Source organism: Microcebus murinus, chromosome 3, assembly GCF_040939455.1.
Source record: "Microcebus murinus isolate Inina chromosome 3, M.murinus_Inina_mat1.0, whole genome shotgun sequence".
Classification (NCBI taxonomy): domain Eukaryota; kingdom Metazoa; phylum Chordata; class Mammalia; order Primates; family Cheirogaleidae; genus Microcebus; species Microcebus murinus.
The window spans coordinates 104,918,759-104,990,847 of record NC_134106.1 but is presented as its reverse complement, the minus strand read 5'-3'; the positions used below and the strand labels follow the sequence as shown (position 1 = coordinate 104,990,847).

At 34.0% G+C, this 72,089-nt stretch overlaps 1 non-coding gene across 1 annotated transcript; it reads right to left on the bottom strand.

Annotated features, from left to right (window-relative positions):
* Positions 1–25,317: 25,317 nt before the first annotated feature.
* LOC142870306 (U6 spliceosomal RNA) lies at positions 25,318–25,424 on the bottom strand. The gene has a single exon (XR_012918734.1). It is a non-coding gene; the product is annotated as a U6 spliceosomal RNA (small nuclear RNA).
* Between the last annotated feature and the right edge of the window lie 46,665 nt (positions 25,425–72,089).

Sequence of the window (72,089 nt, the reverse complement as noted above, 5' to 3'; positions counted from 1 at the left end):
CTTGTTGACTATTTGAACATGTCTCTTTTACCTGTTGACATTTCTCCACTTTTTACTAATTTTCTGTCTTTTTCTACAGATATCTACAGAAATGTGGAATTCTTTTTATGTTCTAGCTACAGCTTTGTCATTGATAATTGGTATTACAAATGTTTTGCATTGACCTATGGAGTCCATTTTCACACTTAGTGATATCTTTTAGCATAAACAAATCTTTTTAAAGAAATCTAATTATGCCAAATCAGGAAGATACTCTCCTGTTTCATTGTTTTATCATTTTATATATATATATATATATATATATATATATATATATATATATACACACACACATATAAAATCTCATAAGGAGCTCATGGTGAGGGTTAAGAAAGATTTCTCACACAAAGGTTAGGATATACAGAAGTAAAAAATTTATTGCTTTCCTGAGAAAGAACAGGGACAGGGAGAGAGAGAGAGAGAAACATAAAAGATGGGATATTGCACAACACTGAGAAAGTGCAGTTAGTGCTGGCAGCTGAGGAAAAGTGGTTAGGAGTTTTTAAAGGGTAAAAATGTTTATTTTTCCTCTTCTTCAGACTGATAACAGGAGTGGCTGAAGTGGCTGTGTCTGGTTTATCCCTTTTCTCCTCTGGGGGGCTGGCTTATTAAAGTCCTTGGATGTGGCTCTGGAAAGAGCTGGGAGGTAGCCCACATCCCTGCTGTCTGCTTAGCAACTCTTAAAGAGTGTGAAACAAACTCTTAGAGATAAGGAGTTAGGCTTAAAGACCAGGAGTTAAGCCCCAGGTGTTTAATCAAACAAAACAAAGGGCAGTTGAGTTGTGAGTTTTTTCTTCAAAGAGGCAATTGAGTTTATTGAGTTTATTTCTCTTACTTTCTGTTTGATAGTTTATTTTCCTCTGTGAGATAGGTTCATAGGGAGGCCACCTTTCATTTATGTGTGTGTATGTGTATATATATATATATATATATATATATACATATATATATGTATATATATATATATATCACTGATCTTCTTTCTTGTATGTTTTACTGTGAAATTTTGTTATTAAATTTTTGCTAGCCTCATGAGTTGTGGATTTTTTTCCAGTTATTTTTCTAATAATTAGAAATATTGGCCGGGCGCAGTGGCTTATGCCTGTAATCCTAGCACTCTGGGAGGCTGAGACGGGCTGATTGCTCAAGGTCAGGAGTTCGAAACCAGCCTGAGCAAGAGCAAGACCCCATCTCTACTAGAAATAGAAAGAAATTAATTGGCCAACTCATATATATAGAAAAAATTAGCTGGGCATGGTGGCGCATGCCTGTAGTCCCAGCTACTGGGGAGGCTGAGGCAGAAGAATTGCTTGAGCCCAGGAGATTGAGGTTGCTGTGAGCTAGGCTGACGCCACGGCACTCACTCTAGCCTCAGCAACAAAAATGACACTCTGTCTCAAAAAAAAAAAGAGAAATATTTAATGTTTCTGACAATTTTTTACTATGTTTGAAGTAATTCTCAGGGGAAGTTATCTGGGCCAGCATTTTTCTTTCTAGCTAGATTTTTAGTTAAAGATTTAGTTTCCTCTATAATAGATGGAGAATTTAGATTAGATGGAGAACAAACTGCATAATTTTAATCATTTGACATCTATTTGGGCTTTTTTTTAACAAATCAATAAACGTTTAATTTGCAAAATGATCCATGTGCGCTTATAAAGAATGTGGGTAAAGTATGTATTTTATAAGTCTCAATTCAGCCAATTTTGTTAATCACGCTGTTCAAAGTTTCTAGTTCTTTACTCCTCATGGTTTTGTCTTCTTGCTGTAATACATAATTTGCTGAGGAAATTTTGCTAAAGTTTCTGTTTGGACTATAGTTTTGTCTACTTATTCTTTATAATATGCCAGTCTTTAAATGTTTTGAAGCTTCTACACTGTACTGGCTCATGCCTGTAATCCCAGCAACTTGGGAGGTCAAGTAGGATCACTTGAGGTCAGGAGTTTGAGACTAGCCTGGGCAACAAAGCAAGACCTTGTCTCTACCAAAACAATAAAAAAAAAATAGCTGGGCATGGTGGAGCATGCCTATAGTCCCAGCTACTTGGGAGGAGGAAGAGGGAGGATCACTTAAGCTTGGGAGTTTGAAGCAGCAGTGAGCTATGATTGTGCCGCTGTACTGCAGCCTGGGCAACAGAGCAAGATCCTGTCTCAAAATAAATAAATAAATAAATGTTTCAAAGCTATACTTTCATGTGTATAAAAGTTTAGGATGCATATTACTCCTATTGAATGAATCTTCGTATCATTATGACATATTCATCAGCATTGATAGTAATAAACCTTTTCTTCAGTTGCAGTTTTCTAATATAAATATAATTATGCTAGCTTTCTTTTGATTACACTTTCCAGGTTATATACTTTTACATACTATCACTTTCAAATTTTATATATCCTTATATTTAATGGTCGATTGAAAGGAACATATGTTTGACTTATGCTTTTGTATACCGTCTGACATTTTTGCTTTATACATGCACTATTTAGCTCACTTACATTTGATGCTTAATTTATGCTCCAGTTGATTAAAAGTTTCTCACCTAATTACTTTCTATTTTTTATTTATTAATATTTTTCTTTTCAAATCTCCAATAACTTTCTTATTATGCATACTTTCATTTTTTTCTTTTAGTGATTGCTGTGGATATTGCCAAATACTTACTTAAATAATTACCTCTTTCCTGAAACAGTCTATTGAGTATTAATAATCTCATTTATTATTCTTTCACTGCTTATATTAATACTGCAATGTATTTGAATTTTAAATATTTTTCAAATCACACAAAACATTATTATTACAAATTTAAATAGTCAATATTAATTTACATAAACCAAAATAATAATTTCATTACATTTCTTCGCTTAGTGCCTTATCTTATATTCTTCTGAGATTATATTTTTTTACCTAAAGAAAACCTCTCATTTCCACTCCCTACTCCCACTGTTTTTTTTTTTTTTTTTGGCAATGGATACTGTATTGGTTTTTGCTTGTTTGAAAATTTATTAATTTAACCTTATTTTGAAGAATATTTTTGTTGGGTATAGAATCCTAATTACCAGCCATTTTCTTTATCAATTAAAAATGTCACCTCTCACATAGGTGCTACAGTAATAGGGTATTGGGCAGGTGGGAGGGGGGAGGGGGGCGGGTATATACATACATAGTGAGTGAGATGTGCACCATCTGGGGGATGGACATGATGGAGACTCAGACTTTTGGGGGAGGGGGGAAATGGGCATTTATTGAAACCTTAAAATCTGTACCCCCATAATATACCAAAATAAAAAAAATAATTAAAAAAAAAAAATGTCACCTCAATGTCATCTGGCTTCCATGATGTTTGCTGAGAAATCAGTTGCCAGTCTTCATGTTTACTCATTTGAAGGTACTGTCTTTAATACAATTAATTGTTGTTCATGACTTTGCTGTAATTTGTCTAGTTGTGGTTTCCTTTTTATTTTATTAAGTGGAAAGAAATTCTTAAAGGTATAAAGAATACTGTGTCCACTCATCTGTGTATGCTACTCCTCCACAATTCATAATTATGGTCAATAATGATAAAATCTATGTGCCAAGTTCTGGATTTAGCACATTACTTCAGTTTTCTCATAAATACTCAAGAAAACCATAAAAAATGCTATTATTAAAAATCCCATGTCATAGAAAAGGGAAATAAAAGCTGAAATAATTAGGCCAAGATCAAACATCTTGCTTATAGAGCAAAGAGTCAAATCAATTTGTCTAAAACAAATCCCATGTGCATTAAATAAGAATATATAAAATATATTTGAAAGAATTAATAATGTGGTACTTTCAAATCAGTAAAATGACATTGGTTATACATATAGTTATATATACGGTTGAAATGTATTGAAGAAAGCTTTGTATTATCATGAATGTGTTTTCTAATATTGGCTCTAATATTAACAAGCTCCAGGGATTTATTTAGGATGACAACTTTGGGCCTGAAGCCTCATTTTTAAGTGAGGGTGTTGGATAAGGTGACTCTTATTGAGTCCTTCTGGTTTGAAAATTCTATGAAAATAATCTTATTTTTAGCGAACTTTACTTTTTAATAAAAAAAAAATCAAAAGTCTGTATGCTTATACAGAATCCATGATCAGTACACATCTAATCATGTCCTGGAGATGTGAGAAAAAGACTGCTGTGAACATTATCTTATTAAAAATACTCTCTCCAGATCTATGAACATTATTGTTGGTCTTCTCAGAAATCTGTCTGGCTTTTTATATTGTGCTAGAAATGAGGTGCCTAAAATTGAATGCAATTTTTTGCAGTGCAATACAACTAAATTGGATGCAAGGGTCTATTATCTTTCAGTTTCATGATACAATGACTCTGGATATATATAATCCAAAATCACAAGTCTTTCACGGTGCCTTAGAAATTTTGTATGTAATTCTATTCATTTTGATATTAAACATTCTTTAGATTTCTTTTTACATAGAATATTTTTCTATCTAATTATCATCCAATCAACTATTTAGCATGCATTTAAATACATTTTTGGTTTTGGTGATGTCTATCTTGCCATTCAAGCTTTTTATGAAAATATTTGCATTAATTTTTTCTCTATTTTTATAGCAATTATATGAGTATTATTTAGGTTTTTATAATTTTGCATTTTTACTTTTTAAAATAAATAAATCAAGTTGTCTTGACATGCTGCAAAGCAATTCTTATTTCAGCTGAATATTGCTTTTAGGCTAGGAATACAGTATTGTTGTTTATATACTGAAAAACAACAGTAGTAAAAATCAACTTAGCATAGCAGTGTCATCCTAAGAGCAAATGGGTGGTTGTGCTGACATGCTTCTGAGAGCTCAGCAATGTCTTTAATTTTCTTGTGCAAAGTGCTAAATAAAAACAATAAGCAGATTGAAATTATGTATGCATGATTGTAAGTGAAAGAAAAATAATTCATTTTTTACTGAGAAAAAAGTGCAGAAATAGTGTGTTTTGATTTTCTATTGTAGTTGATGAAGTTTAAAGCTCAAAGGCAGCTTTGATTAATCTCCAGCTTTCTCTGACAAACTTCCATGTTTTAGAAATGAATATATTAAAGTTGGACTTGGAATTTATACTATTAAAATTTCCCTGGATATTTTAGTTGATTTCATAATGAATAATTTAAATAATTAATATTTTAATACATAGAACTTTAAAAACATTGTTTCAAAGAGTATCAGTTAGATAACTAACTGATAATTAATTCCTCATTTTACTTTTACCAATGGGAATAATAAAGAAGTTACATATCTATTATTAAATGTTAGAAACACAAAAGTATTATTTGGCAATATTAAACATATCTTTTAATTTGATAAAGCAATAAGTAAGTTATCAAGGGAATATTAACACAAGGCTTTTGAGAGCCCAGTTTATTGCTAAAGCAAATTGGCATCTATACTATTATTATTGTTATTCTGAAAACAATATGTGCTGTCTGGAGTCTCATTTGGCCATAAACCCAAGCACTGTGCATCTCAGAGCCCACCTTCATAATCACAGAGCATGGATATCTAACCATTAAATTCTAAAGCTGGAGATAATGTTAAGAATAGCTTTAAAAAATGGTGGCAAGTTAGGCTCTGAAATGTTACAGCTCCTAAATTAGGATCCTGAGGAAAAGAATCTTTTTCTTAAAAAAGTTAATTAAAGAACAGTTTATAAAATTAACACTAAAGTGATGGAGTTGTAATTTTACTAGTTTAATTATTCAGCAGTATTTTTTCTTCTAATAGATTTACAGCAATAGTAAATTTTAGGTATAATAAGCTAGAATCCTAGTTTGCATGTTTTGTCAGCCAGTTATATTTGGACTTATGAGGAAATAATTCTGAGTAAAGTTTCATTGCTTGACAACACTGGCTATGGGTGTAACCTGCATTCTCTAAGTAAAAATTTGTATGACATCAGAAAACAATTTTAGAAAAAGTAGCAACGTTTTTTTATGTTTAGTTAAAATATTATGATGAGTAATGTATAGTTCTATGATATTAATATTTTGTTGGTACAAGTCTAAGATTAATAATAACAAATATTATGATAAAATATATTTCATATTTTTTTCACATTCTCTTCATTTTATCTTCTCAATGTTGGTGTGATGTAGCTATTAACCAGATTTGAGAGAGAAAAAATATTCCATTGGTAGGGCATGTTTGGAAAAATTCCTAATCTTTTTAATTTTAAAATAATTCTGACCCATATAGAAAATGACAGTAATTAAAATACATGCATAAAATATGAAAAAATAATTTTCTACTGCCTTGTTTTTAACATAAAAACAAAGAATGAAAAGTTGTTTTAACTTCAAGACATTAACAACCATTTGCTTAAGAAGTATGGGAAAGTAATATCAGCAAGGTGGCAGTATAGAAACTTTCTACCATCATCCACCTGTACAAGAATTGATTTTGACAACTATCCACAGATAAGAGTGCTTTTACAAAAGTCCAGGAGTACAGTGGGAAAGTTCCAGCTCATCCTTGGAGCAAAAATCTGAGAATAGATGCATTTAAAATGGTAAGGAAAATAGATTTACTTTACCTGCACACCCCTCCTTCCCCAAGGTGAGATAGCTCAGTCCCAAGAGAGACACCCTTGGCCTCCAATTTCTCCCACGTCAGAAAATGACAGTGTAGTGAATAAGTGCCTGGTTCCCTCACTAGGCAGGATGCTCACTTGTTTTTTGTGCCCCCCACCCCCAGAATACTGAGATGATCATCATAACTGAGTGCTTGAAAGAGGCTTGGAACAGGGAAAAGAGTTCAAGGACCCTACTAAATACTCTTCAGGCTACATCAAAAAGACCTCCATGAGCTGCACAGGCTGTCTTGTCTTTGGACCCCTTCAACTGGCTAAGGGCACCTCTAATGCTCCACATCCACCCCCTGCCCATGCTAGCTCCCTAAGTGTACCCCTGTGTCTCATGCAATAGGCAGCCTGACTATGCAGAATTGAAAGAAGGCACACAAACTTGAGCATTTCAGGGCATCACCTGAAGGAAAACAAGCAGGAGGCTCTCAGTTTCCAGCATGTCTTTGTGGAATAAAGAGAAGGCATACAATCTGATGAACTTCCCTTTGATTTCCAAAGGAACAAATGGTGTGGCAATGGCGAATCCATACAAAAGGTCTGAGAGAGCCTCAGATTTCCTTGCTGGGCTGATTGAGGGAGTATTTCTCTCCCACAGCAAGTTAGTAAAGACTGGAGGAGGTGATTGCTTCTTAAAATACAAAGACCAACAATATAAGACTTCAAGGAACACAAAAAATCTTAAGGAAACATGATATCACACACATACACACACAACCCACAATAATATTGTAGTGATTAACCCCAAAGAAATGAAGATCTATAAATTTCCAGATTAAGAATTCAAAATAATTTTTTTAAGGAGCTCAGAAAACTACAAGAGAACACTGACAATTCAATGTTATCAAAAAGAGTACATAAATACAATAAGAATTTCAGTAAAGAGATAGACATTATACAAAAGAATCAAACAAAAATTTTGGAGCTGAGGAATATAGTGAATGGAATGAAAACTGCAATAAAGAGTGTCAGGAACATACTTGATCAAGCAGAAGAAAGAATCTGTGAACTTGAAGACAGGTCATTTGAAAATATGCAGTAAGAGAAGAGAAAAAAGAAAAAGGAATTAAAAAGAATGCAGAAAGCCTATGATATTTATGGAACATCAAGAGAGCTAAAATTCACATGATGGGAGTCCAAGTAGGTGAAGAGAGATGAAGGGGCAGAAAGATTATATAAAAAAATAATGACTAAAAATTTCCCAAATCTGGGGAGAGATATGGTCTTTCAGGCACATGAAGCTAAATGTTTTTAATTAAGTTCAATACAAAGAATATTTCATCGTGACATACTATAATAAAACTTTCAAAACTCAATGACAAAGAAAGACTATTTAAACTAGCAAGAACAAAGGGTATCATCACACACAAGATAACCTTCATAAAGCTATCAATGCATTTCTCAGCACAAATCTTTCAAGCTAGAAAAGTGTAAGATGACATATTAAAACTGGGGAAAGAAAAAAAAAAACTGTCAATTAAGAATACTTTGCCTGGCAAAGCTGTCCTTCCCCCAACACAAGGTGGGAGAATTCATTATCACCAGTCCTTGCTTATAAGAAAGGGAGTTCTTCAAGTTGAAATGAAAGGATATTAATTAGTAACATGAAACCATATAAAAGTATAAAATTCACTGATAAAAGTAATTATAGTTAAATTCAGAATTCTAATTCTGTATGATGATGTGTAAACCATTTGTAACTCTAATAAAGGTTAAAAGATAAACATTAAAGATAACTATATCCATGAGAACTTGTTAAAGGAAACATAACAAGTTATAAATTGTGATATCAAAAACATAAAAATATGGTGGGGAGAGTAAAAGTGTAGAGTTTTTGTATGCAATCAAAATGACTACTGACTTAAAATACCCTCTTAAAACTCTGACATGTATATGTAAGCCTCAGGGTAACCACAAAACAAAAATCTATAGTATACACAATATATAACATATAAGGAATCAAGGCCTGCTACTAGAGAAAATCATTTAACCACAAAGGAAGACAGCATAAGATGAATAAAGAAAAAAAGAAAAAAAGAATCTACAAAAACCAATTAACAATTAGCCAGAAAACAATTAACAAAATGACAATAGTAAGTTCTTATTTATAAATAATTATTTAAATGTAATTGAATTATTAATAAATCCACCAATCAAAAGACATAGAGTGACTAAAGATATTAAAACAAAAAGAAAAGCCAACTATATGTTGTCTACAAGAGACTAACTTTTGCTTTAAAGACACATAAACTGAAAGTGAAATGAAAAAAGAGGTTCCATGCAAATTGTGGAAGTGATCAAGAATGACTCCTAAGTTTTATTAACTGAATCTCATTTGGAAAACAAAATTATTGAGTATAATTTGCACAGTTACAAAGTGACTTAAAAATCATTAAAAGTGGAAACATGGTCTGAACTGGATACATAGGGCTGAGCATCAATAAAATTTGAATTTAGAACATAGAAATTAGATTTAAATTAAGGAGATTATTGAGGAAACAAATACATGAATTAGGAAAAATGGCCTAGAACAGAGCCCTGATGAAGACAATGTTTAAAATCTTAAGAAAAGCCTTAAAAAGAAGGAAAGGAGAAAAACAAAAAGATTATGGCTCTTGGAACCTGAAAGAGGAAAATATTCAAAAAGAGAATGATAAAACAATGGAGAATGCTGCTTACATATCAGCTAAAAAGTCAAATCAAAAGTACTCATTGGTCTAAGGGACATAGAGATAATAGGAGAATTAGTAAGAGAGGATTCCATAGAGTGGTGATGGTGCGTACCCAAGTAAAGAGGTTTAATGAGTAAAGGTGAATTGAGGTAATGATTAGATATAATGAACAACAAGCACAAAGCCATTTCAAGAACTTTGATTTTGAGAAAAGTAAAGGCCCACGTAGAAGAATGAGATGAATTATATAAGGGAATTATATATATGTGAGAAACTGAGAAAAGGAAAACGTCAATCTGTACATAGCTTCCTTCCCTCTGATTATAACATATTGACTTATCTGCCACTCAAAAAGGATACTGGCATCTAAAGATCTTAGTGACAAATAAGGCATTGAGGTCTGTGGGAGTCCCCTGTAGTAAGCCAGTTGGAACTTTGATCTCTTTGTGCAAACCCTATAAAGCACAATGTTAGAGCCCCAAATGACAATCATAAAGAAATAATGCTATGAGGATCTTGGCCCTTAAGAATATCTGTACTTCTTATTGAATTTTGACATTGGTTATTATGAAATGTATTTAGTTTTTTAGATCCTCAAGAAGAACAATAGTGTATTGAGTGATTTGATGAGTTTGGCTCAAGGCTTCTTATATTTGATCTTAGAAGTACAGGTAAAGATAGCTGTACCTATGAACTCTCTCCATGTGCCTTGCATCTTTCCTGATTCTGCAATACTAGCCCGTAGAGAAGAAATAATGTCATGCTCTAACATTTTTGGAACTGAAAATAAATAGATAATGTTTACTGTTGACAACAAAGTCAATCCCTATAATATTTTAAACAAAAGTGCTTATCACCATATGGCTTGCAATGCCTTATGATTTTTACAGCCTTGCTCCATTGATGACTTACTTCATCATTTGCCTAGCCTTGGGCAATAGGATAAGTATAGATATAGCTAGATATAATGTAACCATAATTGAACAAAAACTTTAAGTTTAAAGGTGTGGTCCCACTCTTTCTTTTGATATTGTCCCATTTCTTCAGTTTGAGTAATAGTATAGGCAGACACATATCATAGGGCTACTCTGATATCAATCTTTTACCATCAACATGGGTTATGGGCACAAAATAAATATATTCTTTGAGGACGATGATATTTGTGATTGTTCCTATAGAAAAGCTGAATAAAACAGGATTGTTTCTAAAAACAATTAGAAAACACAAAAACAAAACAAAAATTTAAATCTGAGACATTGGATATAGCAATTAATCTATTACAAAGGCTGAAAAACAGTTATTCATGTCATGCAGGCTTATATATTTGGTAAACTCTTGCTTGTGTAAACATAAAAAGGAAATAGATTATGACCTAGGTTGGCAAGGCCATTGCCACTCCAGTAAATTCTCTGAATAGATTAGCATGACCTCATTAAAAGCATTCTTTGAAGAAAGTAGTTTAAAGAAGAGAAACTAAGATTATGGCATATAATGAGATTATGATTTTTTTGGTTGCTGTTAGAAGACATGTAGTTATTAGGTTGTTTGTTATAATCCCCACGTCTCCCATTAAAAATAGTTGACAAAAATATAAGAGAAAAGATGGCTGACCAGTGGCATCAGCTGCCAGATCATCTCAGAAAGAAGGAAAAGTTTTAGATTAAAAAAAAAAAAAAATAAGACAAAAAACCCAAAGGCATAGATCAAGTATAATTCTGAGGGAAAAGTGCCAGAATCTTCCAGAGATTCCATCTGAAGATGCAGAGCAGAACAAGAAGGAGCAAAATATTAGTAGAGATCAACCCATGAGAGGCTTGGAGCCCAGTGAAAAGGGTAGGTAGGTTTGGGTTTTTTTTGTATTTTTGTTTTTCCCTCCCTCATATCTCTGGCAGTTGGTAGGCTCCCAAGCTGCTGAAGAACCTTTCTACCCTCATAGTCCAAAAATGTCTGCCACCAGTGAACTGGGAGCTTCTTCAGGACAATGTATCAGGCTGCTGGCCACCTTGGGGTTGCTTCCCATGGCCACAGACCCCAGCCAGACAGCAGGCACCATGTCGCTTCTCTACCCACTGTGGACCTGTGTCATCCCCAGGCAGCTTCAGCTCCTCAGTTCTTGTCTTGCTCATTCCCACACGAATATTTCCAAACTCCATCCAAGACTATGAGAGCCAGGGGACTGGGACTTCAACACCAGGAGACAGGTGGGTCCTGAGGGATCTGTGTGATCCCATAGCCTAGACATTCCAGGTGGGCTGCCTTCCAGAGAGAAAGACTATGATGACCTGAATGCTAACTGTCCTCCATTCAGACTCTTTTCTTACCCTTCTCCTCCCCACCGGCAGCTGCTGAGAGAGATGATTGAGCTGGGCTCTCAGGAGTGGCTGCTTCCCCTCTGTTGGTATGTACACCACACCAAGGCTTCCACGGAGAGTCGGGTTCAAACCTCTCCTTTTTAAAGACATGTAGCAGGCCAGGTGTGGTGGCTCATGCCTATAATCCTAGCACTCTGGGAGGCCAAGGGGGGAGTATTGTTTTAGCTCAGGAGTTTGAGACCAGCCTGAGCAAGAGTGAGACCCATCTCTACTAAAAAAATACAGAGAAATTAGCTGATCAACTAAAAATATATATAGAAAAATTTAGTCAGGCATGGTGGTGCATGCCTATAGTCCCAGCTACTCGGGAGGCCGAAGCAGAAGGGTTGCTTAAGCCCAGGAATTTGAGGGTGCTGTGAGCTAGGCTGATGCCATGGCACTCTAGCCCAGGCAATACAGACAGACCCTATCTCAAAAACAAACAAACAAGCAAACAAACAAAAAGAATGAAAGACATGTAGCATACCAAAGGGTGCTCAGACTGTGAGCTCCAGCTCACCGGGGCCCTCTCCAGGGCTGCTTGCCCAGCTGCTCCATCAAAGCAGGAAACAACTTGAATCAGAGGGACACCAAACCTGCTTGAGCACCTCTTAGGCAACTTGGGCCCAGCTGACTTTTCCCTGGTACAGGCATGGATTGATTTTTGGGGATCTGGGAACAAGCCAGCAGGCCAGATAGCAAACACCCAGGACTAGACTGTGTTGCTCCCAGGCATGGAGGGGAGATTAGTGAACTAATCTTGGGAGGCAAGGGAGTCCACCTGGGCAGAACTAAGAGGAAAGTGCAGTGTGAATCTGAGCCACAATACACTTGTGGAGCACAGGAAGGCTGAGTTCTCATCCTGGGTCAGGATCTTGAACAGGGAAGCTTCTACCCTGCAGCACCATTGCTGGGGAGCTCAGGTGGTTTGGGCTACTGTCTGCCAGCAAATGAGAGTGGGAATCAGGGATGAGAGATAAAAATGAAACCTAATCCTGAAAGCAGATTGTGAATCTCAGCCCTGATACCACAAGCAGACTTTCTGGCTTGGTGGGGCAGTTTAGCCCCTCACTTGTGGCTATTCATGGCAGTGTGGGAGGAACTTTCCACTCCTATTGAGACAGCTACCTACTTGCTTTGTGGAGCCTGAAGGCAGGCTTATCTAACACAGCCCTACCCAGTCTCAGTCCCTCTCCAGCTTCTGCTGTGTTGGAGAATAAGGACTCATGTGAAAGTTACAGAGCCCTGTCTACTGCCTGGGGCAGTTGATTTCTTCTCCTAAGGGGCTACAGTCAGTCGCAGGTCCCCAAAACAACACTCAAGCTGGTTTTCCCCAGCAAGCACAACCTACTGGCTGGGAGGTCAATTTGTATAGCCTTTTACAATATTTACTGACTCAGTTATACAGGATGTGGTTGATTCTTACCCACTAGCATGACCTAAAGTCTCAGAGATTAAACTGGGCATGCCAATATAATTAACACTGCTAAGAATATCACAGGGCTGGGGATAGAAAAAGGATTTCAATGACCTCCATTCTCCATCATCAATAAGAGACAGGAAACCTGCCCAAAGACATAGTTCACCATTGCTATAGCTTACAAATAATCCCCAATTGAGAAAACCACCACACTAAGAATACGTATAACCAAGGCATACATCCAGAAACTGGACCACCATGAAAGCACCCACAAACAAAGACAAAGTTTCTTACCCCACATATGCTACAGACACATCCCTATGAGTGGGAGGGGGGTAAAAAGCACCATCTAAACAAAAGATAATACAACGGTTAGAAGTGATAGTGGCTCCCAATCAGAAGGAATCAGCAAAAGAACTTCAGAAGTATGAAAAATCAGAGTAAAAGGACAGCCTCAAAGGGGCATACCAACTCTGTAGCAATGGACCCCAACCAAAATGAAAATACTGAAATGACGGATAAAGAATTCCAAATGTGGATTGTAAGGAAGCTCAATGAAATCCAAAAGAAAATGGAAATCCAACACAAAGAAATGAGAAATATAATCAGGAAATGAATGAAAAATTTACTAAAGAGATAGATATATATTTTTAAAAGCCCCTATAAATAGAACTTCTGGAAATGAAAAATTCATTTAAGGAAATACAAAACACAGTAAAAAGCTTTAAGAATAGACTATAGACTAGATGAGGCAGTAGAAAGTATTTCAGAGCTTGAAGACAACTCTTTTGAATTACCACAGTCAAAAATAAAGAACAAAGATGCCAGAGGAATGAAAAGCACCTATAAGAAATATGGTACTATGCAAAATGGCAAATATAAGAATCATAGGCATTTCTGAGGACAAAGAAGAAAATGCCCAAGGGCTGGAAAACCTATTTGAGGTAATAATTTAAGAAAACTTCCCTAGTGTCCCTAGAGATTTAAATACATAGGTACAAGAAGCTCAATAAAAACCTTGGAGATTCATTGCTAAGAGGCAATCAACAAGATATATAGTAATCAGACTGGGCAAAATAAACACAAAGGAGAAATTTCTGTGAGCTGTGAGGTGAAAACATCAAGTAACTTCATAAAGGAAAACCCATTAGGCAAATGGCAGACTTCTCAATTGAGACCTTACATGCCAGAATGGATAAGGGCCCCATCTTCAGTATTCTAAAACAGAACAACTTACAGCCTAGAATTTTCTATCTTGCAAAGCTAAGTTTCATATATGAAGGAGAAATAAAGACTTTTACAGATAAGCAAATACTGAGGAATTTGTGAAGACCAGACCTGCCATGCAGGAAATATTCTGAACTGCATTATACACAGATCAACACAATAGACACCAAGGTAAAACAACCCAAAAGCTAAAGCACAGAGCTCATATAAAACACTAGCATAAGAGGGAACAAAGCAATAAGGAACTGCCCAACATGATGAAATGAACAATATCCCACATATCAATCCTATCAATCAATGGGAACTGTCTGAATGCCCCACTTAAGAAACATAGGCTGGCTGAATGGCTGAAAAAATACAATCCAAATATCTGTTGTCTCCAGGAAACACATCTAATCCACAAGGACTCATACAAACTCAAGGTGAAGGGATGAAAATAAATATTCCACACAAAAGGACACCAATAGAAAGAAGGCATAGCCATTCTCATATCAGATAATATTGACAATCAACAATGGTAACAAAAGATGCAGATGGTCATTATATAATGGGAAAAGGAGCAACTCAAAAAGAAGACATAACAATCCTAAATATTTGTGTTCCTAACACAGGGGTGCCCAGATTCATAAAGCAAATTCTATTAGGTCTAAGCAAAGAGATAAGTGACAGAACTATAATCGACAGGGACTTCAATACCCACTGACAGAGCTGGGCAGATCATCCAAGAAGAAAACAAATATGGAAACACTGTACTTGAATGGAACTGTAGAAAGAATGGGTTTAACAGACATTTATGGAACATTTTTCCCCAAACTGCTGAATATCAGCATTATTCTCATCAGAAATATTGATCATATCTTAGGCCACAAAACATGTCTCAAGTGATTCTAAAAAATAGAAATCATACCATGTGTCTTTTCACACCACAGTGGAATAAAACTAGAAATAAATTCCAAGAGAAGCACTCAATTCTACACAGTCATGGAAATTAAACAACCTGTTGGTGAAAGACTATTGGATCAAGAACAAAATTTAAGATGGAAATCAAAAGATTTCTTGAACCAAATGACAAAAGTGACACAAGTTATTAGACTATATGGGGTTCAGCAAAAGTAGTCCTATGGGGAAAATTCATAGCCTTAAATGCTTATATCAAAAAGATGGAAACATCATAAATTAACAGTCTAATGACACATCTCAAGAAACTAGAAAAGGAAGAGCAAACAAAACCCAAAGCCAGCAGAAGGAAAAAGATACTGTCAGAGCAGAAATAAATGAAATGGAAAACAACAAAAAGAAATACAAAGGATCGATTAAACAAAAAGTTGATTTTTTAAAAAGAGTAAAAAAATTAATTGACCACTTGCTAGACTAACCAGGAAAAGAAGAGAAAGGACCCAAATAGCTCCATCAGAAATGAAACAGAGATATTAAAACTGATACCACAGAAATACAAAATATCTTCAGTAAATACTATGAAAATGTTATGCACAAAACTTGAAAAGGTAGAGAAAATGGATAAATTTCTAGGAACACACAACTTCCTAAGAATTAATTAGGGAGATATAGAACTCCTGAACAGATGAATAACAAAGAGCAAGATTGAAGCAGTAATAAAAAAATCTTCCAACCAAAAAAGCCCCATACCAGATGGATTCACAGCCAAATTTTAACAGACCTACAAAGAAGAGCTGGTACCCATATTGCAGAAATTATTCTATAATATTGAAAAGAAAGGAATCCTCCCCAACTCATTCTACAAAGCCAGTATTACTTTGATACTAAATCCAAGAAAGGATACAACAACAACAAAAATCTGCACATTTATATCCCTTATGAATATAGATGCAAAAATCCTCAATAAAATATTAGCAAATTGAATTCAATAGCATATCAAAAAATAATTTATCAGAACCAAGTGGCCTTCATCCAAGGAATGCAAGAATGGTTCAAATTACATAAATCAATAAATGTGATTCACCAAATAAATGGAATAAAAAGACCATATGATCATCTAAATAGATGCAGTAAAAGCATTCGACAAAATCCAGCACACTTTCATGATAAAAACCCTCAACATACTAGGCATAGAAAGAATATAACTCAAAATTATAAAAGATATATACAGCAAACCCACAACATCATAATGAAAGAGGAAACATTGAAAGCACTCTAACTAAGAATTGGAACAAGGCAACAGTGCCCACTGTCACCACTTCTATTCAACATAGTGCTATAAGTCCCAGCCAGAGCAATTAGGCAAGAAAAGAAATATAGCGTATATACATTAGAAAAGCAGAGGTCGAATTATTGCCTTTTGCTGATGATATGATCTTATATCTAGAAAACCCCAAAGACTTCACCAAGAGAATCCTGGAATTGATAAATAAGTTAAGTCTTCAGTTACAAAATATATGCACACAAATCAATAGCATTTCTGTACACCAGAAATGTGTAACCATCAAGATGAGAGTCAAATCAAAAACTCAATACAATTCACAATAGCTACAAAGTAACTAAAATACCTTGGAATATACCTAACAAAGAAGGCAAAATATCTCTACAAAGAGAACCACCAAACAAACACTGAGGAAAGAAATCTCAGATGACACAAAAAATGCAAAAGCATATTTTGCTCAGGGATTGGGAGAATGAACATTGTTAAAATGTCCATACTACCCAAAGTGATTTACAGATTTAGTGCAAACTCCATCAAAATTTCATAGAGCTCGTAATTTCATAGAGCTCGTAAAAAATCATTCTGCATTTTGTTTAGAACCAAAAAGGAGACTGAATAACCACAGCAATCTTATGCATAAATAACAAGTCAAAAAGAACAAAAGACATGACCAGAAGCTTTTCAAAAGAAGATGGACAAATGGACAATAAAAATGAAAAAATGCTCAATGTCATGAATCATTAGGGAAATGCAAATCAAAACCACAATGAGATATCACCTTACCCCTGTTAGAATGGCTTTAGTTAAAAAGTTCTAGAACAATAGATGCTGGCATGGATGCAGAAAGAAAGGAACGCTCATACACTGTTAGTGGGACTGCAAGCTAGTACAACCTCTATGGAAAACAGTGGAGATTCCTTAAAGAACTAAAGTGGATCTACCATTAGATCCAGCAATCCTATTACTGGGTGTCTACCCAAAGGAAAAGAAGTCATTTTATCAAAATATACCTGCACTCAAATGTTTATTGTAGCAGAATTCACAATTGCAAAGATGTGGAATCAACCCAAGTGCCCATTAATTCATGAGTGGATCAAAAAAATATGATATTTTATATATATATATATATATATATATATATATATATATATATATATATATATATATGTAAACATCTACTACCACTCAGCCATAAAAAAAGATGAATTAATGCCTTTTGCAGCGATTTGGATGGAACTGGGAACCATTATCCTAAGTGAATTTTCTAAAGAATGGAAAAGCAAACATCTTATGTACTTGCTATCACATTGGAAGTAACCAAGGACAACATGTTCACAGAAGGAAATAAAACTCAATGGAAACCAAGTTGGGGGAGGGAGAAGGAAGGGATGGGCAAAAATATACCTACTATGTATAATGAACACTATTTGGGTGATAGGCATGCCTCTAGCTGTGATTCAAGTATTGTGAAAGTGATCCATTAATCAAAAACATTTGCACCCCCTTAGTATTTTGAAATAAAAAAAAGAGAAAAATATTGATAAACTCTTACCAAACTAGCAAAAATATGGAGAAATAGAAATAAGCAACCAACAAAGTAAAAAAATAAAAAAAAAGTGGGACAAGAAATATATTTGGCTATCTATCACAACACTGAAAATTAATACATTACATTTTTCCATTTTAAAAAAGTAGAGGTTTAGTTGGATCAAAAATACTACTGAGTTATGTGAAATTTTTTTGAAAAATTTTTTAACTTTCACACATTTGAAGATGAAATAAAGAGAACAATTCTATGAATAGATCCTAATAAAGTATTTTGTAATATCAAAATTCATTACCAGTGACAATTATGGGTATGATAGAAATGTAAGAAAAATAAGTAAAACAATTTACCAAAATCTTGAACAAACATTATCCTACAAGACAAAATTGTAAAACCATTTAAAAGAAGGAAAGCAATTATAGCACAACTCTCACTGCATTATATACATTTCCTTGTGTATTTAGATATGTAAAAACACAAGAATGAATAAACTATAAATATTGGAAAAAGATAAAATTATTTGTCTTGTGGATGGTATGATTTATATCTATAACCCCCATTTATAGATTTATAGGTTATAGATTTATATCTATAACCCCCATTTTTCCCTCCAAACCACTGAAATAAACTTGATAAAGTGATTTGACATAAAAATTATGATTAAAAAATCAGTAAATTGTCTTGAATTTAGCCATAAACACCCAGAAAAATAAATAAGAAAACTAACCTATTTAAAATAACAAAAAAACTCAACAAAAAATAAGCAACCTTATATTAATAAATATTAGTAACTTATTTATAAATTTAACAACAAAAAGAATGTACATGAAGAAATTGAGAGTACATTATTGAAAGATAAATCAAGACTTACATAAAAGTCATCCTTTATTCTTGGAGATGAAGAAATACTGCCATAACATATAAATTATCTCCAAATCAATATATACACTTATTAATAGTATAATTAATCTAATCTAAATAAATTGCTTTTTGACCCCCAAAATATATAGGAACTAAAGATATATACGATATAACTATATAGGAACTAAGAATAAAGAATGCACAGGATAAAGAGGAATTCATAAAAATTTTACAGTTAAAGAATTAAGTTATCCAGAGTATGAAGAAATTATAGGGGGTCAGATTTTTCTGATTAAAAGACTAAAATATTGTTTGTAAAGATCAAAGGACATTATTATGTATTTATATATGTATCTATACCTTGCTGAACTATCAGGTAATTATAAGGATAAAATCAATAAATGATAATCATGAATGGATTCAGAAGGGCTATGACCAGGGTATTTCTTTTATTTAAAAATTTATTAAAGCATGTGCTGCTGAAAATCTAAAACTCCATTTGCACCCTCCCATAATTCACACTTTTTTTGGTCATGTCTTTTATTTTTTGCATATATTTTAAACCCACAAGATATTATTATTTTTGTTATTTTATTTTATTTATTTAGTTTTGGTCAACAGCAGCAGTGCTGATATTTTTTGCTATTTTAAACTCACTGGACCAGTTATGTGGCCTTCCCATGGCTTTGATTGGGAAACTGGTGGTCTTTTACCATCTTAGTCCCAGAAGCCTGTGAGAAATTCAATTCTCACCTTGCAATGTTTTGATCTTAGCTCTTTTCCTTTCCTGTATCCAATATGTTTGATATTCAGCAAATGTTTTCAGGGGAAACTGGCCATGTTTTTGAGACAGGATGGAGTGAGTCCTGCACTCCATCAGGACTTTGTTTCATAAGAATCATGAGAGAGGTTTATTTTAATTCAAAGTTTAGAATGTATATCTTTAATCTCCACCTCCATTGCAGCTGACCAATATGACGTAATCTTGGTTCTTCAATATAGTCTGCTATATTGTTTCCCTAATACAGGCACAGTTTTTCCTCACTTTCCTTTTTTTTTTCTTTTGACTATTGTAAAGGCATGAGCCTGCAACCATGGGAGTGATAAGCATGAGGACAGAGGACTGCACACTGTGAAAAACAGAGTTGAAAGATGAAAAGCAACTAGAATTGTGTCTCATGTTGTCATTGAACTGTTACACCAGCCTCTCAACAGTGTCATTCTGGACTTATTAAGTGAAATCAATAAATATTTGCTCCTTAAACCACCACAGCTGATGTAGTAGGTATCAACAGGTATTTGTTGACTAATCCAAGGGATGCATATTCAATGCTAAAATTCTTGGATTGCATTTTACAACCATTTGGAAGTCATCAAAGTATTTTAAGCTGAGGATTAATATAATCACATTTATGTTTTAGAAAGGTTGATCCTACTGCACCAGGAATAGGCCCATAGTACCTATTTAAACTGTAGAAATTACATGCATGGTATGTCATTGTATGTTTAAGAAAACACACAATTTTAAAAATAAATGCAAGCAAGAGTGGGACCATTGCCAGATATCCCAGCTATTGACCAAATTCTAAGTATTTCAACAGAAATTCAGGCTCCAGGAAGTGTGTATTTAAGATCTATGTTACTGCTGTATAGGTTACGATTGACTGGAATAATTATATCTGCTACTCCAGACCTATATTCCCATCTCTACTCATAAGTGAGTATGAGGATAATGGATTAAACATCAATATGGATATTATGAAATATCTTTTTATTGCTATCTTCCTGAAAGACTAAAATAAAATGATAAGGAATCTTTACAAACATCATTTCATTGAGATAATTGAAAAAATACTTTAAAACATGAGTCCTTTTTTGCTAGAGATGCACCACTATTACTGTGGTATTATACACAGAGAAACAATCACAAACAACAGTAACAAAAATCACCTAAAAAGCTGTCAAAAGAATCCTGGAATTCAGTATCACTTACTACTGTATGGTCACTAAAAGTATGAGCTCTGGACTGAGAGATCCCCATGTATGAATCCTACTTAGCTCTGCCGTATACTAAATGTATTACCTAGGAAGAATATGTACGAATATTTCTAAGAATGAATTTCTCTCACCTTAATTGGGGATTATAATGCACACATATAGAGAACTAAGGGATAATATTTGTAAAATAGGTTACTTAGACCCTGGCACATAGTAATCATTCAATTCAATGGTAATTGCCATTAATAGTATAATTATTACCATTATCACTACTGTCTTCATCATTATTTTCTTCCATTAGGAGAGAAAACAACTAATTCAAATGGAAATGGCTTCTTATATAGATTTTCTTTACTATGTGCTTTACACCCTGTCCATTCTTAATTATCCATGAGAGAGTTTGGCTGCAATGATCTATTTTAGCCTGTCTTAATTCTGGGATAGATTCTTCCACGAGCTTCTGGACTTTATGTCTGCCTGCAATACTTAACGTATATTTAACAAATGCAATATTGATTTTAATAGTAAATTCAGGTAAATAAAAAGTATAGTGGTAACTACAATGCAAAAGCTTATCTCATGCATTTTAAAGCCATCATCACTTGGGTTTTGAGTGACTCACATTTTTAAAAACATTTTAATAAGTATAATAAAAATTATACTAAATTGAGAGGTATATATATTTTGCAGGATCATTTGAACACTAATGAATTAGACATGAGTTGAAGTTGACTATAGAGCCATTTAATTGATCTAAACCACTGCATCCTAGAATGTGGTTCTGACCTCAATTTTTAGACAATACCAAAAATGATAAATAAACATTGGTATCTCTAGAATATATATTTAGATTATATTATGTAACAAAAATAATTTTGAGAATACAGGCTATCAAAAATACAAAGTATACCTAATAATTTTTTTAAATCTTTATTAAAAATTCTTATAATATTTAACTCAAAATATTGTTTTTGCAAAACACTCTCATGTAGGTATTTACCTGAAACTGGAAACTCTATAATAAAGTCTATGTTTATACAAGTGAGAGAAGGAAGATATAGTTTTGAGTTTTCTGTGCAGTGAAAATCACATGCTAACCATCTTCAAGAAAAGGCTTATTATATTTGTAATTTGGACATTATGAAACTGAACCCTGGCGACTAATGTTGTCTTTGCATTTGCTTTGTGTTGTTTTGATAAAGATGTTTGTTTTCATTTTAAGTGAGCAAGAGGTTTCTCCCTTAGAAATATGACAATATAGGTAAGTGTTTCATATTGTTATAGAATAAGCTTGTTCTTTCCTCTCTAGTTGTCTCAAAATGGACATTCACCATAAGCAAGAATTCTTTTTTTTCTATTTTTAAATTTTAAGGTATTACAGGGATACAAATCATTTTGGTTACATGGAGAGCTTTTATAACGCTTGAGTCATCGTTATATTAATAGGTGCGTCTACCATACAGATAGTGTTCATTGTGCCCGTTACGTTGGTTTACATCCAATCCATCCTCGCCTCTCTCCCCTGCTTGATTTCCACTGAGTTTTACTTCCCTCTATGCACATGTATGCTCATCAATTAGTTCCAATTTAATAATAAGTACATGTGGTGTTTGTTTTTCCATTATTTAGGTACTTCACTTAGGATAATGGTCTCCAGTTCCTTCCATATTGTTGCAAATGGCTGAGTTAGTACTATGGTGATGAAGCAGAAAGAGAAGAAATTAAGATCTTTCTGATAATTAGGAGAAAGCAGCCACAGAAAGATTTCTGGAGAGATAATAATTATGCAGTCATTTGGATAAAAACTTTTGAGACACTGCTTCTGGAAGAGCACGTACTTTCATCTTGTCTGCCAACTCATATTGACAAAGGGTTTCACGGAGGAAGAAAGAAACGTACATTCAGTCTTTATAAGAAAGGGTACCACAATCTCTTGGAAATGGGAATAAGGACTGGATGTAGTTACCAAATTGACCACCTGTCTTGAAGCCATGTTTGCCCTAGAAGAGTTAGGGTGTTAAATTCATTTAAATGAGTGAGTTACAAGGTCAAATCAATATTTGTAAAAATGGGGATGATGGCCATATATTAACAGTAATCATGAAGTGAGCTCATACTTTAATATTAGCTTAGTTTTATAAAGCAAACATATGTCTATGGGAAGGTGGAACATTCTGACATGCCTACCCACAATAGTAGTATTTGTACTATCATCAGTTAGCCTGAACTGAAAAGCAAATTGTTCACTAAATATGTGTACCACTCTTCCCTGGTAGTTTACAGAGAAAATATTCATATTTATAATTTCGATGCTCCAATTATTATGTCAATCCTTGGCCTATATGCTTCACATGGTTACAACTCTACAATGAGGAAATATTGAGCCTGTGAAATTTTAAGTTTCTGTTTCATTTTAAAAAATAGTAAAAATAAATGCACTTTTATGAATCAAAGAAAAAAAATAAATATCAAAACAGAAAACAAACCAACAACTGCAAAGATATCTTTAGTTAGTTTCCATATTATTGGGTAGACAGAGCTTCCATAATTTGAAAAGAAAATATTGTTTGTTATTAATCATACCTTTACTATCTCTAGAATGTTTTAGCATAGAATCATTTTTATGAAAACTTCAGTATATTAATGGCAAAGTGATCAAAGTATACAATAATGACCTTTCTTTAAAGAAACTAAATTACTACTTTCTTTGATTAGATTTCTCCAAAAGAACACCAAATTTATATATAGTGGTCATCATCTTGTATCCACAGTTTTTTTTGAAATATGAAATGCATGTTTCCTTCCTTTTCATTTTTCTTGAATTATAAACATAGTTGATCTTATGTTATTCCTTCTATTTTATATATCACTGTAAAGAATGAGTTAACAGATGAACTTTACTTTCCAATTCATTTCTTTTAAAAGATTTATACAGAAGGAATTTTTGTGCTTTTGTTGCACAGAGTCAGAATTTTTGGTGTTTTTACTTTCTCAAGTACTAAAATGGTCAAAGTGACTTCATCTTTTTTTTTTTTTTGAGGAACTACTTTTTTATTCCTCTAAAGCAACTTTAACTCAGGCTGCAATTTAGAAATGTAGACTTAAAGGCTTACTTAACTTAAACAGCTACTCTTACATGAATGACCCAATTACCATGCCAGGGATGAATTTTAGGAGTAAAGGTCAATTATCATGGCTGGAAAGCACTTTATAATCAAAATAAAAGAGAACAGTATTCAAATTTCTATGATTTTCTCAAGCAATTTTTTAAAACATTTGTGTGTATGTATGTACACAATGTAATTAAATTAGAAACAATAATAAAAATGAAAAATAATATGAAATAAAGATAGAGATATTTACGAAAATCTGTATATAATTCCATGGGACTTTTAGCAATGTATAGAATGAGTGAAAATAATTACCCCAAATACTATGCATATAATTTTTATTTATAATAATTTAATTATATAGATTGAAATAACATAAAATAATCTGTGGAAAACATAGAAGTCTTAAATAATAATATTTACTTAACACTTAGTATTGTCTACATTATTAAAAATGGATCTGATGAGTTTTTCTAAGTACTATGGTATTATCACTATACTACCCATGTAATCAAATGCTTTAAAAATTTCTAGAAAACTCAGTTTTTTCCTGGAAAAACAGAGGCAATTGGTTTTGATTTAGGTGTTTAAAAGTATGGCTAAATTTTAGAAGTTTTGCAAATCATAATCTTCTTTTTCTGTAGAAATGCTTTAATAAGATTTCCATATTATGAAGCTAAAATCCATGTGAAACATTGATCACATTCCCCAACTCACAAATGGCATATGGGACTCTCAATTACAGCAACTAAAAAATAAGCGTCATCCTTGATTGTTCTCTTTCCCTCAGAACTCCATATTCCATATGTTAGGAAACCATCAACCTCCAAAAAATTTTTGGAATCACACTGTCTCCATCCTCACAGCTAAAACTACAGATTCAAATCTTTGCTCTTGCCCTAACTTACCCAATATTTTTCCATTTCCCCATTCTTGGTGCCCTACCATCCATTTTCAACATTGCAGAAAAGGGGACATTAAATTAAGTAAAATAAGTCATGGAAGAGTAGTGAGAGCAATTTTTCAACAAATTATATTGGGTGAATTGTGTGCTAATTGGATATACCAATAGGGGAGAAGTGAATTTGACTCTTACATCAAAGCACATACAAAAGCAACTATAGGAGGGTTGTTTTGCTAAATATAACATGATGAAATTTCTAAAAAATTTGTAGTTACTTTATCTAAAATGCTGACATCTAGAATGTATAATAAAATGAACTCACATGAATTAATAAGAGAAAAACATTCAATCACCCCTCCTTGCTCCAAAAATGGGCAAGAGAACTTATTTTTATATGTAATGTTTCAAGAATTTGAGTTTAATCCTTTTGCAAGGGCCATTCTAATCTTCTCTGTATCATTCCAGTTTTAGTAGGCATGCTGCCAAAGCAAGCACAGGGCAAGAGAACTTGACCAGGCATTTCACAAAAGAGAATAGCCAGAATGACCAGTACATTTTTTAAGGGAATGAAAATTAAGCCACACTGTGATACTGGCACACATATCTAGCACAGTTAAATTTTAAAGGATTAATGATATTTAGCGTTGGTATGATGTGGAGAATGAAAACTTTCATACACTACTTTTGGGTAAATAAAATGATAAAACCATTTTTGATAGCTATTTTTCTTTATCTTCTCTGCTGAATGTATGTATTCCTATCACCCAGCAGTCCAAGGAATATATCACTCCACGGAATATACCCAACATAAATCTGTACATAAAAAGACTAATATGTACACAAATGACCCTGGTAGCATATTAGTAATGACCAAATACTTAAGACAAATGTCTAAGGCAAATGTCTTTCAACATTAGAATGCATAGATATTTCGTGATATAGTCATTCAATGGTATATTACACAGATGCTTCTCAACAACTACATCTCAATAAAGCATTGTAAGTTGAAAATATCGTTAAGTCAAAAATAAGTTTAATATAGCTAACCTACCAAACATCATAGCTTAGTCTGAGCTACCTTAAACATGCTCCGAACACTTACATCAGCCTACAGTTGGGCAAAATAATATCCCAGAAACACTGGCAACAGAGTACACTATGGAGTGTTGGTTGTTCATCCTCGTGATCATGTGCTTGACTGGAAGCTTCAGCTGGCTACCACTGCCCAACATCATGAAAGCGTATCCTACTGCATCTCACAAGCCCGGGAAAAAGATAGAATTCAAAGTTCAACACAGGGTTTCTACTCAATGAGCATAACTTTTGCACCATGATAAAATAAAAAAATCATAAGTTGAACCATCATCATTGGATAAGGACTGTGTATACAGCAATGAAAATGAATGATGCTACTATAACCAAAAAATGTGTGCTCTTCACAAAAAAAAAAAAAATGAACAAAAAGAAGCCAGAAATATTGAAAAAAAAAAGCCAAATACAAAATAGCATACACTGTGAGATCACACTTATATTAATATTCTGCTTAAAATATGCAAAACCATCCTATGATATTAGAAATAAGGATAGTGTTTACCTCTGGGGGGAAGGAGGATCCTGGGATGAGGCATGTGCAGACTTCCGGAACGTTATCAATGTTAATTTCATTTTTTTGTTGTTTGTTTTTTGTCTCTGTAGTAGTTCCACATGTGTTTCTATTTAAGTCTTCACACATGATCTGCACACTTTTCTGTCTGTGCGCTACACTTCAACTAACAATTTATAATAAAAGCTAATTACCATGTTGAGGACCTTCCAATGGTTTTGCCTCTTATGTTTATTTCTTTTATATGATCCATCTTCCTTTCGATGCCAATAAGGTCCAGGCCATATAGATTTTTTTCATGTGTGTGTGACCCTCAACAAATGTAGACTGTTTCTAAGTCAAGATATTTACCTGCAATTTTCATTTTTTTAATGTTTGGATATGTATCTCTTTAATTTGATGTAAAAGTTTGTGAGCAAAAGGAAAAAATAAGTCTATACTTTTGTATATCTCTATAACTTTATTATTTAACAACTATTAATACTTAATGAATATTCGCTAATTGATTTTCTAATTAAAACAGTAATTCTATTTAAAATATTTAACATCACAAATTATCAAAGAAAGCTATCCAAAGAAAAATACACTAAAACACCTTTATTTCTTTTAGGCCATAGGACTCTGGCTAAACACAAAATAGAATTTACCATCCTATTAACATTGAAAATTATTTCACATATTTGTTAATTTAAAGGACTTCTAGATGGGTATATCCTGAAATTAACAGAGAAAGAAATGATCATATGTCTTTAATACATGTTAGTTGTACTCTCTCTGTGGTCATCATAAGTACATATTTTCACTTATTATTTAATATTTTGTAAGAAACTTTAATATTTACTATGCTTTCTCTTTTTTTATTTTGTTTCAGGGTATTATGAGGGTACAAACATTTTGGTTACATTATATATCATTGCCTCTTCCTACTGGGGGTTAGAGGCATGCCCTCGCCCCCCCCCCCGCCCCCCACAATGCTCACCATGTCGTATAGTTGTGAGTTTACCTCCCAACCCCCATCCCTGGGGAATATTACTATCATGTGAGCAACATAGTGTTGATCGGTCAGTACCAATTGGATGGTGGGTACAAGTGGAGCCTATTCTTCCTATCTTGTGTTGCCTCACTTCGGATAATAGGCTAAAGCTCAATCCAAGAAAATATAAGCTGTGCTAGATCACTGTCATTTCTTATAACTGAGTAATATTCCATTGTATACATATACCAAATTTTAATACTCCACTCATGAATTGACGGGCACTTAGATTATTTCCATGTCCTTACAATAGTGAATTGTGCTGCCATAAACATTCGGGTGCAATGTCTTTATATAGAATGTCTTTTGATCTTTTGGGTAGTTGCCTAATAATGCTATTGCTGGATTGAATAGTATTTCTACTTTTAGTTCTTTGAGGTGTCCCCAGATTCTTTCCCACAGAGGTTGCATTAATTTGCAGTCACACCAACAATGTAAGAGTATTCCTGTCTCTCCACATCCTTGCCAGCATTTGTTGTTTTGGGATTTTTTGATAGAGGCCAATCTCACTGGGGTTAGGTGATATCTCATTATGGTTTTGATTTGCAGTTCTCTAATGATTAGAGATGTTGAGCATTTTTTATATGTTTGCTGGCCATTATTTTGTCTTCTTTTGAAAAATTTCTGTGGAAATTTTGGAATTTTCTTCATGAGTGTGCAGCCTTTTAATTCTGGCCTTGACTCAAATTTCACTGTCTTGTATAAGGCATCCCTGAAATTCTAAAGGTTTTTTTATGACTTCTGGAAAACAACTCTCAAAACAAACAAACATGCAAACCAACCGTGTTTCTTTCCTTTGGCCCACAAAGTTCTATGTAATATGGCTCTCCTTATTTTACTTACCTTAGCTTAGGCATGTTCTGCTTACACTACATAACTCTGCTGCCCGAACTGGCCTGCTTGCTAGGGCTTTAAAGTGCCAAGCATGATCTAGCCTGAAGTCCTCTGTGTTAAGAGTTCTTTCTACCTGGAATATTCTTGACCATTCTTTTTCCACATCCCTGAGGATAGCTACTTTTGTGCAAGTATTCTTTTTTGACCATTTGTTTTCTTCTATACCCAAAGTGTAAGCTCCATGATGGCTGAGGTTTTCACTTGGTTTTTGACATCTAAATAAGCATATACTTACACAATGCCTGGCACAGAATAAACATTGAATAAATGTTTATGGAAAGGAAGAATAAAGATGTTAACTTATGTAGTTCCATGGACATGATCCAAACTCAGAGCAGTGACTTGACCAAAGAAACACTACCCACAAGCAAGTTTAAAGATACTCCAGGGTACTGTGTACATTTCTCAAACACTGTGAAGTGCACACATTGACTGAAGCAACGCCTTTAAAATCTCTTTTTCTTCCATTTTCCTTTGACTCACCTGTTTTCAAATTCTTCCTCTTCAATTCTCACTCCATCTCATTCCTTCCTCTCATTCTTCTTTTGTCCAAGTTTTAAATCCCACAAAGCAAAAACAAAACAAAAGCAAGCAAACAAAGGGAAGAAACAATGAAACCAACAAAACTCAAAAATAATTAGCCTGGAAGGCAGTATTTTTTTCAGAAATTAAGGAATGATAAGAAACTGAACAGGGCAAAATAGTCTTTTTCATGAGTAGAGAGAAGCAAAAGCTTGGAATTATTTGTATATTAACAGTGGTAAGTCACACATGGTATGACCTAGACCAGAAATTCCACATTGATTTTAAAGGAAACACGACTTGAACTTCAACACTTTGGGATAATGTCAGGGGAGTCAGAAACGGTTTGATAAGGCATGCATTAAGAGTGATTTCTAATTATGTCTTAGTTTTAAAGTAAATAAAATTATGTACATCTTTTGCTATTATTTACAATATGAATAAGTTAATGTTTTTGAAATAAAATGCAAATTTTAATCTGTTAAGGTCAGGAACTACATGTTATACATCTTTGTATAAACCACTGTACTGAGCATAATATCTTTGCTCATTGCTGAGATTATGAATGATGGTGCATTATAAGAGGGCTGGGGCTAATTATGAAGCAGAATAGACTAAATGTGGAGGGAAGATGCTTAGTGATACTACTTTTTTTTTCTTTTGAGACAAGATTTTGCTTTGTCACTCAGGCTGGAGTGCAATGGCATGATCATAGCTTACTGCAGCCTGAAACTCCTTGGCTCAAGCAATCCTCTCACCTCAGCCTCCCAAGTAGCTGGGACTATCGGCATACACCACCTTACATAGCTGATTTTTAATTTTTTTTTGTAGAGACAAAATATTCTATGTTGTCTGGGCTGGTCTTGAAATCCTGGCCTCAAGTGATATTCTTACCTCTGTCTCTCAAGATGCTAGGACTATAGGCATGAGCCATCATACCCAGCCTACCTCTCTTTAGATGTTGACTTGTTTAGTGTGGGGCGCGGTGTCAACGCCATTACAAGTTGGCGCCTGTTTCCGGCTTTGCCTAGAGCAGCTAACAAGTTCAGCGCACGCATAATTGTCGGTTGCCCTGTGGCACAAAAATGCAAACAAAGGGTCCTGATATGGGCTAATGCTTTGGTGGCTCGACAGTTGAGCGGCCTATCGCAGCTTAGGGGTTGTACTTCTGGGGTATATAGCAGCTTGCACGCTGCCGGGCTGGGTCTTCCGCATCATGTAAGTTTAAAGGGAACCCCATTAAAGCACGGTCAGAAGAACTCCTGTTGCCGCGTCTTCCTTGCTGACGAGGCGGGCGCGACAGTTTAGCTATGGGTAATTAAGCTGTAGCTATTCTCCAGTCATTGTTGATTAATCATATTCTATTGCCAGATACATGGGGCTTTCCCTAAAATGAGATCTGGTGTAAATGATCCAACGCACAATACACTAGTGTTCGTATCACCTAATGAAGATACAAGGATAAGGAAATTGCACAGAAAACAACTATAAAAACATTTATTATTTGAAACATTAGGATATATTACTATTTATTTCTCTGGGACTGTTTCAAGAAAGGAAATCTGAATGTCCATGAATTAAAGAAAATATATCTTATTTTTTTATTTCAAAGTAATATGAATGTTTTTGGTACAAATGTTTTTGATTACATGGATCGCTTTTGCAATGCTCGTGTGAGGGTGTAAAATATGCCTATCATACAGATAGTGTTCATTATACCTGTTAGGTAGGTTTTTGCCCATTCCTTCCTCTCTCCTCTGCCCTTCTTGAATTCCTTTGAGATTTACTCCCCTCTATGAACATGTGTGCTCATCAGTTAGTTCCAATCTAATGGTGAGCATGTGAGGTGTTTGTTTGTCCATTCTTTAGATCAGGGGTCCTCAAACTTTATAAACAGGGGACCAGTTCACTGTCCCTCAGACCATTGGAGAGTGCTCATTGTGGGCCCAGGATGAATCGGCTGCTAAGCATGACAGACAGCAGTGGCAAAAACACCTGGAGGGCCGGCAGCCCGCATGTGGCCCGCAGGCCATAGTTCGAGGACGCCTGCTTTAGATATTTCACTTGGCATAATGGTCTCTATTTCTATCCAAATTTTTTCAAAAAGCATTGAGTCATTCTTCTTCATGGCTGAGTAGTATTCCATGGTATACATATACCACATTTTATTAATCCACTCATGAATTGAAGGGCATTTGTGTTGATTCCACTTCTCTGTTTGTGAATTGTGCTGCAATAAACATGAAAATGCAGGTGTTTTTGGATAAAGTGACTTGTTTTTCTTTGGGTGGATATGCAGTAGTGGGATTGCTGGATCAAATGGTAGGTCTATTTCACCTTCTTGGTTCAGTATATTTCTAGGTATTTTATTTTCTTTATAGCAATTGTGAATCATATTGAGTCTTCAGTTTGACTCTTAGCTTAACAATTATTGGTGTATAGGAATTCTACTGATTTGTGTACATTGATTTTGTAACCCAAGTCTAGGTGTCTCTTGGTCAAATCTTTAGGGTTTTCTCCATATAAGATAAAATACTTATTTTAATCTGAATAGAAACGTAAAGTGAGTCTCTTTAATAGCTGACTGAGGAGATACAAACTTAGAAATTAGGGTTGTTCACAGAAGGAAAAAAATTTTTCCAAAATATCCAATGCATCATTTATCAATTAATTCCTCCATTCATAAATATTGAAGAACTTTTTATTGATCATTTTTGTAGTATTTAGAATTTTAGTAGAAAAAAGGAAAACTTCTTTCACCATAAACCTTAAGTTATAGTACAAAAAATGGCAATTAATCAAAAAATAAATAAACTATGTAATGTTAAAGAGCAAGGAGTGTTAAAATAAAAAAAGTAAGTCAGAATGGGGACACAAGAGTGCAAGAGAAGTATGAATTTTATTTACCAGGAATCGAGGAACATCTTTCTTAAGATGCAATACTTGGCTAAGTGTGCTTTCTTACATTTATATCTCATAATAAATATCTTGAAATCGCCTTTACGCACCAAAGAGAAGTGTTTTAGAATTTGGGCCTAAAGAGAAATGTTGCTAACAAGAAGCAAATATTATAATTTCACATACTTTCAGTTTTAACAATAAAATAATGTCACAGATAAAGACTCCTGATGAAATGAAATATATCTAAAGATACTTTAAATGTGAGTTCTGGGCACTGGGAGTCAGGAGGTGGCACATTTAAGAGCAGTGGTGAGATGGGCTTGTGCTATCATATTCTCCTAGTCTTTACAATGGAAGGCCCTGTAGCTCTTTGATTAGCCGAGTTCTGCTGATGCAGGAGCCCTGCAAGGATCACATCTGAAGGAGGAAGGTGGTGGAGGGAGAGCTGGGAGAGACTATTCTACTCACTGCTAACTAGGGCTGTAGACGCAAGGAAAATGGAGCTGATTCTGTTGCTATACAAGGTCTGTCTGGAAAGTATGCAGCCATGTAGTATGCTCTTGTGACATTAGCAATGGCTTCATACTTTCTGGACAGTCCTTGTATGTTTTTAACAGTTTGTCAAATACTGTCTTTGAATCTGCATCCAGCAACAAGATTTTTCTTTCACTAAAAAAATCACAGCAGTGTAACCTAAATTCAAAGCATAGGCAAAATGATACTTGTCAGGTTTCTCCCTGACCAATCTTATAAGATATTTAATAGCACTTAAAAAAGGTTGGATTGAATCAATTAATGTATTAGTCAGGTTCTCCAGAGAAACAGAAACAACAGAATGTTTATATATATATACACTTTTAAAATTGAAAGGCTTTTCTAAATAACTACTCAGCAAAATATTTTAAAATTATGTGAATTCAAGATTGAGACATTCAGCATCTTTAACAATTTTTATACAAAGAAATAATATTTATAGAAAAGAATTAGTTTCTTCATAACCTTACTTTAAAGTATTTCCAAATGGGTTTTTTCCCTTTTTTTTTTTAATATCTCACAGGTTTTGTGACTGATCATATTGAGATTATAGTTAGGAGAAACTAAACTATTCATCAAAACACTGACAGATCAATGAAGAATGTTTTGAGAATTTTTCTTTCTTAATTTATTCACAGATAATCTGAAGTAAGGATTTGATTTTCCCTAAAATAGGCATACTAATTTGTTTGAGCTATGAGAAATAAGTCATGTTTATCCACAAAATATACGTCTCTTGTATAACAGTCCCCAATCTTTTTTTTAAAGTATTAATTTTGGATAAATGTTAAACTATATTATACAAGGGATTCAACTTGGTATATAAATATTTGACATTTAAAAGTATATAGGTATTGTGATGTAATAAATATGATCACACACACACAGACACACACACAAAAACACTCACACCTCTCATTGTAGAAGTTGAAGTTGTAGCATCCAGTATAGCACAGAAGGAGGAAAATTTACAGTTGAAATTCAAGAAAACTGAATTGGTGGTGCTCACGAAAGCTTACAAGGATCTAACGAAAGTGGCTGTTCATGAAGGAAAAAAAATCACAGTGTATGTTATAAATCTATAAATTTGGAATGATAGGTTTCTGAAGAAAGTAACAGATGCTGTTTCTTTCAAATTATTTTAAAATTGGGTACACATTTTTAAAAGAAAAAAGTGTGTTAAAAATTGTAGCACTACTAAAACAAAGAATATAATAAACTCCAAAGGTCTGTTACTGCTGTCAGTCTATTTCCCAAAGGCACAGAACCATTTCTTTCAATTTTTCTTACAATATATTTTTTTTATGATTTGACCAGTCAATTGTTAAGATACCCAGAAAATGATATTCCAATACTTCATCTGAGAAATTCATAGCTCTTGCTGTCAAGTGTCTACAAGAACTGAGGAAAATAGTATGTCCTCGGTCATCTTTTCTCAGATGAGATCAAAGTCCATTAAAGACATCACAAGATATGTTCACGGATGCCAAGGGCAACATATGCTGGCAACAAAACCTAGAATATAATCTTATACTTTTCACAACAAGGACTATATTCTAACCCCAAGCGTAGAATGCCCTCCTATTTGAAATTGAAGTTAATGTTCCATGTTCTCTCCTCCCTCCCTTTCTCTTTCTCTTTCTCCTTGCTGCCTTCCTTCATCTTTCTTCCTCCCTCTGTCTCCTCTCCTCTCTATTATTTTCCTCTCTCTCTCCCTCCCTCCCCCTTCTGTCTCTCTCTGTCTCCATTTCTGTTTCTCTGTTTTTCCTTCTGTCTCTCTCTCTTTGTCCAGTCTCAAGTTTTAGCTCTTTGTCGAGATTCACAATCAAAACTATCAACTTTGTTTCCACCATTAGCATGTTAATTAAAAATCATTTAATTTGGTTTCCTCTTAAATTATTATATAAGATAACTTCTGTCATGTATAATAAGAATGCCTCCTGGTAGATAACCCAATATCTATCTGTAGTTAACTAGCCTTAAGTGTCGCATTTAATCAATTTGCCATGTCCTATACTTTTTCTGTATTCCTTTCATAATCTGAAAGTATGTTAGAATGACTTTAATAATAATCATAGTTTTAAGTACTTTATTTTTTGCCATTGCAATGTGATAAATACTTTGCATAATCTGTCTCCATTACTTTTCACTTTATCTTCACAAATAAAGTATATTAAGCTCTACATATGACCCAATTTTATGCAAAAAAGTATTAAGGTTTATTTATTACAAATCTACCTAATTAGTTGTTTATTGATTAAATAAGCTAAGAAGCATGAAATGCTTAGAACAATACTTCAAATATAGAAAGATTTCAATATTAGTTATTCTGAACTTTTATAGTGAAAGCTCTATATTTAGAGACATACACAGTCATAAAACCATACAAATAAATGTTTAATACCTGAAAAGGTACAAATAGGTTTTTAATATCTGAATCCAATTTTTAGACACTTAAACATTACCCAGTTAAACAAATTTTGGCCAGGCAACATCCTACATTGTGGTGGTGACATATATCTATATGCATCTCTAGTTATCATCCTACAGGCCAATTAAATAATTAAGATAAAAAATCAGATACCTTTATCTATCTGTATCTATACACATGATTGACACATATTATAGTATAAGTGTATGTACCATTAATATATAATATATAATAATAGTATATAGCATTTCACGTAATTTATAATATACATTATTCAATATTACTAATACATTCTATATAGTAATGATGCAATATAGATAATATAATCATATGTTTATATTTACAAACACATAGATGTGTGTATATAAATGTACAGATTGATATATAGATAGATCTTCAGCCAACATGAAAATTTCTCATGATGTTTAAAGAAATTTCACATATTCACATTTAAGATTCTTTTTAGTAAAATAATCTGTACACTAGAGAAATAATTAGTTTATAGAGAAATAATATTGGAGTTAGCCAGTTAATTATTCAAATATTTTTAAAAGTTTCCAAGTGATGTATCTTATAAGTCAGGTGAGTCAAGGCAAAAAATTTAGAAAAAGCACTTTGGGAGGCCGAGGCGGGCGGATTGCTCAAGGTCAGGAGTTCGAAACCAGCCTGAGCGAGACCCCGTCTCTACCAAAATAGAAATAAATTAATTGACCAACTAAAAACATATATACAAAAAATTAGCCGGGCATGGTGGCGCATGCCTGTAGTCCCAGCTACTTGGGAGGCCGAGGCAGTAGGATCGCTGAGCCCCGGAGATTGAGGTTGCTGTGAGCCAGGCTGACGCCACGGCACTCACTCTAGCCTGGGCAACAAAGTGAGACTCTGTCTCAAAAAAAAAAAAAAATTTAGAAAAAAAAAAACACTTAGGATACAAGACTCAGTTCTGCCCCTAATAAGATCACATTGGACAAGTAACTTTAAAAAGAAGACAATAGATTAAATAAACCTTAAACTCACTCTTCTTGCCAAACAGTTTCTAAAATATTTTATGTCCTAAGAAATTATTATTTCAAGAAATTACAATTTACTGGATAAATGTATCCTCTTACTAGAGAATATTTTCAAATAACTGTAAAAAGTTAACATGGATGCATGTAGTCCCAGCTACTGAGGCAGGAGAATCACTGGAGCCCAATAGTTCGAGGCTGCAATGTGCTACGACTGTGCTTGTGAATACTTGCTATGATTGTGCTTGGGAATACTCCATCCCAGGCAACATAGCAAGACAAAAAAAAAAAAAAAGATAGATAAAACATCTATAGTGTTTGCATATTCGGTTTCTCAATATGCAATATTCTTTCATAATATGGCACTTTTGAAACTAATTACTAGAAAAAATCAGATAGCACTCATCAACATCTAAGTTTTAGTTCGTTTTATCAAATTGTGATTAGAAAAAGTATAATGTGCTCTTTTGAAGTAGATAACATCAGTGTCAATTTTTCTTATCACATACTTTCTGTTCTTGTGTTATTTTTTTCATTTGAAATCAGTTTTAAACATCAATGAATTTAGTGGACTGATCCCCTTTCTACATGCCAGCTCAATAAGACTTAAAATCGTTTGTAAAATTTATTGAACATGCAAAGGTAAAAATAATGTACTTAATTCTATTTCCATTTGAGAACAAATGTACAGAATTATCATTTTGAATGTATTTAACAACTAAAAAAAGGTAAGATAAGAGTTTCAGGAAGATAGTAAATAATCTCTAATAAATATTATTCAATGACAAATTTGATTTTTATTGAATTTGGTGTCTCAGGCATATAATTACTGCTGTATATAGAATTAATAAAGAAAATAAAATTCAGAATTAATATTATCTTTTGCAAAATCTGCTTCTCTAGAAAACAAATTCACTGGAAGCTTTACAGTTGATTCTAATGCCAATGAAAGAATTGAAAGAAGAATGGAGATAATTTGTAAAATATACACCCAATCAATTTTATTATAATTGGTTCTAAACTCAGTGGACATTATACTAATAATAACTATGTATAATGCTATTTTAAAATTTTTAAAATTGAGTTCAAAATCATGTACTTTCTAATGAATCATTTTAGTCATAACTCAGCAATGTTAAATTCAGTATTTACAATGTTCTGCTAACACCAGCTCTCTCTAGTTTTAAAACTTTTTTATCATCCCATACAGACACCCATACTCATTATTTATTCACTATCCCCAACTCCCTTCACCCCTAGTAACTTCTAGTCTGATTTCTGTCTCAATGAATTTGTGTTATCATAGAAAAGAAATCATACAAATATTTGACCCTTTCTAATGGGCTTCTTGTCTTAACATAATATTTTTAAGTTTTTTCCAAGTTGTAGTATGTATCAGTACTTTGTTCATTTTTACTGACTGAATAATATTCAGTTGTCTGTGTAGACCATACTTTGTTTACTCATTTATCCACTGAAAGGCATTCAAGTTATTTTCACCCTTTCACTACTATGAATAATACTGCTATACACATTAGTAAGCAAGTTTCCTTGTGGACATATATTTTTATTTCTCTTAGGCATGTACCTATGAGTATAACTGCTGAGTATTCTATGTTTAACATTTTAAAGGACCATCAGATTGTTTTCCACAGTGGGTGCACCATTTTATATTCCCATCAAAATGTAGGAGGGTTCCTATTTCTCCAAATAAGGGGTCCTCAAACTTTTTAAACAGGGGGCCAGTTCACTGTCCCTCAGACCGTTGGAGAATGAGCACTGTGGGACCGGGATGACTCAGCTGCCAAGCAGGACAGGCAGCGGTGGCAAAAACATCCGGAGGGCCGGATAAATGTGCTAGGCAGCCCACAGTTTGAGGACGACTGCTCCAAATTATCAACACTACATGTTTTTTTCTACATTATCGATTAAAGCAATACTAGTTGTGTCAAGCGGTATCCATTGAGGTTTTGATATGTATTGCCTTAATGATCAATGATTTTTTTCATGTACTACATCTTCTTTGGAGAAATGCCTATTCAATTTCTCTGCCCATTTTTAAATTGTCTTTTTCTTGTTGAAATATTAAGAGTTGTTCCTGTATTCTGGAAATATTATACATATTATATATAATCATATTCAGATATATGATTTGCAAATATTTTCTCCATTTCTATAGATTTTCTTTTCATATTTTTGATAATGTCCTTTGATGAAAATGTCCTTTAGGAAAATTTTTAGATTTTTAAATAAAATTTATGTTTTTTTACCTTTGTGCTTATGCTTTTGGTATTAATTTTAAGAATCTATTGTCAACCCCAAGGTCATGAATATTTACCCCTATGTTTTCTTCTAATAGCTTTATATTTTTAGCTTTTATGTATAAGTATTAATAATTTGTCGGTTTTTGAGTAATTTAAAAACTTTAAGTTTTTGAGTATGTTAAGTAGGAGTAGAAATGTACACACATAGGTGGATTGAGAAGCCAGGAGAATGCTCATATATAATAGATTAACAGAAGGGGGAAAAGTAAGAAACTACAAAGTTTACTAATTTACACACAGCCCAATAATCTGTGTTATGCAATGAACCAGCAGCCAAAGATAGTGGTGATGTATTGTAAACAGGATGAAGTATGTCACAGTATCAATGGAAACAGCCAGTAGCAGGCAGCATGCACTCTATCAGGCGGATACAAACAATACTGCTTTGTTGTTTAGTAAATCTTACAAAGGCTCTAAACACAGGACGATTGGCATTGTTTTAAAACAGCTCATAATGGTCTAACTTTGTGCCTGCTTACATATCAGAAGATCAGATAACATTAATGTGATTCTTCATTTTGGGAATAAAAAAATGTCTCCGATAATATAAAAGTGTGTTGTTTTTGTTTGTTTGTTTTTGCCTCAGTGGTAAGTTCTGTATACATTGAGTGTTGTGGTCTGAATGTTTATGTTTCCCTCCAAAAAATCATATGCTGAAATCCTCACCCCCAAGGTAATAGGTGTGGAGGCTTTGAGAGATTAATAGGATATGGGGTCAGCATGCTTATGAATGGGATAAATGCCCTTATAATAGAGGCCTGTGAGAGACTCCTCACCACTTCAGCCATGTGAGATTAGAGTAAGAAGACAGCTGTCTATGAGGAATCAAGCCCTCACCACGTGCCAAATCTGCTGCTGTCTTTATCTTACACTCCTCAGTCTCCAGAACTGTGCGAAAGTAATTGTTGTTATTTATAAGCCAAGGAATCTATATTTTATCATAGTAGCTCAAACAGATTAAGAAATCAAGTTTGGTGGGATCCAAATCAATTGTTCTGCATGTGAAAATGTAGTGGCCTCAGCATCATTTATTAAGGAAAATGCTCTTTCGTCATGCATGGTCTTGGAATCCTTGTTGAAAATCAATGAGCTAAAAATGTTTAGATTGATTTCTGGACTCTCACCTTTATTCCATTGGTTTACATTTCAGTCCTTAATCCATTATCACACTGTTTTGAATACAGTACCTTTGTAACAAATATGGAAATAAGGAAATGTGGGTCCTTCCACTTTGTTATTCGTTTTCAAGATTGTTTTAGCCATTTGGGCCCCCTTGCATTTCCATATGAATTTGACAATCTGCTTTTCCATTTCTGCATAAAGGGGCATAAAAATTTGATAGGGACTGCATTGAAGGTATACATTGCTTTGGAGAGTATTGACAGTATGAGTTAGAGTTCTCTAGAAAAACAGAACTACTTGCAAGCTGGAAAGCCAGCAGTGGTGTAATTCAATCTGACTCTGAGGGACTGGGAACCAGAGAAGCTGATTTAATTCCTAGCTCAGGCTGAAGGCTAGAGAATGGGAGTAGAGGGTGCTGATATAAGTTGCAGAATCTAAAGGCCTGAGGATTATAAGCTCTGATGTCCAAAGGCAGGAGAAGATGGATGTTATAGTTCTAGGACAGACAGAAAGTAAATACCCATTCTCCACTTTTTTGTTCTATCTCAACAGATTGAATGAGGGCCCCCACATTGATGAGGAGAGAGCCTAAAATGCATATATTTCCATATATACCCTCAGAGATACACCCAGAAATAATGTTTTAACCCAGTTTTAGAGACACATAAAATTAATCATCACATATAGTATCAAGTCTTCCAAACCATGAACATAAAATCAATCTTTCTTTCTTTCTTTCTTCTTTCTTTCTTTCTTTCTTTCTTTCTTTCTTTCTTTCTTTCTTTCTTTCTTTCTTTCTTTCTTTCTTTCTTTCTTTCTTTCTTTCTTTTTCCATAATTTTGTTCAGCAACATTTGTAGTTTTGGGTACATAAATCTTTACTTCCTTGGGTAAGTTCATTAGTAAATATTTTACTCTATTGTATGTTATTATAAGTGGAATTGCTTTCCTAATTTCCCTTTTAGATTGTTTATTGTTGCTGTATAGATGCATGGCTGATTTTTGTTAGTTGATTTTGAACCCTGCAAATTTCCTGAATTTCTTTATCAGATCTACTAGGTTTGGGGGTAGTTTATGAGTTATGCCTTCTACAGTTAGAGATAGTTGTTCCTCTTTGTTTCTAATCCAGGTGATTTTGTTAATCTAAATGAGGAAAACTTGTACTTGAAGAGTTGCTTTTATTTTACTGTTTTAAAAATTCTTTCTTTGTATTTAGTTTTTTACAGCTTCATTTTGATGTGTCTTGTGGATCCCCTTGAGTTTATCCTAGAAATTTGTTGAGATTCTTGGACATGTAGATTCAAATCCATCATCGTATTTATGAAGTTCTCATCCATATTTCTTCAAATGTTTTTCCTGATCCTTCCTCTAATCTTATTCTGAAACTCCCATAATATATATGTTCGTACACTTGACGGTGTACCATATGTTCCTTTGGCTCTGTTTATTTTTCTTCATTCTTTTTTATTTCTTTGTTCCAGGCTGTCATTTGTCCTATGTTTACGTTCTCTGCTTCTGTCTTCTGCCTGCTCAAATCTGTTTTTGAACACTTCTCAGTTAAATTTTCATCCCGTTATTGTATTTTTTCAGCTCCAGAATTTCCACTTGGATTCCTTTATATAATATCTATTAAAATTCTCTACCTGTCTATTCATTGCTCTCTTAATTTATTTTGCTTCTTTGACCATGTTTTCCTTCAGACATACATATTTAAGACAGTTAATTTAAAGTCTTTGTCTAATGAATTCAATTCTTAACTTCTGTAGGATTGTTTCTATTTATTTTTTTTTAACTAGAATAGACCGTACTTTCATTTTTTGGATGCATTATGAATAATTTTTCTTGAGAACTGAACATTGTGAAAATTGTAATGTGGTAACTGTGGGCATCAGATTTCTCCCCTCTCCCTAGGATTTCTGTTATTATTTGATGTATGCTGGAATTGTAATTTAGTAACTTTTTGAGTCCAGTTTTGGAAAAGCTATATTCCTTGTTGTGTGTGGTCAATGAAGTTTCTGTTCTGCTATCTCTGTGGTCAGTCCGTAACCTGATAAAGATTTCCCTAAAATGCTTGGAAAAGAAAGAAAAATTTTAAAAAAGAGTGTCTGTCTCTTTAAATGCTCTCCCACAAATGACCCCTTAGCTCACATGATAAATTAATTGTCTACCTCTGTCCCAACTCGTCAGCAATCAATAGCACCAACCAAAATGAAAAACTTTAATTTTTAGAGGAGAAAATCTCTATTTCTCACTCTGGCACTAGCAAGTCACACTCCATTGTGGTCTGACATCCCCATAGGGGCTGGCAGATAGGGAATCGTAGCCACAATACACAATAGTAAATGCATAATTCACTGAAATCTCTGAGAGTTCCTTTGTCAAGCACTCTTCTGGATGCTTCAGGTATTCAACTTGACGAGAGTTTCAAAAATGGTTGCTTCAGACAGTTCTCACCAGCTCAGTAGTTGTCTCAGTGAAGGGATCAACTCCTCAAGCTTCCAAATCTACTGTTTCATTTCCTGTAATGTTAAGTTGTCACTGGATGTTGACATTAAATTACTCCCTTTTGGAGATAATTTAGGAATTAGGAAATACTTTCTAAAACCATCACTTTGGTTTTCTTTTATTTTTAAATTAAAATTAGAGGTCTTAAATATTGTAATGGAAACTCTCAGAAGAAATGCTGTCTCAGTTGCATAAAATTGGATTGACATCAGGATCAGAAGAAAATACTTTTTTTCCCCTCTGGACGTATTGAGACAATCAATTTACTAGAGTTGAATATGATTTTATTTAAGGCAAGAATGTTGGATCATAAAAAGGGAAGCTGGGACAGCATGAAGCAAAATGGATCAGTATCAACTTCTTTTTTTTTTTTGAGACAGAGTCTCGCTTTCTTGCCTAGGCTAGAGTGAGTGCCGTGGCGTCAGCCTAGCTCACAGCAACCTCAAACTCCTGGGCTCAAGCAATCCTACTGCCTCAGCCTCCCAAGTTGCTGGGACTACAGGCACGAGCCACCATGCCCGGCTAATTTTTTATATATATATATTAGTTGGCCAATTGATTTCTTTCTATTTTTATAGTAGAGACGGGGTCTCGCTCAGGCTGGTTTTGAACTCCTGACCTTGAGCAATCCTCCCGCCTCGGCCTCCCAGAGTGCTAGGATTACAAGCGTGAGCCACCGTGCCCGGCCTCAACTTCTTAATTTACTGTATTAGAGAAAGATATTAATCATAAGACACATGAGATTTCAAGATATCTGGGTGGTATTTAAAGTAAGATTTAGCAATCTGGGCAGCCAGGGATTTATATTCTTTTTATCATTAATAATGTAAAACTTAAAAAGAAAATCTCTGCTTGATAAGATAAGAGAATTGGCTAATGCAGAACCCCTCTTACATCATTGTTAGAGATACATTCATCTCTCCTGGCAAGAAATCTATAATTAATGTCTTCACTTCTATAATAGAATTCTCGTATGTTGCTGTCAAAAAAGTTACTAAAAGCTCATAAATTTTTATTTTATGATTTTTGTTTGATTTGGGATACTGTGACTTTGCTATTTATTATTCTGGGAAGAATCGTATTCTGACATATCTCTAAGAGTAAATAGATTATTAGGAGACAAACTATTTACGTTGGTTTATGTTGATATAATTCCTCTTCAGTCTTACATGTGTATATGTGTACACACACAAACACACACACACATATATACACACTGTGTATTAGCCATCTCCCTCTCTCTTTCTCATCCTCTCTTTGCCCTTCTGCCATGGGATGATGCGGTAAAAAGGCCTTAGCCAGATGCCAGCTCCTCAATCTTGGACTTCCCAGCTCCACAACTGTGAAACAATAGATTTCTGTTCATTATAAATTACTCATGTCTGTGGTTTTCTGTATTAGTAGTACAAAACAGAATAAGACATGGACATGTCAAAAGATTAAGTAGCCATCCTGAAGCAGCTCCCAAGGGCCAAAGCTAGAACACTTTGAATAATACAATAAATAGTGATAGTGTTGAATGAAAAACCATAGATTAAAGTAAATCCATTTGATACATAAAGTAAATCCATGGGTTTATTTGAACATAATAATATAAGCTAATCATTGAACAAATAAATAAATGAAGGAGATGAGCTAGCTCTTCTTTAGACATAATTATAATTCATAAATGTAGAAGGGATAGAGATAAATAGAAAAATCACCATTAGAAAACCACAGGAAAAATTGTGGACAGGATCCATCAGTGGATGTTGAAATTATTGTACCAACATCTGAAGAACAGGATGTTTGGACAGTGTCAAAGTAATTCATCCTAAAATATTTGACAATTAAGAGGGAAAAGAATAACTTTACAATGGAGAAAGCCAATAAAACACCACCTCAACCAAATGATTTACATCACTTCTATAGTATCCATGCCACAAAATCTGCAATCTCATCCTGATGATGAGAAAATGTCAGACATTCTAAAATTTTGAGACATTCTATAATACAATTGACCAATACTTTCCAAAAACATGAAGATCATGAAAGACAAGGAAAGACTGAGTAACTCACACGTAAGGGAGATTAAAAACATGTGGCATCCTAAATGTGATTGGGGTTCTGGATTGGAACATGGAATAGACAAAGGTTCTTACTGAAAAATATGGTGGAATTTGAAGAAAGTCTACACTTAATTATAGTATTGTACCAATGTTAAATCTTAGTTTTTATAGATATGATACAGTTATGCAAAATGTTAATATTAGCAGAACTAGCCTTTAGTTTCTCCCTGCAAGGCTAGAGTATTACCAGCTTTATAGATAAGGGCAGTGCTGATGTTAGACCCTTCTGCATTTACACAAAACAGCAGAGTTAGCCTATACCTTCCTGCCTTTAATCCTGGTGCACATTGCTCTTTCTTACTAATATCTATATCTCTTACTAATGTCTATATCTTACTGTATATCTCTTTCTTACTAATATCTATATCTATCTATGTATCTCTTACTAATATCTATATCTATCTACATATCTCACCTTTGTGACATTTTTCCCCTGAATAGGGCACTTCTGTCTGTATGAAAAACCTATCAGGCAGATATCCTTTCTCCTCAATGATTTACTTAATGGCACCTGGGAACTTGTATGCTGCCTCTTGGTCAGCAGAAGCTGCTTCTCTTATTATCTTGATATTTTTTAAAGACAAACCTATTTCTAAAATTGTCAAACCATCCTTTGCTGGCATTACATTTTCCACCTTTAGATCCTTCACCTTCTTCTTTACTTTAGGTTGTGAATAATGAGTTTGATTTTTCTAGAATCATATTAGAGTCTATGGCTATGGCTTGCTTATAACAATACTGTACCCACGTAAAAGTTGCCTTTTCAATATGAGACAAAAAGGTATTTTGCAAAATGTGCAAGGTTTTCATGCTACTGATGTAGCTATAATGATGGCTTCAAAATTTCTATTTGTTACAATGGTCTTTATGCTGAATTCATTTATCTTGAAATGGCAGCCGACCACAGCTGCAGACTTCAGCTTGATATGTGGTACATATCAATCAATTCAACTTTTTCTTATCATTTCATGACTTTTCTCTGCTTCTTGGGAGCACTTCCAGCATCACTAGTGGCACTTCATGTGAATTACCATGACGTTATTCAAGGTTTATAGTATAGCACTAAACATGATGAAAAATACATGAGAACCACAAGAGATCACTTTTTATTTCGATACACAATTTACTGGAGAGATGAACTGCTCATGTGGAGATGATTAGCATAACAAGGCTTTATAAAGTGAATGCTCAAAACACTTGAGCTCACTGCAGTAGCAACAGGAGGTGGTTACAAAATTATTACAGTAGGACAGTGTACACTACAGTTAATTTTATGCAGCTGTTATCAGCCTTGGAAGGTAACCCCCTTCCTACGTTTTCTTCCCTCAGAATCAGACCACCTGAAGACCTGATGGTTTCAAACCTCATTCAGCCTGACCTACATTCCACAATCCACTATAAAAGCCTTTGGTCAGTGAGATGGATTTTAGGTTGTTTCTACCACTCACCACACAGACATCTTTTGCATTAAAATTACTTTCTTCCTTGAGAATCCTCATTGTCTTAATAATTGGTTCTTTATACAGTTAGTGGCAGGACCCAGGCTGGATGGACCCCTTTTTGGGTTCAATAACACAGTTATGAGCTAAGACTGCATCTTGACATTTGTTTATATTTCTCTCACTGTGAGAGATGCCATATATGGTCTGTTAGTGTGTGGGTAAGTTGTAATAACTTTTAACTTTTTATAATATATTTGGGTATATTTTATGGTAGAAAATGATACAATAGACTAGTATCTACATATATTTTATGAATTCATGACATACATAAGTTTAAAAAGATTTTTTTCCTCCATTTTTAGGCTATGTGATTCATCTGTGTGTGTTTCTTAAATTGTCACAAATTTCCAAAAAGTTTTCCAATAAATTTGTTGAAAAAGAAATCCCTGTATAAGTGTATATCATTATTATTATTACTAGTAGTACTATTTTTCACAAGGACTATTTCTTTCATCTCATCATATCTTTCTACATTTACTTTACTTTCTACTATGATCTACCTTACTTTTACTATGATGTGCTTCATCCTTTTAATCAATTTCAGGGTTATAAAAGCACCTGGTTCTTCTAAAACACATAGCCACATTGAGAAAGGTATACATCTAAATAGAACTGGGGCTCCTCCAGCAGGAAAGATGAGAACAGATTTAGGATTGGAACTGATGCAAAGAATTAAGGGTTTTTGAAGACGAATGTTTTATTTGTTTTAGTTACTGAAATGTCTCAGGCATCTGGGGGAAAAAAAGCCTATCATATCCTTAGCCAGTGCTCCTGTAAAAACCCAAACCTGGACTATTTGAACAGGGCAAATAGTGGCAATATACATGTCTGTGTTCTTTGTGCCTCAGCCAAATGTGCTTTAGTTGTAGTGGTGACATTTAGGATACTACATGCAACCCATGATACTTCTTGTTCAGTATTTTTCTAGGAGGGTAGACACAAAACACCTGTGAAAAACGTATACAGTAGAGGTTGAAATGTGTGAGAGAAAGTTGTTGGTGAATTCCAAAACTTTTGGCTATACACATAAATTGTTCCAAACTAAAGGACTCAGAGATTTTTAATGTAGGAAAAAAACCATAGAATGTAAATTTTGGCAAGGTAGAAGATAAGGATTCAGAGTCATGATTTAAGAGCAGTTTACCATCGTATAAAAGAAAAGAAAAATACATAAATAAATATTCTGGGGTTGGAGGAAGTGTTTTAAAATCAGAAGTAAAAGAATAGAAATGGTTTCATATGCAGGAACAGAATTTATGGGAAAATGATAGTTATTTAAGGAAATCTGCTTTTCTTATATATTTTGAAAAATTTATGTTATACATGTGTTTTTTGTTGTGTGGATAAATTGCAACATGCATAAGTTAGGGCTTTCAGTGTACCTGTTACCAGAATACTGTACATTGTACTCTATAAGTAAATTTTTATTGCTCGCTTCCCTCTCACCCTCTCCCTTCTTAGTTTCCAATGTTCATTACTGCTCTTTATGACCACATATACCTTTTGGTTAGCTCCCACTTATAAGTGAGAACATGTATTATCTGCTTGTCCATTCCTGGGATAGTTAATTTAGGATAATGGCCTCCAGTTCCATTCAAGTTGCTGCAAAGACAGTATTTCATTCCTTCTTATGGCTGAGTAGTACTCCATGGTTTATTTTTTTTATCCCCTCATCAGTTGATGGGCACTTAACGTCGATTCCATATCTTTACTATTCGGATTTGTGCTGCAATAATCATTTGGGTACAGTTGTCATTGTATAAAATTATTTCTTTTTCTTTGGGTAGATACTCAGTAGATGCATTCCTAGATCAAATGGTTAGTCTATTTTTAGTTCTTTAGTTCTTTGAGGAATCTCCATACTGTTTCTGTAGCATCTGTACAAGTCGACCTTCCTACCTTCAGTGCATAAGCATTCCCTTTGCACCATAACTGTGCTGACACCTATATTTTTACTTTTTAATAATGGTGATTCTGAAAGAGGTATGATGGTATTTCATTGTGGATTTAATTTGCTTTTTCCTTATAATTAGTCGTGTTGATCACTTTTTCATATACTTGTTGGCTATTTGTGCATTTTCTTTTGAGAAGAGTCTGTTCATATCTTTTACACAATTTTGCTGGGGTTGTTTTTTTCCTTGACAATTTATTTGGGTAGTTTGTCAATTCTGCATATTGGACTTTGCTAGATGTATAGTTTGTGAATATTTTCTTCCATTCTGTAGGTTGTCTATTTACTCTGTTGATTATCATTTGTTTTGCAGAAACTTCTTAGTTTAATTAATTCCCATTTATTTATTTTTATTTTTGCTGTATTTGCTGTTGGGGTCTTATTCACAAATTCTTTGCCTAGGCTAATCTCTAGAAGAGTTGTTCTTACATTTTTTTTTTAGAATTTTTATGGTTTCAGGTGTTACATTTAAGTCTTTATTCCACCTTGAGTTAAGTTTTATATGATGACAAATAGGGATCTGGTTTCATTCTTCTGTATATGGCTCATCCAATTTTCTCAACACCATTTACTGAACAGGCTGTCCTTTCCCCCATGTATGTTTTGTCTGCTTTGTTGAAAATCAGTTGGTCACAGCTATATGGTTTTATTTCTGTGTTCCCTATTCTGTTCCATTAGTCTGCGTTGACTTTTATACCAATGTCATGCTGCTTTGGCTACTATAGCCTGGCAGTGTAATTTGAAGTCAGGTAATGTGATACCTCTAGATTTTTCTTTTTGCTTAGGATTGCATTGGCTCTTTGGGATCTTTTCCATTTCCATATGAAGTTTAGGATTATTTTTTTCTAGATCCATGAGAAATGATATTGGAATTTTGATTGGAGTTGTATTGAATCTGTAAATCACTGTGGCAGTCTGGATATTTTGACAATGTTGATTCTTCCAATCCATTAGTATGGGATGTTTTTCCACATTTTTGTTTCATCTTGGATTTTTTTTATTAGTGTTTTGTATTCCTTGCTGTGGAGATCTTTTATCTCCTTGGATAGGTATTATCTTTGTAGCCAGTGTAAATAGTATTGCATTTTTGATCTGTCAGCTTGATTGTTACTAGTACATAGAAATGAAATTGATTTGTGTACATTAATTTTATAAACTGAAACTTTACTAAAGCTTATTTATGAGTTATAGGAGTCATGAGGTAAATTTTTTAGAATTTTCTGGGTATAAGATCAAACTTTGACAAACAGGGATAGTTTACTTCCTCTTTTCCAATTTGGATGCCCTTTCTTTCTTTCTATTGCCTACTTGCTCTGGCTAGAACTTCCAGTATTATGTTGAATAGAAGTAGAGACACTGGGAATCCTTGTCTTGTTCTGGTTCTTAAAGGGAATGCTTTCAGCTTTTCCCCATTCAGTATGATGTTGGCCATGGGTTTGTCATATATATCTTTTATTATTCTTAGGTATGTTCCTTCTATGCTTATTATGTTGAGGGTTTTTATAATGAAGAGGTGCTGGATTTTATTGGATGCTTTTTCAACATCTATTGAGATGAGCATACGGTCTTTGTTTTTTATTCTCTTTATGTAGTGAGTTATCTTTATTGATTTATGGAACCATCCTTGCATCCTTAAAATTAATCCTACTTGATCATTATTTTTTTGATGTGCTGTTAAATTTTGTTTGCTAGTATTTGCTTGAGAATTTTTGCATTTATGTTCCTTAGGGATATTGGTATGTATTTTTCTTTTTTTGTTGTGCCATTTCCTGGCTTTGGTAGCATGGTGATACTGGCTTCATACAATGAGTTAGGGAGGATTCCTTCCTTCTCAATGTTACGAAATAGCTTCTGTATAATGGGTGCCAGTTTTTCTTTGTAGGTCTGGTAGAATTCAGCTGTGAATGTATCTGATCTGAGATTTCTTTTTACCTTGAGAGTTTTTATTACTCTTTCAATCTTCTTACTCATTATTGGTCATTCAGAATTTCTATTTCTTCTTGATTTAAGCTTGGGAGATCATGTGTTTCCAAAAATTTACCAATTTCATCTAAATTTTCTAGTTTCTGTGTGTAGAGATAGGCAAAGTAATTACAGACTATATGTCTTGATAATGTTCTATTTGCTATGAATCTTCTAGGTGTTCAATGACCATCTTGTATCTGGATATATAAACATCTAGTGGTACCAGGAAAGTTTTCCTCTATTATTCTCTCAAATATGTTTTCCATGCTCATTGCTTTTTCTTTCTCTCCCTCAGGGATACCTATAATTATTATATTTCTTTGTTTTAAATAATTTCATATTCTCTAGTGATTATCTGTTCTTCTTTGTTCATATATATATATATATATATATATATATATATATATATTTACTTACTGGATAACTTTGAAATTCTTGTTTTCAAGCTTTTTCTTCTGTTTGATCTAGCCTGTTAAAACTCTCTACTATAGTTTGAAATTCCTTAAATGACTTTTTCATTTCTTTAAGTTCTGTTATATCATTTCTCATGTTATCTAACTCTTTAGTGAATTTTTCATTTATGTCTTTTTTGCTTTGTTTTGTTTCTTTGTGATGATTTTTCTACCACCTAGTCAATTCCATTCATCTTACTTGCCCCCATAATCTGAATATCCCTGTCATCTCAACAATTTTCCTTTGGTTGGAGTTCATTGCTGGAGAGCTGTTGTGATCCTTTGGGGGTATTGAGACAGTCTGGTTTTTTTTATGTTGCCAGGGATTTTATAATGGTTCCTTCTTATCTGGGGCCTTTTCTCTTAGCTCCAAAACAGATAACAGATACAGTATACCAGTTCTCTTCTGCTGGGACCTTTGCTGCTTTATAAAAATAATTATGGGTCCCTAGATAGTGTGCTTGGTTCTTACGCCAGAAGCTTGGCCAGGCAGGAGAGTGGCAGATATACTAGGAGCCTTTAATACTGTTGCTATGTTGTGTCTTCCCTATGCCCCTGTGGTTGCCACTGGGCTACTATGGCAGGATTGGTCCCTGGTGCCAGGTGCTCAGGAGAGGTGGAGCAGGCTAGCAGAATGGGGTGTGTGTGCTGGGTTGCTGTGGAGCAGGGTCCACAGCAGGGCAGGGGTGGCTCCTAGGGTACCTATGCAGGATGGTGCGGGTCTTTGGTGTGCTGTCTGCTTAGATCCAAAGGGCATAGCTACACTGTCTTTCATCCCACTCAGGGACTTTCAGGTGGTGACAACACCTGTCTTGCTACCAGGTATTGGGCAGTGGGTGCCAAGGGCTATCATTGCATGCTCTGCCGAGGAGTCCTACAGGAAGTACAGTTGAGCGGGATTGCCCAGGCCAAAGCAGTAGGCACCAGGCCTGTGATCTCCTGCTCTGCCCCAGGCCTGCAGTGGCAGTGGTGGTTGGGGTATATATCTCCTGCCCATGGTGTGCATGAGGTAACTAGGACTCCCTCCACCTTCCTCACTTGGCAGGAACAAAGGTGAGACAGTAGCCAGATCTAACCCCTGGGGAAAAGTAGCATTCTAGGTTGGGATGTTACATTGGTGCCAATTGGAGCACCCGGGACCCAAAAGCCAGTAGTCCCTTCATTCCAGAAGAATGCAGCTGCACAGCCTCTAGTCAGGTCTCTGTAACAGTCCAGAGGCCTGCTGTGATAGAGGGGCCCTCCCACTGCTATGGTTGTAGTATCTTCAGGGGAAGCATGGAGCCTGAGATTTTCTCCTATTTTCCCTTTCCCTTATGGGGGTGCCTTTTCTAATTACCAATAGTCCTACTAAACAGCGCATCCCACTTCTATGTTCTTTACTTCACCCCTGCCTCAGCTCCACAGATTCCCAGTGTTGTTGCTCAGATGACAGATCCAGAGGTGGATATCTATGGGCCACTTTCAATCCTCTCCAGGGAGCAGTGCTGTGCAGGCTGCTTCTAGTCCACCATCTTGCTAGACAAGACGTCTGCTTTAAATATAAACAAATTAGAGGTCTAAACATTACTTAAGGCTGCTGTGGGGCTCGTGGGGCGTTGGGTAGGTTAATGTTAAAGAAAAAATCATTCTGGCACTTTTTATAAAGGTAAGGAAGGCTTTATTCAAAACAATTGCAATAGGAGTCAACATTATTGTAATAGAGAGAAGAGATCAGGCTCAACTGTGAATACAACGACAAATGGGGATACATAATCAAGGAGCAAGGTGAGGTGATTAGTGGATGGAAAATTACTAAGAGAAGACACCAAAGGTGAAAAAAAAATTGCTAAACTGTCCTAATAAATTTCCTGCTAAATCTAGGCTAAGGACTTGGATATCAACAGTAGGAGATGAAGAACCTGATCAGATATCAAGGGTGAGTGGGAGGAATGACTAATCAGGATTCATTGCTAAGATAGTGCTGGATAGGCCAAAGACAAAATGGGGACCAAGGTTAAAGGCTAGAGAAAAAGAGGGCTCAGGGAAGGCTGATGGAAGTTTGATCAAGGACAGAGACCTTGTCAATGGTTAGATTGATTAGTCCCACTGAGAATAGTCCTATTTGTGACTAGCTACTCTAGATGTAGCTCAGGATAATGTAATTTGAATGCCAAAACTCCATATTCAACCCATGAAAAATATGTAGGAAGATGTGTGTCAGGCAAAGCACAGAGTCCCATACACCCCTATGTGGCAGAAAAAAGTAAATGAAAAGTTCCTGTGAGATGGTAGAGCCAAAAATCATCATTTGAGACAGGAACAACTCAAAGTGTGTAGCTGACTTTGAGGCTGATGGCCACTGGTGTTTACATAGACACAAGCCACAGTTGTCACAGTGATTAATGAAGACAACATAAAACAAAAATACTCCATGGCAGAGGTCAGTGGGTAAGGCTCAGTCTAGGTACAACTCTTCAATGCTAGGATGGTATCTATGTACCACCCCTGGCTGCAGACTTAGAAAACCCTAAGGAAGCCAGGAGAAATTAAAAATGAATACATTTGAGTGGAATGAATTTGATATCTGAATTGACCACACTTAAAATTAGAATAGCTTGCATGACCTTGAATTGGCAAGATAAAATGTTGAATGTCTTTCTCTATGAAAAGAAATGAAAGTTCATATGCTCATTTAAGTTCTAGAAAAATAGTTTCATTTATAATATCTCAGTATTGTGATTGTAAAATGTGTATATGAGAAACATATTTGTAAATGCAAGAAAAATGTTGGAAATAAGAATTCAAAGATTTTATTTTAGCAATGTTAAAGTCAAGCAATTGAAAATCTGCAATGTAAAATGTGGCAAGTTTTACCCAGATTTGTCCTTAGGGGAACACAAACTTGTCCGTTACTAAAATATGCTCTAATTAATATTTAAGGCTCAAATTTGTTTATATTTAAAGTGAATGTCTTTCAATAACTATCTTTTTCCCATAGTATTTATGCCAATATATGAAATAAGTCTCTGGCTAGTTTTTAAAACTACCAGCACATTTTATCAGTATAAGTAAACTAATCTGTAACAAGACTCTAGTATTTATCATTATAATTTTTTTAGTGTTTATTAAAGATCATATCAGTCACACTTCATGATATCATAAAATTTATAAAGAAAGGATTTTATTTTCTTTTATAATGTACTGTTTCCTCAGGCAATATGACCACTCACTTCCTAAAACAGGGATGAATCTATACCAATCTAAGGACTATGTAAAATGCTATTCTGAAATTAATAATGTCTGAGAATCTGTTTTTGTTAAGGGTTTTTCTGCAAATATGCATGTTGCTAGGACTTAACTGGTTACTAAGGAAAACTCTGTTAAATCCTGAGTACTGTAGTTAACGGTTAGATTTCTCTTGGGAGCAGGAAAGACCCTGTGTCCTTTGGGAGTAGAAAATGTCTCCTTTATGCTTGAAAACTTAATTTATTCTGGCTGTGTCTTTGGGGACACTACACAATTATAATCTTAACCATCTTTCTACCTTGGAAGAATAAGCCGGTAAAACTAGAAGCAGCATTGATGAATGGTTGCTTAAGGATGAAATGCTACGTCTTCCTACTTATCCTTCTTAGATGCCTCTCTTTCGGGTACAAAAGGAAAACCCTGAGAAAACAATTATAGTTTCTATGTAGAAGGATACTTTAAATATCACTTTTGAACATACAAAAAGCAAGAAAAAAATATCAAACTATATAAGAAACTACCCTCTATATCCAGTGGGTATCTTATATTAAGATATAACTCAATCCAGTTATATCTTAGTTTAAAATTTGAAATATAAGAGCCAATGATTTGGGGGGGGCAGGTTTTGAAAGCCTAATGAATAGTATTTGCTTTGTTCCAATCGTTAATTAAGAAGACAGAGGGAAGGAAGACAGAACTCCAAATATCACCTTTCTTCTGATAGTTTTACTACTAGTGTGAAACTGCCAGTAGAACTCTGCCATTAGTCTGAATCTGAGTTCAAGGGACCATGCTATACCCAAAGCTCCTTCTAACCAGAGAGATGTTTCCCTATGACAATAATATCACTTATATCATGATACTCTGGCTATTTTTACTATTTCCAGCCTAGATTCTAACATTGTCACATCTTCCTAAATCTGCAACTGTCTAAACTGAATTCCTTTCAGATCAGTAAATCAGCGTGAGTTGGTTATGATACTCCACTTGAAGGTGTGATTGGAAATTGTTAGCAACAGTTCCTTTTAGATGTCAGATGTATGTGTTAGGGTCCTTGTAGTCTGTCCCAGTTTTTCTTCATTAAACTTTCAACCTCTAATGCATTAGTATGCTATACTATCTATGTTCATGCAAGTTCTTACTTCACTCTTTATTGAGCAACATGATATAATCAACAAGCATTTTATGTTTGTGTTTGAACAGAATCATCACACATCCTCGTATGATTTTCATAAGACTATTAGTGAAATTATCCTTGATAGGGGATACATGTGATTCAGGTCTGAAAAATAAAGTTACCTTATATCCCTGGGAGCATTGATGAGTCTTCAGATTGACCTGTGATTTGAGTCAGGAATAAGAGATAAAAACAGAGGAGGAAGAGAGGAAAGAGGAAAAGCAGAAGGAGTCAGTGTGGTCACAAGACTGAAAAGAATAGAATGTGCTGAGTTGAAATTGTCATCATTGTTGCCATGTTTGGAGAATTTGTCAGCAGTAATAAGGAATGGAGCCAACATATGGACAGAAGCAGAGCCAGAGAGAAAGGAGGAACAGAAGCTAAACATGTATGATGAGAGAAGGAGAGAGATTGCATAACCAAGTTGCTTGTTTGAATTGCTGGGTCCAGCAATGCCAGAAGTCACTACAGCTCTGGATTTTCTTACTGTATAAAACCAATGAATCTCCCTTTACTTACTTTTTGGGCATGGGACTTATTTTTAAACTGGTACTTTGATCATTTTCAAGTGAAATATGTAAGATTTAATTTTATTTAATGTAAGGAAAGAATAATAGATCAAAAGCAAAAAGATCAGGGTACTAGTCATGGCTCTGATATTTATTTATGTGATCATTAGCAAGTCACTTATTCATTTTAAACATGAGTTTCCTTATCTCATGTGAGAAAGACACCTTACCTTTTACACCTCACAGTATTTTACACCTCACAGTATCCAAAGGAAATAAAATCAGTTGAAACGTGATGATGGGCTCTGGCAGACTCAAAGCCCATATTCTTTCTACTTTGTTGCAGTGTGTGTTAGAATTTATCTGCGTATAAGCCTAGTATTAATGAGGCTATCTAGTGGTTTATATATCGTTTTATATAAATATCTTCTTGGCTTGGAAACTGTCTTTCTGTCCTCCAATATTCAAAAGTACCATTTTGTGTCAATAATCTTTGCCCAAAGAAAATCATTAGCCTTGAATCATTAGCTCATAAGCTGTTTTCCTGCTTCCTTGGGAGTTATCCAAACTTCAATGGAGAAAGTTACAGGAAAACCTTGATTCATCAGTTCTTATTCTCTGCAGGTATTTGCTTGCATTGACAATGCATCTGAGCCTTTGATGATCATGATGCCTCTGGCCTGTTTGCTGTTGAGTGTGCTATCTCTCAGAGCAGAGAAGGTCAGAGAGCTCCCAGGGCATAAACAAAATAATAGAACTAATGAATTACATGGCAGTTAGACTACCCGTATTTCACACTAAATGGATTGCTTAATTTGGTTAGTTCAATCACACAGCTGGTCAATTCATTGCCTTAATCAGTTATATTTAATGCTCAAATTGATTAATGTGCTTAGGCAAATGGCGAACTGATTGTCCAGTGTAAATAATGTGTAAAGAACTATTTTTCTCAAATTCTAGACATTTATAAATATATCTGAAATTATAAGAATTTTTCTATTCATTGATGAATTTGTGTATAAACTAGCCCATGGAAAACGCTGTCCATAACCCATCGGTAATGTACTTTACCATGCATTGTACAATGAACTTGAGATAACCAATTTATAATAGTGGATAAATCTTGGTAATTCAACTAATTTGTAATTTTTGTTGTGGTATCTGAACTCCAAAGCTTTTCTCAGAGACCTTTGTCTCATTTTGACCTATTGCCTATCTTTTTCATTTAGGCATTAAACTCAAAAAAAAGTACTGGCATTTTAGCTAGAATCACAATAAATCCCAAAATGTTGCTACTGTTATCTCTTTCTAATGTCTAAGGAATCTTAGCCCTAAAGATATTAAGTGAAGCCAGAGGTCTTAATAAAAGTAAATATCCTGGGGGTAAATTGTTATCACATCCTATCTTTTGAACAGCCAGAATTTACTCACTATTGTGCTGCTCTAAAAATCACCTTGAATATGATTTTCAGATATTTTCATTTCTTGCTTTTAAGACAGAAAAGCAAAACACACACAACTTTGCAAATAAGTATATTTTTAAGGTTTAAGAAGTTATGTGCCAACATTTCCATAAAGGATTTCAGCAAGACATATGTGAGTTTAGGAAGCACAGTGGTGAAAGAAGCCACTTTCATAATGTTTATTGATAATTTGAGACATTACATTAATTAAAAATCTGCATTAAATTATATATTTTCCTTTGGGAAATACCTTATTTCCTCCTTTTATTTCTGGGCATATTTAATTAACAGGTTTTAATTCAGCATTTTCTTTCCATAAGGTAATAGACCATTTCAAATACTCTCTTTAAACATTCCTTCCTGGTACAGTGTAGCCAGAAGACAAGCCTGATAGCTTAGACCTGGAGAGAGTTGTAGAGGTCACCTCTGATTTTTAATTGTAGTGGAACCTAAATCCCAGTGGATTTAATGAAATGCCCTTTGCTAGTTAATGGCTGCAAAGACATAAGAACTGGAGCTTTTACCCCTCCCTGTCAAGTATCCTTTCCATTAAAATTATTCAAAGAAATGCTGCTTAAAAGCTTTCTTCAGGTATAATTCAGCTAAATATTCCTAAGGCAATGGAAAGACAGGTTTGTGTCTCAATACAGTTTCAGTTTCTGAGCTATTGTAGAAGAGGAAGAAATTGAATTGAATAAAAGACTGAAAGAATAAGATGGCTTTTTTTGTTTTTCATAAATTCTTCCTGCTGTCACTAGGGCTGGGAAGATGAGCTTTACTACCCTTGGTGCATGTGAGTGGATATGTTGTGACTCAACTTGGTGACCAACTAATAAAGTAAGGCTAACCCTTTGTTGACAAAATAGTTTTTCTACTTAACTACTAATCACAATCACCAATTAAATTAATGCATATTCTATATGGGGTGGGTGGGGAGGAGTAGAGTAAGAATGTATCTGTGAGTTTAAAAAAACTCAAGTGTGAAATTAGAGTCATTTTCATGTTTGGGGGCAAGTTATATTTATCTACTTCTGTATACATTTGGAGATATCTTGAGTTATAATAATATACATTTTCTATGAAATCAAGTTCAGAATATGGATAACAGCTGCTTTTTCCACAAGCCAGTAGAATTAATTTCATACAGAAAATGGAAGACTACTTCTTGGTTTCTCTAAGAGTCAGAAATTACACTAAATATTATGAGCAGAGGAAGATTTAATCCAGAGCATTATTAGAAAAGTAGGCTCTGAGCTGTACTTCAGAATGTTACATTATTGAATTGTCCAAGGGAGATACAACCTCTGACACAATCAGGGAAGTGGAAAATCATCAGGAGGCTACCACTGGATGGCCGAGTTTGGCACACTGTTCCTAATGAATGAGGAGGAGGCTGATACCCCAGGACTACACTTCCCATTCAAAACTCTCATAAGAATGTATCTAACTAAAAGAACCATATTTGCATCTAATACTTGTGAAAGAATCTATGAAATGAAGTCTTTAGGTTTCTGTCCTTACAGTACAGAAAAGCACCCTATAAGGTGGTAGGAATGGATCATATCAATGGACCAGATCCAGCACAGCTTTCTTGCAAAGTACTCCAGTGCACCTGTAGCCCTAAAATCCTATTCTGATTTATCTAAATGGCTGATATCCTGCTTAGCTGCTTACATTTTTTTCAAAGACCAGATCTACTCCTTATATGCAACCAGCCACTGTCCAAATAGTAGACATATATCAAAGTACACATGATTTTATGTTTCCTTACGTTCTACTTTCAAACCTCAATAGCACGTAGAACTCTATTATTGCCCAACATTTCCCACACCTCAGCCTATTGGATTTTTAAACAATAAACTAAAATATCTGGCTCTCTCTTCTTACGTAGTCATTTCTTTGGAATTAAAATTTAATAGCTTTTTGGTTTCAGGTGTATATCTATTTTGAATTTTAAAGCAAAAGTAGCAAACTGTAGATTTCTATATATAACATTTTTCTTGTCTTAATATTTATTTGGAAAAATTATCAGCTTGGTTTTAGTATTTCGTATATGTTTTCTAGGGCTGGAATAACAAAATATCCTAGACTGAGTGGCTTAAATAACAGCAGTTAATTTTCTCACAGTTCTGGAGACCAGAAATTCCAGATCAAATTCTGGCAGATTTGGTTCATTGTGAGACCTCTTTCCTTGACTTGCACACAGTTACCGCCTCCCTGTGTCCTTTCATGGCCTTTCCTCTGTGTGTGCCCTTCCCTGGTCTCTTCCTCCTGTAAAGACACCAGTCATATTAAATTAGGGCCTGACTCTTTTGACCTCATTTAACCTGTTTAAAGGCCCATTGGAGGTTAGGGCTTCAACATATTATTTTTAGGGAAACACAGTTCAGTCCATAAAAAATTTATGTAGGATATTTGTGAATAAAGTAAAAATGCAAATAATTATGGATGCTGCATTTTAAGTTAAACATTTATTTATTAATAACATACATAAAGTGTATGATTTACTATGAAACAAGATTGCACTGAATAGATGTGGCAATATAAACTACAATTATATTATTTAAACTCTTACAGATGTTTCTGATTATTTTTACTATTGCAGTCTTTCAAATAAAGTATTCCACCCAGATGACAAATTTTGTTCTGAATTTAAGTAATAGGACATTTTTAACAACTCAGATAAAGTAAGCAGAAAGCTCACATTTCAATTTTTCTCAATACATCGAGTCCAATCACAATCTAATGGAAAATAATTTCTACTTTGTTTACATTTCTGATATGTTTAGAGGAATCTTCAGCTATGTTTTGTAACTATTGATGTGAGGCAAATATTTCCCATTGAATTACTAAATAACTATAATTTCAAATCAAATGTTTATGTGGATCCTTTTACATAGAACTAAATTTTTATTTGTTTTTTTTTGATTTTTTTTCTTTTTTCATTTGTACAATAGCAATAACATTTTGTGAGCCAAGGGTTAAGATTTATCACATGGAAACACATATTTCTTTCTTTTCACTTTCTTAGATAAATATAAGTGGAAGAAACCTTAGCGAAAGAATTAGTAGGATTTAAAATGAAGCATTTGTCTGATAATGTGCTCTCTTGCTAACACTTCTGCTTATAATTAAGCATTCCAGTTAGAAGTAAGTTGTCCATGGCTTTACCTCATCAGAGCCTTTGTGCAGTCATAAGAAGTTGTATACAGTGTCAAATGGCAAAGAATAAGATTTGAGGCTAGAAAGACGATCAGGAACCAAAGCTTGGAAAGCTGATTTTAACTCTCAGAATCAGTCATTAATTAGCAAATGTGTCTGAAAACACCCTTTCACTGGATAGCACTTTTCAGTGAAATTTTCTGCCAGAAAGTTTTTATTGTCTTTTTCTTACAGTTGCCTATTTTTATTACCCATAACTTATTTTCTTGAAACTACTTCTTCATGTAAAATAAGTCTTCAATTGAAAATGCCTTCTTTCATGTCAACTAATCATTTTCCCAAATGGAACCCAGGCCATGTTAAGCTAAGTGATTTAGCAAGTAAAGTAGTGAAAAAAAAATTCACATTATCTCCTCTCATCCCCACAAGACAACTGGGGTGAGTTAATTGTTCCTTGGGACTGAATCCATCTATTTCTGACCTTTCATCTTCTATTCTCTTTATGTCTGCAATACTTCCTTTTAACATTCTCACTTATCAAACATTTTAGTTATGTTTTATAAACATAAACTTCATTGTCAGTTCCACTATTTCAGGATAATCTTCAAAGAACTGTGCTCCTATGTATTTACATTTGGTTAATTAGACACTTGATATATAACGTTCCAAGATCACAATTCCATGCCAAAATATTTTTTAAAATTTAGCATTACTATTTTTCAGACAGAAACGCATTTTCAGATAATTTTCATGTATAATAATTAGACAATATTATGAGAAAAAAAATAACTCCTAGAACTATTGATTCCAGAAAATTAGTTAAATGAATTCACTAGTGAACTTACTTCTTCCTGGAACTTTTCTTACAATTCATATATTCCATATATTTCAAAAATTAAAGTGATCAAACAATTAAGGTAGGTACCTTTATCTTTTGTCATAAATAATTGGAAATCACAATTTGAACAGATATAAGGCAAGGGAAAAGTAATTTTGTTAGATTTATTAGGAGAATTTAATAATTTAAAAAAATCTGTCTTTAAATATTTTTACAAGATCCTTTGGTCAGGGGATTGGTTAAAAAACTTTAAATAAGATTTTCCCATAACAATCAATATTTGTGCATAAGCTTATCAAATTATGTTGTGTGGCTTGTCATCTCAGGATATATGACAGCATGGCTAAATCACTTAGCTTAACATGGCCTGGGTTCCATTTGGGAAAATGATTAGTTGACATGAAAGAAGGCATTTTCAATTGAAGACTTATTTTACATGAAGAAGTAGTTTCAAGAGAATAAGTTATGGGTGATAAAAATGGGCAACTGTAAGAAAAAGACAATAAAAACTTTCTGGCAGAAAATTTCACTGAAAAGTGCTATCCAGTGAAAGGGTGTTTTCAGACACATTTGCTAATTAATGACTGATTCTGAGAGTTAAAATCAGCTTTCCAAGCTTTGGTTCCTGATCGTCTTTCTAGCCTCAAATCTTATTCTTTGCCATTTGACAGCAGTGTTGCATGAACCATTTTCTTGAAAAGTCGTCACAGAAAAGTTACAAGGAGAAAGGCAGTCAGTTTCCCACTATGAGCAATATTCTAACAAAGACAGAACTAGTGGAGTGTTTTGACTAAGAGGCCATGGAGATGTCTAGTCTTGAGACTTTTTTTTTTCCTATTTCTGATGGCACTTATTAATTCTGACATTTACACCTGACATTAGTTTTTCTTTGATAAGCTGTGCACATAATTTTAAGTCCACTGCCCATAATTTTATGCATAATTGTCCCCATTTCATATTATAATATATTGGTAAATTAAATTGTTTTTTGAAATTCCAATGTTATCAGTATTAATATCTTAAAGAATATCAATGGCTTTAAAATTCAAATTGAAATAGGAGTTAAAACATATTGCACTTTCACTTGATAAAAAATACAATTACAAAATGACAGAAATGAATCTATAAAATTGTATGGAAAAACCTTAAACTCATTTTTACACCATTTTATTTTGTTTTCTAAAAACCATTTTTAATAAAACATTCATACCCATGAAAATATCTGAAGTTTCATTAAAAAATGAGTGAAGAGGCAACATAAATGACTAAAAATTGGAATGATAAATTAATAAGGAAACATAAAAAGAGATGAAAAATAAAGTAGAAATCAGAGCTTTGGTGAATTTGAATAATATACACTAAAAAAAATAACATATCAATGTAAATACATCATAAAATGAACCAAGTTGTAATATTTGTCTTGAATATCACTCTTCAAACATCACCTTACTTAACTCTGTTTATATAAGGAAAAAAAAGAACACTTTAATTCATAATCATATAAAACAAGAACTGTCCTTGAATGGGCAACACACACTTCTAATCTATTAATAGGAAAAATTTTAAGGTTTGCTCATCCAGTTTGTAACTCAACTTTCTCTTCCATGTGGGAACATAATCAGGTCGTGTTTATGTCCCTAAGGCTTGCTCTAATTGGCTGTTTGAGAGCTCATTCAGGGATAGTGGATTAGTTAAACTTATTTACACTAGAGGCAGACTGTGTGTATTCAAAAGCTAACTTCACCAATTATCACCTACCTTGTGTAAATATTAACCTTTCATGCCTCAATTTCCTCATCTTGAAAATGTGGAAAATAATACTATCAATATCATCAGTTGGCACATACACTATATGTTTATTAAATAAATAAAAATAATGTAAAACATGCTTGTCCATATTAAAAATGAGATAATATATTTAGAACAACTTGGAATATTAGGCTAGACAAAATTAAATTGGAAATACTCTTCCTATTTTAAATAATAAATAAAACTGGTAAAAAAAAAAAGGATCCCATCTTCATTAGCTAAATACTTTTTTGAAAATAAATGGAGGAGAGATTACTAGCTTTGTTTTATCATGTCTACATTCTTCACTTATGACAAGCAAGATCTTAAATAAGCAGCTCAGATATTCTAAGTCTGTATTCTTGTCTTTAAAAAGTCAAAAATAAAAATTAAATTACCATCTTCACTTTACCATATATATTAAGAATGGCAAATACATATCACCTAATTTTAGCACAGCAAGCAGAATTTTAATTTTTTTACTGATCTGGAATAGGGTGCTTCAAACTACTTTAATCACAGTCACAGAAATCTTTCAGTAAGCTAATTATCACTTAAAATTATGCAGAAATAAATATAGAAATATATTAATGTCGATATTAAGATATTTATTTAAGGCTAATGTAAGTACATTAAATATATTATGGCTTATTCCTATTTTATTCTCCAGGTTAAGTTAGAGATTATTGTTTTGCACATGTACACAAAGAAAATTATTGATTAATCCATTATTATCAAAAGGGATCATGAAGTAGAAAACATTATAAATATTTTGGAACTTTTGAATAGATAATTCAGCTACTTTCCACCAGAACTTGCTTTCCTTTGATCCTTGCCTATCACAAACTGATCTATAAACCTGTACTTAACTACTCACATTAAATTCACTAAACCTATCTTAAAACATGAGAAATATGGAATAAATCATGGAATTGAAATAGCATGATGTTTACATTGTAGTTCATTTATCAAAAATGAGTTGATGAGTAGTTACTTTCTACTTTTATCCATTTTTTCAGAGAAAATAGATTATTTCAATACACAGATGTTCAAAAAAGTAATTAAAAGTATATCTTTATAGATCTATGCATTTTTTAAGTTTTTTTTTAAATTTTAGTGTATTACGGGGGTACAAGTGATAAGGTTACATGTATTGCCCATGCCCCTCTCCCCCCTCGTGTAAGAGCTTCAAGCGTGACCATCCCCCAAACATTACACATCTTACTCATTGTGGTTGTATATACCCATCCCTTCCTCCCTCCTCCCACCCTCCTGACACCTTATAAATGTTATTCCTATATGTCCACTTAGGTGTTGATCCGTTAATACCAATTTGCTAGTGAGTACATGTGGTGCTTGTTTTTCCATTCTTGAGATACTTCACTTAGTAGAATAGGTTCCAGCTATATCCAGGAATGCACAAGAGATGCATGTTTCTTAAAGCTGAGTAGTATTCCATGGTATACATATACCACATTTTATTAATCCACTCATAAATTGATGGGCACTTGGGTTGTTTCCATAGCTTTGCAATTGCGAATTGTGCTGCTATAAACATTCGAGTGCAGGTGTCTTTTTCATAAAGTGACTTTTGATCTTTTGGGTAGATGCCCAGTAGTGGAATTGCTGAATCAAATGGTAGATCTACTTGTATCACTTTGAGGTATCTCCATATTGCTTTCCACAGAGGTTGAACTAGTTTGCAGTCCCAACAGCAGTGTAGGAGTGTTCCTCTCTCTCTGCATCCACACCAGCATTTGTTTTTTGGGGACTTTTTGATAAAGGCCATTCTCACTGGAGTTAAGTGATATCTAATTGTGGTTTTGATTTGCATTTCCCTGATGATTAGAGATGTTGAACATTATTTCATATGTTTGTTAGCCATTATTCTCTCTTCTTTTGAGAAGTTTCTGTTCATGTCCTTTGCCCATTTTTTGATAGGGTTGTTTGATGTTTTCTTGCTGATTTTCCTGAGTTCTAAATAGATTCTAGTTATCAGCCCTTCATCAGGTGTGTAGCTTGCAAAAATTTTCTAACATTCTGTGAGTTGTCTATGCATTTTTAAAAGATTATAGCAAACATACCAAACCATAATCATTCAATACTACCATGTGAAAAGTCCTCTTAACTAGCATTATAGAAACTACAGAAACATTGAACATATGAAGACTTTGAAATCACAAATTTACTACCTACTTTAATGGACAGAATTGTGTCATCCCCCCAAATTCACATGTTAAAGTTCTAACCTCCAGTACCTCAGATTGTGACTGCATTTAAAGATAGGGTCATTTGAGAGGTGATTAAGTTAAAATGAGGTCATTAGCATGGGCCCTAATCCAATGTGATTGGTGCCCTTATAAAAAGAGGTGATTAAGGCACAGACATATACAGAGAGAACACCATATGAAGAAACAAGGAAAAGATGGTCATCTATTAATATAATTCAAAGTGATAGAACTAAAAGAAACCAACCATACTGAAACCTTGATTTCAGACTTCTATCCCTCAGAATAGTAAGAAAATTAATTTATCTTGTTTAAGCCATCAAAAATTTTCCTATGGTAGCCCTAAAAAACTAATGTCTGTTTGAGGAGTTACAATTTCATGTGCCAGTGGAGACTATCTCCTTTTCCACTTGTGCGTCTTCATTTTCTTTTCCTGTTCCTATTTCTTTCCCCCCCTTTTTTTTCTCTTCCTAATATAATTATACCAGGGAATATCCCCTTATTCACGTCTCATTATTATGATAGTTCTTCAACTTTATGAATTTATCTACATATGCTGCAATTTAAATAGCTATTCATAGCTCTCTCCTCTTTTACCTCCTTAGTTAAATATATTCCTAGGTACTTTATTTTCTTTGTTGCTATTTGGAAGGGAATTGAGTCTTTGATTTGGTTCTCACTCGTACTGTTGTTGGCGTATATGAATACCTCTGATTTCTGTGTATTGATTTTGTATCCTGAGACTTTACCAAATTAATTTATCAATTCAAGTAGTTTCTTGGTTTAATCCTTGGGGTTTTCTAGGTATAATATTACGTCATCAGCAAAGAGTGAGAGTTTGATCTCTTCTCCTTCCATTTGGATGCCCTTAATTCCACTCTCTTGTCTGATTGCTGTAGCAAGGATTTCCAGCACTGTGTTGAATAAAAATGGAGATGATAGTGGGCAACCTTGTCTTGTTCTAGTTCTAAGTGGGAATGCTTTCAATTTTTCCCCATTCAGTATGATATTGGCTGTGGGCTTGTCATATATGGCTTGTATCATTTTTAGGTAAGCCCCATCTATGCCTATTTTGTTGAGCGTTCTTATCATAAAAGGGGGTTGAACTTTGTCAAATGCTTTTTCTGCATCTATTGAGAGAATGATATGTTTTTTGTTTTTGCTTCTGTTTATATGGTGAATTACATTTATAGATTTGCATATGTTGAACCATCCCTGGGATGAAGCCCACTTGGTTGTGATGGATTATTTTCCTGACAAGTACCCGGATTTGATTGGCTTGGATTTTGTTGAGAATTTTTGTATCTATATTCATAGTGGATATTGGTCTGTAGTTTTCTTTTATCTTGTTGCATTCTTTCCTGGTTTTGGTATCAGCATTATGTTGGCTTCATAAAATGTGTTGGGGAGAATTCCATACTTCTTGATGTTGTGAAATAATTTCTGCAGGATAGACACCAATTCTTCTTTGTAAGTGTGGTAAAATTTAAGAGTGAAACCATCTGGTCAAGGATTTTTCTTTTAAGGAAGGATTTTTATTGCTGTTTCAATTTCAGTACTTGATATTGGTCTGTTCAGAAATTCTATTTCTTCCTTATTGAGCCTAGGGAGGCTGTGTGTTTCTAAGAAATTGTTCATTTCCTCCACATTTTCCAGTTTGTGTGCATAGAGGTTTTTGTAGTATTCATTAATTATATCTTGTATCTCCATGGCATCTGTTGTAATTTCTCATTTCTTGTTCCTGATGGAGCTTATTAGAGACTTTTTGTTTCTGCTTTTCATGAGTCTAGCCAAAGGTGTGTCAATTTTGCTTATTTTTTCAGAGAACTAACTTTTTGTTTTGTTAATCTTCTATATGGTTTCCCTGTTGTCAATATCGTTTAGTTCTGATTTGACCTTAATGATTTCACTTCTGCTGGGCTTGGGGTTGGTCTGTTCTTTTTCCAGCTCTTTGAGACAATGCATTAGGTTGTCTATTTGTCATCTTTTCGACTTTTGGATATAGGCATTTATGGAAATGAACTTTCCTCTCAGGACTGCTTTAGCTGTGTCCCACAGGTTTTGATAACTTGTGTCTCCTTTGTCATTTAGCTCAAAGAATCTTTTGATTTCCATCTTGATTTCCTCATTTATGAAGTGGTCATTCAGCAGAAGGTTGTTTAGTTTCCATGACTTTGTGTAGAAATGAGAGTTCCTATTAGGGTTGATTTCTACTTTTATTCCATTGTGATCTGAAAAGATACATGGTATGATTTCTATTTTTTTTTTTTTTTTTTGCGTTATAAGCTCAAAATTAAAACATGAAACAAGTAGCTCATAACTAATTCCTTAGTTATGTCAGGCATCTTTGGAATCTTCTTGGAGTCAGGGAAATATTTGTAATTTTATTATTTGAGTTATAGTGATTGGTATAAACTAGTAGCTTTTTCATCATGTATTTTTCCAATTTCTATGCATTTTACAGACAATTTATTTCAATGAGAATGAAATTATCCAACTGCATCCTGACTTTATTGCACTTTGCTACTGAAAGACAAAAACACAGAGTGATAAAATAAAAAGCCATCACATATTAATTATAATAAAAATATTATTTACATTAAGAGATGTGATTGGTAAAATTGTTGACATGTACAAAATAAAAGAAACTATAAAGGTGGTCACCAATGGTTGAGGGCAGTAGGAGTGGGAATTATCATGCAATACATATAAAGTTACACTGTTGCAAGTTGAAAACTTTTAAGAGACCTGTTGTACAACAATATGTATATGTTTACCATTACTGAACTATACACTTAGAAATAGTTAAGATTGTAATGTTAATGCTATGTGTTTTTTACCAGAATGAAAATAACAAAACTTGTTGATAATTAAATTTCTTTCAAAAACATTTCTGGCAATCATTAAAGAAAACATTTATTAAAATATCTGTTATATACACTTGTTAAGAAGTGAGTGAAGCTAAAAAGACTACAATGCAGTTAAAAATTACCAAAATAGTTTCTATGTGAACTACTTTTGACTTAAAAAATTTACATATTCTGGAAAGTCTTCATTAGCTATTCTCATGCCTTCATGTTGGTGTTAGTTGGACCTCTCAGTTAGGTCTCTGTAGACTAATAACTTACTTTGCCTCATTGTTTCAAATATTATATATTTTTATAAATGAATAATATTTCAATTTCTCAGATATCTCTGCAGGCCCATATGCAAGTCAATATTCTAACTGCCTACATCCAATAGATCTTCATGTATTCTGTTATCTTCTAAAATTTATTCTTCCCGTGATATTATCTATCTTGAAAAATAGTATCTTCCCCAATATGAATACTCAAACCAGAAAACTGTGATCTGCCAAGTCCCCTTTCTTCAAAACCTTAATTAGTACATTAAATGAGATACAATGCTACTGCAGACAGTAATTGCAAAAAGAGTCAGAAACAAGATCCATTATTTCTGCATCCAGCCTAGTTCTCTTTCTGCTAAGCAGTTATGCAGATATAAATCACATTTCTCCCCTTCTATCTCTCAAATTTTTAATAAAAAGTTTGGAAACATAAAAGTGGCACATACCATGTGGTGCCTAGAAACAAAATATATTAGATAACTTCTAAACCCTCTCACTTCTTCCTTAGCAGAGAATATGACTTGATTTTAGGTTTCAAATCATCCTGTGCTTTAGAGGAATCTGTGCCCTTCCTTTATCCCATGTAGTGAATCAAGCTAATTAAAGGCAGTAAGATGATTCCATTCTCAATTTCAGTCTTTTAAAGAGATTATAGTATAATTTTGCCTATTTTTGAATTCTGAAAGAAGATTTTGGGGAAAAAAATTCTTGCACTTAAAAAGAGTCACAGAGAAATAATATTCTGGCTTGTGGCTTCTAACATTATTGGGTTCAATGTACAAAGCTTGGAGCTAGTGATAAATCTTATGATCATGAGAGGGATGCCTGATGGCCAACACCAAATCGTCATGAGTCAGTTCTGCAGTATCGGAAGATTTCTGATTTCTGATCATTTCAAGTTGCTGAATGAATAATCTTAACTCACTTACAGATTTTGGGAAGGACTGTGAACTTCTAAATCCATTTCCTGTTTAAGCCATTTTGAGCTACATTTTCTAATATTTTCAGATAGGCATCCAAAACGTGACATAGTATGGTGCAATATGGTAGGAGGAGGAAAATATCCCTTTTGTTTATTCTGGTGTGTCTCATTGCTTTGGTTTAATGTTTAAATAAAACACATATGCCTGACACAAATTGTATTTTGTTTTTCTGGTAATCTGTGTGGTATCCACCCACATTTCATCAAAGCAGAGACAAAGTAAGTTTATAAAGGTGTAGTTAATAATAGGGAAGCAGCAAAGTGAAGTGAAATATACTCTGCAAATAACAGAAACAAGCGCTTTTTCCAGATATCTGTGAATATCTCCCAGACAGAGGCTCACTCAGTAATCCTCAGCATCATTTTAAAATTTCTGTGCACCAGAATTTGGTAGGCTGACAGAATAAAAGACAGAAAACCAGCCCACCAGGAGATAAAGCCCTGACTACTGTCTCACAACTAGAAGAGAAAATAAATAGTTCTTATTTTTTCATACTAAGCATTCTGCCAATAGCACAAAACAGTTAATTTTTAATTGTTATCCTTTCTTACAATCCATAATTATTATCCACTGTATGTCCAATGTTGAACTATGAGTTATTAAAGGTACAAACTAAAACCACATTCTGTCCTTAATGAATCACATAAAACAATTAAAAAACCAAATTTATTGGATTTTTTAGAACTGATAATAGTTGCCATTGAAATTTAAATGAGGAAGAGAAGAGTGGTCTAAATAATTGTAGAGGACTAGGGAAAAAACAAGAATTATGTTGGATATTGTGTTTTAAAAAAAGGTTTAATTAGGAAAATAGAGGAAAGACTTATGGAACTTACGGAGAAAGGAGCTTTTGTAGTGTGTTAACCTATTTAGAACAAAGCACACAAAGAGAGAATAGTGGGGAAGAAGGGAAACTGTGGAATATTATATAGTGAAATATATGAAAATAATAAACTTGATGAATTCAATCTAAATATTTAAAAGTATCAACTTCAAAAAATGTTTATAGAAAGAAGGGAAGGCAGCAATATCCCGGTACTGTCTCTATCTTTTCAAATTGATGGCAATGAAACCTAGTGTTTTAAGTGACACTAGCAAGGTCATGAAAATAATGATAGAAATGGAACTTGGAACCAAATTTCCATACAACCATGCCATTGTTCTTTCTATTTGGCAAAGAGCGCAATGATGCAGACTGAATAGGATGAGACATAAAGGAAAGAGAGTGAATTTGGCAGGGCTATCTGCAAGCCCTTAGATATGTTTTAGGGTCTTGATTACAATAATGGAAGATTGGATAGAATGCAAAGGGGTGAATTTTCAAGATATGCTAATTATGAAAAGATAATAATTGTTAAGAAAATGAATACATAGTTTAATCAGAAGAGTTCAACATGAGAAAAGAAGACAATATTGCCAAGAAAAATGGCTTGAGGGCAGACGTGATGGTACTGAATTCAGTTTTATAAAGTAATTTTAATACCTTTTGTTATAAATGTAATAGACTTTGTAAAAAATAAAGATGTGTATAAACATGGAAATTTTGAAAAAAAAATCTCCATTTTAGTCCCACTTACCTGTTCAAACAATCATAATTATCTTTGACCAAACTCTATTCAGGCTCCCTTGAAATCTTTTTAATTATATCCTGAGTTTTAGACATCTATGTTCATTTCTGCATTTTTCAATTTTAGCAAGAATCACACTCAGTGTAGCCATCATTATTACCCTTGAAATCTGATCAAGTTCCTCAAGCTCCACCATGCCCTTAGGTGATACCTGATCACCCTAGCCTTCATTCAACAAGAATCTTGTTAGGTTGGATTAGCTGGAATTCCCCCATACCTCTTATTAGTTTTTTCTTAATAGTTTTCCATCCATTGACCCTCATCTTATCCTTTAGCTATACATTCCCACTTTTTCTTGATGTTTTTGAAGTTGAACTCAATTTCTCTCCCTCACTGCAAGACTCCAGGGCATTGATACCTACACCTATTACGGTAACCTCCCCCCAGAATAAAGTCTTCTGTATATTCTGCAACAAGTGTCATAAATGAATAATTTTTCTTTAATAGTGGCATAACAGGGATTTAAGATTTTTGTACCCTGAGGGGATATTTTATTAGTAAATATGATCTATGACAGTGAAACAAAAATCCATGGAAAAATAAGTAGTAATTTTCTATGGTCCTATGTATTTTGTATATGAAGAATTGTACATGTGGACAGTTTATCACACATTTCTAAATCCCTTTGTAAAAATTATTTGGTTATTACAAAATAATGTGTAATCTTAAATATAATCAAATTTATAGAAAAAAGTTAATGGGCAATTTCGATCCCTTAATTAGTTTTGGATTACTCCGTGGTTAATTGTTAACAGAAAAAGCCTAAACACTGTAAAATAATTTAAAGAGGTTTATTCTAAGCTGAATATGAGTGACACAGTCCAGAGAACATATCTCAAGAGGTCCTGAGAAAATATGTCCAAGGCAGCTGGGTTACAGTTTGGTTTTACACATTTTAGGGAGGCAGAAATAGCAGGTAAAAATCATAAATTAATAGGTGGGAAGTGCACATGGGTTTGGCCTGAAAAAGTGGTACATCTCAAAGCAGGACTTATATGTTATAGGTGGGTGTAGAGATTCTTTGCTTTGTAATTGGTTAAAGAAATAAAGCTTTGTCTAAAAGCTTGAAATCAATGGAAATGAATGTTTTATGATAAAGAAGTCTCTTAATCATGGAGCAAGTCACATTATACCCACTCAAAGTGATCTATTAAGGAAACTGATGGCTTGCAGGTGTGACTTAACCCTTGCTTTGAATGGCTTTAGATCTTGTTTGTAATCAGTCTGAACTCCAAAAGGAAGAGAATATAATAAGGTGTGTCTGACATCCCTTCCCAATCATGGTCATAAACTCAGTTTTAAGGTTTTTCTGAGGTCCCTTGGCCAAGACGGGGTATGTTCAGTCAGCAGGGGGATTTGAATTTTATTTTTAATTTACAACGGTTAATTTTCATATGGGGTGACCTTAATTTTACTCTTGAATCTGAGAGTGAAAAATGTGAGAGGATGAATGACTAGTGACAAAAACAGTTGGGGGTTGTCTATTCTCTTAAAAACTGTTCCCAGGGACCTCGCATCATGGGAATGTGGCCATCTTTACACTGCTGAGGTGGTCTGACCCTGCCAGTTGCTCTCCTCAGGTGCTTCATTTCAGAAAATGTCCTCAGAAATCAGTTCATTTGAGCTCAGACTAAAGAAACTTCAGAAAATGTGCATAGAAATTTATCAGGGGAAGAATGCAAATGCTCTGAACTATGATGCAAAAAGACTTTAAATTCAGCATTTCTCAAAGCTCTTAACAAACACCAGCTTCTATAATTAATCCTCCCAATTTCCCCATAAGTCATATTTCATTATCCTTGATTTACAAGCATAAAACTAAAATACCAAGAAAAAGAATAGCCTGCATTGTTGGCCAAATCTTTTTTAAACACTACTTTTATCATGTTATTCCCCTCTCTGGAGCTTTCATGTTTCCTCCTATATTATTTCTAAATCCTTCTACTCCTGCCTTCATAATCTAGCCTCTCACTGCCTAATCAATAGGTCCTGATATTATCCTAAATACAGCTTTTAGTCTAAGACAAGTCTCTTGATTTCTCCCTGGACATAATAATAATATCCTTCCTTTTATAACTGTTTTTATTATAAGTGTCATCTCTATCTACATTCATATTCTGATATCAACCTTCTCTAGTCCATCTTCTATGCCATTGTACAGTGAATTTCCTATATAAGA